The sequence below is a fragment of the Furipterus horrens genome, unplaced genomic scaffold (genome assembly GCF_987537825.1).
Source record: "Furipterus horrens unplaced genomic scaffold, mFurHor1.1.pri manual_scaffold_12, whole genome shotgun sequence".
NCBI lineage: Eukaryota > Metazoa > Chordata > Mammalia > Chiroptera > Furipteridae > Furipterus > Furipterus horrens.
This window is the reverse complement of record NW_028327182.1, coordinates 74,674,053-74,746,141: the sequence shown is the minus strand read 5'-3', so window position 1 is coordinate 74,746,141 and position 72,089 is coordinate 74,674,053. Positions and strand designations below refer to the sequence as shown.

General features: G+C 39.9%; 2 protein-coding genes and 1 pseudogene across 4 annotated transcripts in view; 1 reads left to right on the top strand and 2 right to left on the bottom strand.

The window, feature by feature from the left end:
* Nucleotides 1–12,775: 12,775 nt before the first annotated feature.
* On the bottom strand, nt 12,776–36,321 carry LOC149996409 (N-glycosylase/DNA lyase pseudogene; annotated as a pseudogene).
* AP3M2 (adaptor related protein complex 3 subunit mu 2) lies at nt 35,897–55,188 on the top strand. Its single transcript, XM_090258137.1, has 9 exons — nt 35,897–35,965; nt 37,649–37,993; nt 41,482–41,653; nt 44,817–44,954; nt 50,935–51,020; nt 51,529–51,662; nt 52,926–53,133; nt 53,403–53,547; nt 54,677–55,188. Exons 2-9 carry the CDS (start codon nt 37,721–37,723, stop codon nt 54,775–54,777), a joined length of 1,257 nt encoding a protein of 418 aa, XP_090114263.1. The 5' UTR covers nt 35,897–35,965; nt 37,649–37,720; the 3' UTR covers nt 54,778–55,188.
* A 5,533-nt stretch (nt 55,189–60,721) lies between these two features.
* PLAT (plasminogen activator, tissue type) overlaps nt 60,722–72,089 on the bottom strand; it is a 21,613-nt gene continuing 10,245 nt past the window's right edge. For 2 of the 3 annotated variants that reach the window (XM_090257996.1, XM_090257997.1), the window contains exons 2-14: nt 71,678–71,773; nt 70,704–70,746; nt 69,212–69,349; nt 68,721–68,831; nt 68,234–68,408; nt 67,543–67,634; nt 66,193–66,367; nt 65,593–65,678; nt 64,490–64,685; nt 64,248–64,384; nt 63,933–64,073; nt 62,897–63,063; nt 60,722–61,627 (exon numbers count right to left, since the gene is read on the bottom strand). In XM_090257996.1, the coding sequence (XP_090114122.1) occupies nt 61,469–61,627; nt 62,897–63,063; nt 63,933–64,073; nt 64,248–64,384; nt 64,490–64,685; nt 65,593–65,678; nt 66,193–66,367; nt 67,543–67,634; nt 68,234–68,408; nt 68,721–68,831; nt 69,212–69,349; nt 70,704–70,746; nt 71,678–71,752 (1,695 nt within the window). In that variant the 5' untranslated portion in view covers nt 71,753–71,773 and the 3' untranslated portion in view covers nt 60,722–61,468. The remainder of the gene's footprint in view (nt 61,628–62,896; nt 63,064–63,932; nt 64,074–64,247; nt 64,385–64,489; nt 64,686–65,592; nt 65,679–66,192; nt 66,368–67,542; nt 67,635–68,233; nt 68,409–68,720; nt 68,832–69,211; nt 69,350–70,703; nt 70,747–71,677; nt 71,774–72,089) is intronic. The other variant, XM_090257998.1, reaches the window with a different exon arrangement.

The following is a 72,089-nucleotide window of genomic DNA, read 5'->3' as shown; positions in this document are numbered from 1 at the left end:
TCTAACCAACTGAGCAACCCAGCCAGGGCCTTCACCTTATGGCTGAAGTTTATCAGTGCTATACCTCCTTTCCAAGGAACAACTTCTGGCTTTTTTCATCCATATTTTTTATTTTCTTAATTTTCATCTTTATCATTAATATTTCTTCTGTTTTCTTTAGATTTATTCTCTTCTTCTTTATATAACTTCTTGAGCAAGTACTTAGCACATTTACTTCTGGTGTAAGAATGTAACACTAAAGTTTTGGTATGTGGCATTTCATTATTTTCAAATTCTAAATATTTTTTGAGTTATTTAGAACTGCATTTGTTAATTTCCAAATATTAGAAATTTGTCTGGTTATCTTTTTAATATTTATTCGTAACAATTATTTATAGTTAAAGAACATAATTTGCATTACAGTAGTCCCTCTCTATATCGCAGTTCACTTATCGCAACCTCACTGTATCGTGAGATTTTTAAAAATATTATATTTAATTATCGCGGATTTTTCACTATATCACAGGATTTTGTGGTACTGTGTATATATGTTGTTAAAGTTACATAGCTTTACGAGTGTAGAATAAATGTAAAGTTCCTACTTCACGGGGGGGTCTAGAACGTAATATCCGTGATAAGTGAGGGAATACTGTATATTGATCCTTAAATATTTGTTGACTGATTCCCAGTCTGGGCACATGACTAGGTTGCATGTCAGGTCCCCAGTTGGGGGCGCAAGTGAGAGGCAACCACACAGTGATGATTTCTCTTCCTCTCTTTCTCCTTTCCCCTCTCTATAAAAATAAATAAACAAACAAACGAATACATAAATTATTTTTTAAAAGTTTGTTGAGAATTGTTTTCCAGCCTAGCATGTGTGATTAATTCCACAAATGTTTCACTGTGCTTGAAAAAAAACGATATAGGAAAATAGTACTTTATATATGGCTATTGGAGCAAGTTTCTTAATTGTATTGTTCAAATCTTCCTTTTCCTTCTGATGATTTTCTCCTGCTTGATTTATTCATTATCAAGAGTAATATAAAACCTTCTCCTACAATGATGGATTTATCTATTTTTCCTGAAATTCCTTCCAAGTTTAAAAACACAAATGTGTTTCGAGGTGATGCTATTAGGTACATACACATTGAGTATTGTGATATCATTCTAGGAAATTTAAATTTTGTATTGTTATATTGTGATATATGAAGCTTACTCTTGGTCTGGTATTAACTTTCTTTTGGTTAGTATCTGTCTGCTCTCTTTTCTCCTACTCTTTTACTTTCAACTTTCTGTATCTTTATGTCTTACAAATGTCTCTTGTAAGCTACCTTGTATCTTGATTTTTAAAAGTATAGTTTAATATTTTTTCCATTAAGTAGAGCATTTACTCAGTTTATTTTTATTTGTATGTATTTCTACTGTTTTATTTTGTGGTTTCTATACTGTCTTTTCTATGTTTATTTGCAGCTACATTCTTGCCTTATTTTGGATTTTTAAAAGATTTTTAAAAAGCTTTAATTGATTTGTATAATAAATATCCTTCTTTTAGTGGCAATGCCAAGTTTTAATATACATACTTGTCAGAATCTAAGGTTAATAAGTATCTTTATCATCTTCTTGAATGGTGCAATAATCCTAGAACATTTAAATTGTGATATTCCCCCTCTTGATATACTTGGTCTTGTTTCTATATATATTGTCTCTCATTTCTAAGCCCTCAAAACATTATTGTTTATGTAGTTGATGTTTGATGAGAATTACTCAAATACTTGCAATTTCTTTGCTCATCGTTACTTCTTGAATCTCAGACCTTCTTGTAGGATCATTTCACTTTGCTTGAAATATATTCTTTAAATATCTTTTTAGTGGGGATCTTTTGGAAGCAAATGTATAACCTCTTTTTAATTTTTTACTTCTTACTTTGAAGCTGTTTTTACTTTATTTTGAAATAATTTTCCATTTACAGAAGAATTGCAAAAGTATTACAGAAAGTTCCTATATACTCTTCACTCTTCGTAAGGGAAGAATCCCATAGAGATGATGTGCCTTTCCCGTTGTATCATATCAGGGGCTACATGATATTCATATGATATATTTCTGGTGCTGGCAACCTTAATGGCTTAGTTAAGGTGATTTCTCTACTGTAAAATTGCTATTGTTTTGTTCTGTACTTTATTGTTAGAAGCCAGTCACCAAGTCAAGCCTATACTCAAGGGGAAGATGAAGCTCCACCTCCTGGAGAGAGGAGTATTAAAAATTTGTGGACATATGCTGAAACGACCAAGCACTCATGCAATAAGTTATCCTCCAGAAGAGGAGAGAATGATGGAGAGAAGGCGATTATGAGAGCTTCTCTCCAAACTGTAAATTGTACTGAAACTTGAGCTGTTCTCTGTCACTCTCCTATGGCAACCTTCCTTGGCTCCATATCGCCTGTGGAAGAAACCTACAAAGAGTACCTGCTAACCTCATTTTCTTGACTTCACCATTCTCTGCCTTCCTGAATTACCTCAACAGCTCAGCTATGCTGTGCTTCCTCAAATCCACATGCATCTGCAGATGCAGTTTCATTCGGACTGGAAATTTCTTTTCCTACATCTTTAAATTGGTAGGCTCTTTAATTCTAGGGCATATAACATTCTTTTCATAGTAATTTTTAATATCAGTAACTTCCCTAGAAGAACATTATATCCTAACAAAATGATGGGATAAATTCTATTTCCTACTTTAAAGAGAGAAAATTTTTAAAAAGTAAAAGGCATGTTTAAGTAGAGGGCCAATGATTACAAAGCCAGTAACTGACCCATGATGTGGCTCAAGGTCACAAAAGTGGTCAGGTGTAAACCCTCCAAAAACGTGACTGTCAGCCTGGCATTCTTTGACAAATCACCCTCATCCATGAATGTGGAAAAATTTTTATTAGGAAGAATTAGGCCTGCACTTTTTAATTTATTGTAAATTATAGGAAAAAACCCAGAACTTAAGAGGATTTAACAAACATCTACTACTCACTATCCAGAATTAACACCTATTCTTTTAATTCAGTAGAGAGACTTTAACAAGACGTCTTTAATAGGGAAAATCCATCAAAAACCTAATATCGATCAAAAGAAGCAAACCATAGGAAATATCTGGTTGATTATTCTGGCTTGGTTTTTTGTTTGCTTTGTTTTGTTTTTTATTGTAGTGTCGGACTTTAGATTTATTCCTTTAAAATTATTTTTAAGTGTATGAAAAGATATGTTCATTTTCAAGGACAATGATAATATATAATAAATACTTAGGTTCTGTCACCCAGGGTAAGGAATAGAATATCATTCGCCTTCCTCCTTTTTGCCCTGAAAGGCTCCCTTGTCCTTCCCTGATCGCATCCCTTCCTTCTGAGCTTTATCATAATCATTTTCTTGCTTTCCTTTATATATATTCTTTTCATGTTGATTTCTAATCTCTCTGTGGTAGATTGCATACATCATGTCTCTTACTTCAGGGTTTTCTCTTATAACAAAGATATTATCTTACTATATTACAGTTATAAAGTTCAGGAAAATTAACATCGATAGAATATTTTAATGTACAATCCATATTCTAATTTTGTTAATTGTCCCAAATATGTTCTTTAAGACACCTTTTTTCCTTTAGTCCAGTATCTTATCCAGGATCACACATTGCATGTCCCCTTAATCTCTAATGTGGTAAATTCCCTCAACCTTTATTAGTTCTTCATAACACTGACATTTTTAAAAATACTTCACTACTATGAAATTTGCCTATTTAAAGTATGCAGTAGTTTATACTGTAACAACAGAGTTGTAAAACTATCACTACAATATAAGTTTAGAATGTTCTCATTGCCCCTTCCCACCCCCCCAAAAAATGATAGCCATTAGCAATGACTTCCCATCTCTTTTCTGTGCCCACCTCCACCTTACCAGCATCCCTAAACAACTACAGATCTACTTTCTGTCTCTGTAGACTTTCCTGTTCTTGACATTTCATATAAATGGAATCATGTGTTCTTTTGTGGCAGGTTTCTTTCACATAGCATAACAGTTTCAGGATTCATTTGTATCAGTACTTTAATTCTTTTTTATGGCTAATACTCCATTATATGGATAAACCACATTTTACTTGTCCATTCATCAGCTGATGATGGACATTTGAGTTGTTTCTATTTTTTCACTATTATGAATAATGCTTCTATGAACATTTGTGTACAAGTTTTTATGTGTACATATGTTTTCATTTCTCTTTGGTATATACCGATGAGTGAAGTTATGGAGTCACATTGTAACTTTATGTTTAAGTTTTTGAGGAACTGTCAAATTGTTTTTTTAAAGTGTCTGTACTATTTTGTATTCCCGCCAGCAATCTATGAGGTTTTCAGTTTCTCCATATGCTCACCAAAACTTGTTATTGTCCATCTTTTTACTATAGCCATCTTTTTGGATATAAAAGAAAATAGTGTTGTGGATTTGATTTCCCTAATGAGTAATGATGTTGAGTAACTTTTCATATGCTTAAGTGCTATTCCCCTATCTCTTTTAGAGAAATGTCTATTCAAATCTTTTGCACATTTTTATATTGGGTTGTTTGTTTTTTTATCCTTGTGTTATAAGAGTTTTTTTATGTATCCATGGCAGGCCACCTCAGTTGGTTATAGCCCTGTCCCAATACCCTAAGGTTTTGGGTTGGATCCTGGTCAGGGCACATAAAAGAATCAACCAATGAATGCATAGGTAAATGGAGCGACAGGTCAATGTTTCTCTCTTTCTCCCCCTTCATCTCTCTCTCTCTCTCTCCCCCTTCGTCTCTCTCTCTCTCTCAAATCAATAACACTTTTTAAAAAATGTTTTTTATGTTTCCTGGATACAAGTCCATTATCAGAGAAATGATTTTCAAATATTTTTCTCCCATTGCATGGGTTGTCTTTTCATTTCATTTTCTCTACCTTATAAGTTTATATCTCTTTTCTCCATCTTAAGATATGTCTATATATTATAATATTGACATCTCAGGTTCCCATGGTCCCCCTCTACTCCCCCCATCCCCGCCTGCAGCTGCCTGGGAGATAACGGGGTGCTTCAAACTGAAAATAAACTAAAACCACATTCTGCTTTGATCAGCGCGTCACACCCACAGCTGCAAGATAACCAAACGGCCAGCTAAGCTCAAAAATCCTGTTTTTCTTCCCCCTATAAAGCAACCCCTCTCTCTCCTAGAAGCTTGGAGTCCTAACCACCCACAGTAGGTCTCCCTCCCTGCTTGCTGATTCTCCCAATAAACTTCTTTTTTCCTGGTCGCCATGTCTTAATGGCCTTCTGACTGATTCCATTCTTATAAATATAATATAAGATATAAATTTACAATACTGAATAAGTTTAAGGTGTATAATGTGATGATTTGATATATGTATATATTGTGAAATGATTGCCACAATAAGGTTAATGAACACACTCATCATGTCACGTAGTTATCTTTTTTGGTGTGTAGTAAGAACATTTAAGATCTTCTTTAGTGGATTTCAAGTAGTTTTTTCATTTTTTTTAATCCTCATCTGAGAACGTGCTTATTGGTTTTAAAGAGAGGGGAAGGGAGGGAGAGAGGGAGAGAAAGAAACATCAATCTGTTTCTCATATGTGCCCCAAGGGAGGACCGAAGCCCCTCACTCCCCTCCATCTCCACTCCCCTATTTTCCCACCCACTCTCCCATTCCCACCCCCTGCTACCCAGGCATGTGCTCTGACCATGAATAGAACCCATGACCTTTTGGTTTATGGGACAATGCCCAAACAGCTGAGCCAGAGCCTCTTTCCACTTTCTTGATGATCTCATTTGCTGCACAAAAGTTTTTAATATTCATGTAGTCCTATTTATCAATTTATTTTTGCTTGTGCCTTTGATCTAAGAAAGCATTGCTGAACCCAAGGTCATGAAGATTTATACTTCATTCTAAGAATTTTATAGTATTAGCTCTTGCATTTAGGTCTCTTATTCATTTTCAGTTATTATTTCTGTATAGTTAAAATAGGATACAGCTTTATTCCTTTACATGTGAATATCCAGTCTTTTCAGCACCATTTGTTGATAAGGCAATTTTTTTCCCATTAAGTTGTTTTGGCACCTCATCCAAATTCAATTGACCATAAAAGTAAAGGTTTATTTCTGGACTCTCAATTCTATTCAATGGATTTATTTGCCTACCTGTATATCAGTACCATATCATCTTGATTACTGAGGCTTTGAAATAAGTTTTGAGGTTGAAAATTGTGAGTCCTGAAACTTTGTTCTTCTTTTTGAAGATTGTTTTGGCTCTTCTGGGTCTCTTGATTTCCATGTGAATTTTAGAATGGTTTTGCCAATTTCTGTAAAGAATTCAGATGGAATTTTGCTTGGGATTGAGTTGAATCTGTAGAGCAATTTGGTTAACATTTTCAGCTTAATATTAAGTATTTACATCCATCAACAGGGTAGGTCTTTTCATTTATTGAGATCTTTCAACAATGTTTTTTTAATTTATTGTTGTTCCATTACAGTTGTCCCATTTTCCCCCATTGCTCTCCCCAAGCCCACCCACCCCATCCCCTCTCCCACAGTCAATCCGTACCCTGTTGTCCATGTCCATGGGTCATTCATACTAGTTTCTTGACTAAACCCTTTCCCTTCTTTCCCTCCTTCTCCCCCTCCCCACTCCCTCAGCAATGCTTTGTAGTTTTCAGCATACATCTTGCACCTCTTTTATTAAATTTCTACCTGAATATTTTATTCTTTTTGATGGTATTGTAAATAGAATTGTTTTTCTTAATTTTATTTTTGTAATGTTCATTGTTAATGTATAAAAATGCAATTGATTTTTGCATATTGATCTTGTATCCTGCAAACTTACTGAATTCATTTATTAGCTCTTTTGTTTTTAATTAATTCCTTAGAGTTTTTTGATATATACAAGATCATGTCATCTGTTTTAGTTCTTCTTTTCCAGTCTGGGTAACTTTTCTTTCTTTCTTGTTTAATTGCCCTGGCTAGAACCTCCAGGACAATGTTAAGAAGATGTGGTGATAACCCATATCCTTGTCTTGTTCCTGATATTAGGCAGGAAAACATGCAGTTTTTAACCACTAAGTATGATAACTATAAGTTTTTTTTTTTAATAAATGCTGTTTATAAAATTAAGGAAGTTTTTTTTCTATTCTTATTTTGTTGATCATTTTTTATCATAGAAGGACATCATATTTTGTCAAATGCTTTATTTGCATGTATTGGATTAATCAAATCCTACTAATTCTACCTTAATTGATTTTTGTATCTTAAACCAACCTGGAACTCCTAGAACAAATCCCACATGGTCATGGTATATAATCCTTTTCATATGTTGCTGGATTCAGTTTGGTAGTATTTTACTGATATGAGATATCTAGTAGAGCTCATATGGTACCTACCTCATCTTAGGGGTTTTTTTGTGTTGTTATTTTTTTTCCTGGAACAAGTCATTTAAGTAGACCTTTTTTTAATTAAACACTTAATTGCCCTAGGATAAGGATATAGCATGGCCATTTGTTAATGACTTGGCAAAGGTTACCCCTCCCAATATTCCTTGCTCTGATGCCAGTGGGGAAGGAATTTTTGCATAGAGATCCTTATTCCTCTAGGATATTGAGACCCTTATGCATACATTCCTTCTTTCTTGAGGTATAATGTTAGAATATTTCAGCTATATCAAGTCAGGCCTATCTGAAATCCTTCATCATAAAAAGATCTTAAGTGTCCCCATGCAGTTCTTATTATGAGGAAAAGGGAATCAGAACCCAAATGCAGGCTAGATTATCAGGGTGGCAATGTAACCAGAAGCATTGTCCTGTAGGGGAGGCTGGACACTCCTCCTGACCCAGCCATCCAGGCCTTGTGGGTGAGTTTGAGGTCCTCCAGCAGAGTGTTGGAATATGAAATTAAGAGCCTGTACCCGGAGAACCCCAGGCAGGGAGTGGGCTCTGTGATAACGCAAATGGGCATCACTACTGGCCCAGTCAGGGTCTCCAGTTCTCTCTCCAATAAGGTGGATGACCATGAATATTAAAGGGGCCCGATGAATGTGTGCACTGAACTGATGAAGCTGGTCATTCCAGCTGCATTTTTTTGTTCGTTTGTTTTTTTTAATGTGGCCACTTTAAATGATTTACCTTTTTATCATGGGGCATACCTAGAAGATGATATCTTCTTAATGTAAGATTTAATTCTGGAAGGAATTCTGCTTCTTCTGTTTTACACACATTTATAATCAGATAAGGTCTGCTTGGTTTAGATCTCCATATTTAACAACACCTGAAGCAACTCTAGGTTTATAAAATCTAAAGATTGTTTGATGAACAAAAACCACAGGTTTCTAGCAATAAGGCTAACTGGAGGGTCTACAAAGTATCTTAAAAAGCCAGCCAAAATATTAAAATTAATCATTTAAATAAATCGATGCATTTGAAAAATTCAGGTGAAGTTCCTTTGATGCCAGGAACAAACCAGCACAGAAGTCCATGGAAGGAAGGAAGGAACTAAACGCTGCAGCTGCTGCATAAAGACCCACAGCCTCTGCCCTGGGGCACCTGGCACTAGCATTGGGTCTGTGGGCATGTAGAGTTCCCTTACCCCAGAACTCAGGAATGGTAAGTCTTCAATCTAGAAGAATACACACCTAGATGAGGCAAACAGTAACAATAATAGTTTCCACATTATCTTTGTGCAGAACTATTTTTTAAAAAGAAAGAAAAAGCTTCCATTGACATTTTGTGGCTACTAGCTTTTTTTTTAAGGGATCCTTGTTCAATTTTGACTCTTTGCATGCTCCAGAAAACCATCGGCTGAAGATTTGGGTTTAGAGAAGACCAGATCACCCTGACTGGTGTGTGGCTCTGTTGGTTGGGCATCGTCTCACAAAGCAAAATGTCCCAAATTTGATTCCTGTCAGGGTACATAGTTGCAGATTCTGTCCCCAGTCAGGGCACGTATGGAAGGCAACCAATCAATGTTTCTCTCCTCTTTCTCCTTTCTTTCCCCTCTCTTTAAAAATAAACAAATGAAGTCCGGCCAAGATGGAGGCATAGATAGACACACTAAGAAGGAACAAAACTACTTCAAAACTAGAAAAAAACAAAAGTTCCAGAAAATTGAGCTGCATGGAAGTCCAACAAACAAAGATATAAAGAAGAAATACTCATCCAAACAGGTAGGAGGGGTGGAGCTGGGGTGGAGAGGACGCGGTGTGGTGGCGGCAGCAGCAGGCTGGCGGAAAGCACAGTCACACATTTTTTAAAGTAGGGAGGGACACCTGGGGAGCACTCCCAGCATCAGACCAGACCAGACAGCTCATGGTTTCAACACAGGGGAAAATAAAGCCTCATTGCTTCTGACTGTGCAAACCAGTGGGGGTTGGGGAGAGGAAGAAATCGCTGGTCTCTCAGTAGAGTCCACTTTTTCAAAGGGCCCCCATGGTCCTAGAATTTCCACAGACTCACCCACTCTGGGAACGACGGCCAGGGCAACAGCTAGAGAGGCACCAGTCCCATACGGAAGTGGGAGAAGTGCCTGGAAATGGGGTCAGTGCTAAGCAAATGGCATTGTTCTCTCTCAGACCCCTCTCCCACATACAGCGCCACAATGTGGTGAAATGGGTTGCCTCGGCACTGATGAATACCAAAGGCTCCGCCCCTTATGGTGTAACAGGTGCAACAGCTCTACCTATGACAGAGGCAAAAAACAAAGGAGCCTGTCTAGGTGAAGTGACAGAGAAGTATAGCCCAAAAAAGGGAACAGATCAAGGTTCCAGTGGGAGAATTAAGCAATGAGGAGATAGCTAACCTAACAGATACAGAGTTCAAAACACTGGTGACAAAGATGCTCACAGACTTGACAGATACGCTTGAGTACAACAAACGCATAAGAGAAGAAATGAAGGCTATGCTAAGTGAAACAAAGGAAAATTCACATGAAACCAGTGGTGAATGGAAGGAAACCGGGGTTCATATCAATCATTTGGAACATAAGGAAGAAATAAACAGTCAACCAGTACAGAATGAGGAAAAAAGAACTGAAAAAAAATAAAGAAAGGCTTAGGAAGCTCTGGGACAACTTTAAACGTGCCAACATCCAAATCATAGGGTTGCCAGAAGGAGAAGAGGAAGAGCAAGAAGTTGAAAACTTATGTGAAAAAATAATGAAGGAAAACTTCCCAAATTTGGTGAAGGAAATAGACATACAAGTCCAGGAAACACAGAGAATCCCAAGAAGCTAGACCCAAAGAGGACCACACCAAGAGACATCATAATTAAAATGCCAAAGGTTAAAGATAGAGAATCTCAAAAGCAGGAAGAGAAAAGCAGAGAGTTACCTTCAAAAGGGTTTGCATTAGACTGTCAGCTGATTTCTCAAAAGAAACTTTGCAGGCAAGAAGGGGCTGGCAAGAAGTATTCAAAGTGATGAAAAGCAAGGACGTACAACCAAGATTACTCTATCCAGCAAAGGTATCATTTAGAATGGAAGGGCAAATAGTGCTACCCAGACAAGGTAAAGCTAAAGGAGTTCATCATCACCAAGCCTTTATTATATGAAATGTTAAAGGGACTTATTTAAGAAAAAGGGGATCAAAACTATGAACACTAAAATGACAACACACACACAACTATCAAAAACAGAACCTAAAAAAAATAAAAACAGAAGCAAACTAAGCAAACCACTAGAATAGGAATAGGTGACCATCTGGAGGGTTATCAGCTGGGAGGGGGAAGGGGGAGAAATGGGGAAATGGTGCAGGGGTTAAGAAGCATAATGCATAGGTACAAAATAGGGGAAAGTTAAGAATAATATATGAAAGGGTGAAGCCAAAGAACTTATATGCATGACACATGGACATGAACTAAGGGAGGGGTTGGATTGTTGTAGGGAAGTGGCGTACTGGGCAAAGGGGAGCAAAGGGAAAAGAAATTGAGACAACTGTAATAGCATAATCAATAAAATATACTTTAAAAAAAGAAGAAATTGGAAAGATGAGTAATGAGCAAGTATACATTAGAAACGACCAGATAGATACGAAAAAGGAACAAATGAACCTTCTAGAAATGGAAAATATAAGAATCAAAGAGAAAAACTAAATGGGAGAAGTGGGGGTAAGTGTATTGATGTTGTAACTTACTTTGATATGTACAACAAAAAGTTGAATTGATGGATGCGTTGAGGGATAGACAGATAGCCAAATATGTTTAAAGCACATGGAACAAAATGTAATTGTAGAACATAGGTGGTGGGTGTACAGGATTTTAGTGTGAAAGTATTTCAACTTATCTGTATTTTAAAACTATCATAATAAAATATTGAGAAAAAACAGAGAATTTAAGCTGCATAATGGGCAAAGTTTAAGTATTGAACTGGGAGATAAATCTGGAGAAATTGCAAAGAATGCAGCCCAGGAATAAAAGAGAGATTATGAAAGGCTAGGTAAGTTATGTGTTAGCCAAGTGAGAAGTTGCCATCTGTCCAGAGTTCTAAAAAGAGGTAACAAAAAGAAGAAGAGGCAATATTCAAAGTAAAGTGGCTAAGAATTTTTCATAACTAATGAAAGAATCCACAGATTTAGGAATTTCAATACATTCCAAAAGAGATAAACTAAAAGAAATTTACTTCTCACTAAAGGAATTTCCAAAGGTATGCTTCACGAAGAATGAAAATGATCCTAGAAAGAAAACCTGAGCCCTGGCTGGTGTGGGTCAGTGGATTGAGTGCTGGCCTGCAAACCAGAAGGTCTCCGGTTTAATTCCCAGTCAGGGCACATGCCTGGGTTGCTGGCCAGGTCCCCAGCTGGGGTCATGCAAGAGGCAACCACACAAACGATTGCTGTTTCTCTCACACATCAATGTTTCCCTCCCTCTTTTTCTCTCTTTCCCTCACTCTAGAAGTAAATAAATAAAATCTTAAAAAGAAAGAAAAAAGAAGAAAATCTGAGATGTAAGTACTTGTAAACAAACATTGCTTTTTATGAAGCAGTAATAATATGTTTGATTTGTGGGGTTAAAAAAATACTGAGATTGAACAAAGTGGTTGCACCACAATAACATATAAGCCTGGAAGGGAGTTATTGAAATTAAAGATTCCTTGGAGTTAAAAATATCAACTACACTTTGCTTTTTTTAAAGGTAGGTAATCAAGTTAAAATTCAAAGCATAACTACAATAAGAAAAAATTTTAATTCATATCATTAAAACTAATAAAGAGCAAAATGGAAAGATTTTTGTAAAAATGTGATTTATTGCTTTAGGTAAAGAAATAAATCCAAATATATTAGTAATAATAAATATAAGTGGATGGAATAGTACAGTTAGTAATTATAGATTTTCAGACTGGCTATACCTGCCCGGTTCCTTCTCCCCAACTCACCATTCAGATAACTCTCTCCCACGCCCATAGAAAAGAGTAAGAGAGGGGATGGAGGGGTGATTGCTACTCTCTCAGAGGCCCTTTATAGTGGAACCTGGAAGCTACGGAAACTCAACAGCTTTTTTTTTTTTTCCCATACAAGCACTTCTATTTTATTGTTCCTTCTTGTAATAAAGGGAAGAGGATAAAACCATAGGTTGCTTTGTCTCCCCAGATAACTCCCACCCTGCACTATTGTGCAAAGTGCTCAATTTGAGGGTGCCTGCCTTCTGAGATAATTGCATGGAGGCCCCTTCCCAACATGAGGCTGGGGAGGGGGGTGGAATAATGGGGAATGGAGGAAAAAGATATTGGGAGAATCCCTTTGTCCTGTGCCCCCCACCTAGCCTTCAGGCCCTGTGGATCTCTTTCTGCACTTTGCTGGTGGCTCTTGGTAGGCTTGGCACAGGTCAGCACTGACCAGCACTGCTTGGCCCCAGCCAGCATAAGGGCCCCACAAGCTCCTTATTGGTCTGAGGGCTTGGACCTTTGGCCTGGATTGTGGTAGGGTGCCAGCTCTAGTCTCGTTGGGCAATCTGCCACCTGTGGACATCCACCAGCACAGCCTGGGGCTTGTCTAGGGCCATCAAGCAGATGCAGTTGGCCACCTTGGTGCCTATCCTAGGCAGGGTGTAGCGGGCCTTGTGCAGCTGCTGAAGCCAGGGCAGCCCACCCTGCTCTTCAAGGATGGTTCTGGCTCTGGCACTCATGCAGCAGACACAGTACCCAAGGCCCAGCTTCCTGAGCTGAGCCTCCACCTTTGGCCCAGCCAGGGCCTGTAGGCTGGGGAAGCCATGGTAGGTGACATCATCGAGCTGGATGAGGCAAGGTCCAAAGGCCTGGCGGAGCCACTCCACCGTGCCAGTGATGCAAGCAATGTTGTTGTTGGAGGAACAGATGAAGGAGAAAAAGCTCGATGGAGTCCTGGAATTTCTGAGCCACCTCGGGGAAGTGGGGGTCCACAGAACTCCAATGGCTATACAGTTGAGCCAGGCTGACATCCAGCCATAAGTACTGACACACAGCCTTCATTCAGCTCTTCTCAGGCGGACTTCCCAATCTGGCCTTTCCCCCCTCAGTGCACAGTGCAGCAGAGCTGCTTCTCAGTCTGGGTCAGTGTCCATACCTGGTCTGCCAGCACATCATTGCAGGGTGCAGGACTTTGCTCCCTCTACTGGAAGAATTGTCTGGAAGCCAGAACCAAGTCCAAGCACAGCTCAGAGCATGGACAGGGGATGGAGGCCCCTAGGGATGGGACCGAGGATGGTGTATGATGTTCTTTGCTCCTGCCCTAAATATCCCCTCCTCCATGACCCCAGGGTGCTCGCCACTTTCTACAAAGTTGCTGCTAGTTTTCGAAGCAAATGCAAGTGCAAGCGCACTCTTCCAGCTTCTCCAGCACCCAACAGCTTTTAATGTTTTAGGTTCCAGATATGGATCTTTCTGTCTATATGTTATCTCATAAAGTTCAGTAAGAAGTGAATTTCAAAAATATTTTAAAATCTTTTACAAGGGATATGCACTAACCATACAGAGACTCTTCTTAGAAAAATGTCATAAAGTTCAGTAAGAAGTGAATTGCAAAAATATTTAAAAATCTTTTACAAGGGATATGCACTAACCATACAGAGACTCTTCTTAGGAAAAAATGAAACTCTTGCCAAATACAATAGTAAGATTCTGAATTTTTTTAGCTCTACTCCCTTCTTCGATTCCTTTTTTCTCATTCTTATTTAATAAGTTCCATTCTTACAATTTCCAGGATAGTCACATTTAAAAACAATAAACAATATTTTTGACCATTAGTCAAAAACATTGTAATACATTGTATTTCATGATAACACTGAAATGCAAAAATGTCTTATGTTTTGGAGGAAAATAACTATAGACAACATTATGATTGATGCTTAAGTATCTTACTCACTTCACCTCTCCCCAGTAGCAATATAGTTGGGGGAACTAAACTCAGCCTAAGGGGTGTGACCCAGTTAGCCTAACGGTGTGGTGTTCTTATTCTGTTCCATGCTTTGTTTAAGAAGGGCTGTTTCATCCCATGTTTGCAAGTGAGATATGAGGAGATGTTGAACTGAGGGTTTCTGGGAAACTTCTTCCTTGTTCTAAGGGAGAACACTAGAAAGCCAGACTAACCCTCTCCCTGTGAATGTGACACAGAAGCATTTAATCTCAACACTTACCAGGCACCATTCTGCCTCTGGACATCACCAGCTAACCTAATCAAGGTCTTTGTTAGTTAAGCCAATTTGCCCTCAGTTTTCTATTAGTAGGAGCCAAAGGGTCCCTAATTTATATAATAATTAAGCCTTAACATTGAAATATTATTGAAATATTCTACTATAAAACCACTTTTGAAAGAACATGCCCACTTCTTAATGAATTTGGGAAGCCTGACAAGAACTACCTAGTTTGCATACTAATGAAATGAGAATGTAACTTTCCCCTTCATTTCAACTATATGTGGCAATCATATGGCAAGCACTGGTAGTTGCCTTCTCAATATCTGCTTCTCCTACCTTAGGAACAGAATTCAATTATATTCTGGATAGCAAAATGTGCCCTTAAGATGACATATTCCAGTTTTTCCTGAATCTAGGGATACTATCAATGAAATGCAAGAAGTTATTGGGTAGGACTTGCAAGAAAGTGCTTCAGAAAGAAGGCAGACACTGGCATGTGCCCTTTTTACTACTTGCTCTCTGAAATGAAGGCATGGGGGTTGGAACTCCAGGAGCCATGTTGGACCATTAAGTAAACTTGAAGGTAAAACTTTCAACATACTCTTTCTAAACCTATGCCTGTTCTCAAGAAACCTACCCCTCTTAGGATATGATATTGCCTCTTACTTCATAGAAAATATTGGGATTATTAAGAGTGAAACCCCTGAATGTCCTGCGCCTATACCGACTATCTTCTTTCCAGGGATTCTCTTCCTCCTTCAGGAGCTAATCCTTCCACCTGTGATTTGGAGACAATTCCTCTCATCAACTCAAAGATCTGGGCTCATCATACCCCACCTCCCTCTCTTTCCTCTCAGCTTATATAGACAGGCTCAATTCTCAACCATCTTATAAACATCAAGACAAAACAAAATACTATCCTTCTTAGACCTTTAGTACACCTATAGCTGTTGACCCTTTTCTGCTGCCCTTCACAACCACGCTATTTATCAAGAGAATATTCAACATTCATTGTAGCCACTGCTAAATAGCATTGGCTGCTGTTTACTAAACATTTAGTATGTGCCAGATGATTTACATACATTATCTCCAATCTTCAAATCCATACCACAAAGGAGGGCTATTGCTTCCATTTTTTTATGAAGCAGGTAACTGAGGCTCAAAGAGAATTAAGTTATCTTGTCTAGCTCGAACAGCTAAAATGTGACAATTAGCATTGGAACCCAGGTCCATTTGAATACAGCTCCTCTTATTTGCATTGGATCAGAGTAGTTCCCAAACCTGGCAGGGCATCAAAGTCACTAGAGACCTAAAACAAAACAAAAAAATATGGTCTTAGACCTCCCCACCCCAGATCTACCAAATCATAATCTATCTCTCTTGTAGAGCCAGAAATCTGTGTGTTTCAAGCTCCCTGAGTGAATCTGATACAGCTGGTTTGATGTGGGTCTTCCCTACACTGCCTCTCACAGTTGAGTGTTCCTTAGCTCATCACAGTTTAGCTCCTAGTTTCAATCCTCAAATCAGATTGCTCCCAGAGACCTTCTTGTGGCTTGATCCACAGGGAGCTTTTCAATATCCATCTTGCTTGACTTCTTAATAACATATGACAAGCTGACCAATTTCTAACTTTCTTTGGCTTCCAGAATATATTTTCTGCCTTCTTAATGATCCTTCCTTCCCTTTTTCTGTGTTCCCTGTGATCTGCCTGCCCCTGGCCATATCTTAAATGATGGCACGTCCCACCTTGGTTTCTAACCCCACCCTCTTCTCAATCTAAACATTGCGTTATGTGATCTCATCTACTCCTGGGGATCTAATTGTTGTTTATGTATAAATGCTCCCAAACTGGTATTTCTAGCCTCGCTCTTGGCTGCTAGATCTGTATGTCCACCTATGAGAAATTGCCAGTTAAATATCAGTTAGGTCCCTTAAACTTAGCAGGCCTATAACTGAATTCATGATCTTCCTCAAACAACCTTCTCCCAGATCCAATTATATTGGTAATTTTAAAAAACAATGTTCTCTAGGTTTGAAGAGCCTAAGCTTTTGAGGATCCATGACACTTGCTTCCACTGTAAGAGTCCATAGTCTCCTTCCATTTTCCAAATGGTTGAAGCTCAATGCTCTGATTGGAGGGGCCAGACCTGCTACCACAAGTGCCCTCATAGCATGATGATGGTTTTGGTGGCCTGGGTAGCCACTGGAGACAAAGAGACCTTCCAGAGCTACAATACAGGTGATCAATGAGCTATCCGCAGACTTTCACCTTGAGTTAGGTATAGGGCCTGCTACTCTTACGAAAGTTCTAATATTCCCTCAAATATCAGTCTTGTTTTGTTCCTCAGAAACTTGGAAAAAATGGAGCTGTCATATAATCTAATTTTCCCCAACATCTAATTAGAAAAAACTTTAGGCACATAGAAAATTTGAAAGAAATGTAAACATCCATATATCCATCCCCTAGGTTCTACAGTCAGAATTTAATTTTTATTAGCTAGAATTAGTATTCACCTAACACTCTGAGTGATGCTGAATAGAGTGATTGCTCTACCATAATTATATAGGAAATATTCTGTTCCTACTGGTAAGTCCAGTGCTTCATAAGAGTTCTGAACTGCAGCCAGTTTCATGAGTGCTTTAAACAAGCCAACACAGGTCAGCTGTTAGCTGGGTGGAGGAGCTTCTAGAGAGTTCTTCCCAGCTTAAAGAAACAAAATTTCAAAGTCATCTGGCTTCCTGCCTAAAAAGACACCTACAGCTTTTGGCTCTTAGAAGCAGGTGCTGTCCATAGGTATAACCTAGGACTTTCTGGTTGTGCAATAAGAAAGCAATTGCCACTGCTTTGGGCTAGGAGGTGACAGGGACAGTGGTAGAGAGGAGGGTGTAACTGGGATTTATATCCCCTCACATTGATTTTCCTAAAACTTCTACTCTAAGGTTAGTGGCAACTGTCCCCACAGACAGCACAGTGCTCTTTCCCCAAGTGCTCTCTTCTATAAATTCATAAAACCTTCCCTATGTTTTTCAAACCACTAAAGCCTTTGAAGGGAAAACGGAATATACTGTAATTCCTTGAAAACTAAGGAAAGCAGTGCCAATCATCTCTACCAAATGTGATATCACAAGCTATATATTTCAACTCATAATAGCTGCTTCGTTTTGGCAGAACATCATATGAGTATATCCTTGGCTTCTTTCTTTTCCTGGAAGCTCTTCAGTTAAGAACAGACTCCAAAACAAAGGAAATGTGTGCTCATCAGTAAGCTAGCTTCTTCTCACAGGAAAAAAAAAAAAGCAGCACTGTGGCTGAATGAAACCTATGTCTCTTTTCATTCTTATCCTTTAAGAACTGATGTAATTTTCTCAATGCTAAAGCCCTTTGAGGCAGCCCTGAATGTACAATTTTGAAAAGGAGTGGAGCCTGGACACGGACAACAGTGCAGTGATTGCTGGGCTGGGGAAGTATTAGGGGACTAAATGGTAATGGGGGAAAAATACAATAAAGATTAAATAAAAATAGAAAAGGAGTGGAATACTTGAATGGATATAAAAATAACACTTTTAGAATGGGCAAATTACAAAAGTCCTTTCCTCTTTTGTCTTTCTGAGTGCACAACCTTAGCTCTAGACCTAAACATTTTTCTGGAGACAGCCAAATGCTAAATATTTTAGTCTTTGTGGGCCATACAGTCTATCTTGCAAGTACTCAACTCTGCCATGGCAGTGCAAAAGCAGCCGTAGACAACACATACACTAATGAGCACGGCTGTATTCCAGTTTTATTTATGGACAACTAAATAAAGACTACATTAGTTATTCACAAAGCAAAGACCTCATATTTACTCTGTACAATCAGGATACAGCATGAATTAAAAAAATTACAGTCCCACTACTCTGTATACAACCAATGTTTCCTTAAATATAGTCTAACTTACTATAGATATGTTTTATTTAATTTGTGAAACCACAGGATTAGAGAGCTATGATGAGCCTGTATTTTCACCATAATTTAGGAAGTAACATGTAGAGGTTAAAACACGGTTTTAGAATCAGTCACATATGAATTCAAATCCAGGCTTTGCAGCTTTCTTAGCTGTGTGATATGAGGTAAATTGAAGAACATTTCTACATTTCTTCATTTGTAAAAATAGGCTGGAAAATTGAAAAGAAATAATGTCTATTAAACTCTTAACAGTGTTCATTAAGGCACACAATAAATGCTCAACAGATATTAACTTACCATTATTCACTTAGTCATTGCTAAATAACCATTTTCAGTTTTATCTGTGTGGAAAGATCATCTGTGACATTGAGTTTCAATAGTCCATTTCACTGATTATATACCATTTTGTAATTAGGAAAATCACCCTAATGCAATGTCATTATTTGTTTAATTTGGAAGCCCTGTGATTAATTTATTATAATAATAGATAAATTATACAGCTGGCTCCCAGAAGGGTGTATTTTCATATTTGACTTGCCCCTGTGACTACCTTTATACATCTGTGACCTAATGGTATTTGTATATACATGTATACTTTTTAAAGATCTTATTTATTTACTTTTAGAGAGAGGCAGAGGGAGGGAGTAAGGGAGGGAGAGAAACTTCGATGTGCGGGAGAAACATCTATCAAAACCCGGGGCAGGCCCACAACCCAGGCATGTGTCCTGACTGGCAATCCAACGGCTACCTTTTGCTTTGAGGGACGGTGCCTAACCCACTGAGCCACACTGATCAGGGCTGTACATGTGTACTTTTTTAGTGAATATTTATTAAAGCATTTTAAAATAAGAGTTCTGACACCCTGTGGAGAATGCCAAATCTCATTAGATAGTGTTCAAGCAAATGTCATTTAAAAGTTCTTTTTAAAAGTTATTTTTTATAGGTAATACATGGTACATAGGACAGAATTGAAAAGGTACAAAAAACTGTGTGATGAAAAGGAAGCTTTCTTCATGTCCCCACTACAGCCTCTATCCAACAGTTGCCCTCCTAATAAGTAACCCCTTCCAGAGATGGGGTGTGTGTGTGTATGCTCCACATTATTTAACCAGCCCTCAGGGACAGGGACAGACTTATTGGGTGTTTCCAATAGTTTGTTCTTAAAAGCAAAATTGCAATGTTGCCTTTTAAATCTTTATACTGTGATTTCTTCCTTTCTCTTCCGAACAGACTGAAGTGATTCTGTGGGGCTTTCCCGAGTTCCCTGGCCCCAGAGCTTAGCAAGTATTTGTGGAGTTACTCATTCTTCTTCCAGCATTGTTGTTGCGAGTCTCCTGTTCATTTATGTGCCTACTGGGGGCCTGGTTGGAACCGGGCGTGTTATTAAGCGTGTGTTAGGGTTTGTGTGTCTGAGCAGCAGTGAGCGCACAAGTCCCTTGCTGATTTCTGGGACATGCATGCGTGGGAGGGAGCAATTCTAAGTGCAAGTGGCAGCTTGTTCCTTTTGCAGTGCGTGCAGCCAAAGTGACGTTGTGATCTGTGGTATGTGGTCCTGGCGTGAAGCGCCCGAAGACACTCTCCCACCTCTGGTCCACCGTTTTCCCCACAACCAAGGGAGGTGTTTAAAGGTGTCTCTTAGAAACAGGCACAACCGGGGCAGCCCGACTCCAGAACAATGGGTCCTTTCAGCCACCCCCTTTAGAAGTATGGCTCGTCACCATGACAACCACCCTATTATTTAAAGTCTGAGCGGTCCCGCCTCAGACACTCTCCCCAGGGCTCCCCTCCCCCTCTGACACGCCGTATGGTGTGTGTGGCACTGGCAGCTGTTGTCAAAAGAAGGCACCTCTTTGTCTCCTAGGGATGAAAGACATTGGTTTTCAGCGCCACCCTTTCTCTCCGCCCAACTTTTTTCTCGGCGCACTGCACCCTGTCCCCAGAAGGTGCCCCATGGATGCTAGAGTCCAGCCCCGCCTGCCCACCCGTAGCTTTGGTACTCGTTTCCTCTCGGATTCTCTCTTCCCGGGGCATTTATGCCTTTACCTCCAACTCTTTGAGTCTCTAGAAGTCTCGCTCTCAAATGCAGTGTCCAAACTAGGGGAATTCGCTTTAGAAATCCTGGGTTTCCTTTTTTTCATCTCTGCTCTTCGAGTTCTAGTCCAGGCCACTTCTCCCCTCAGACCCAATAGCACCACCTTCTGTAGCCAAGAGCTTATTACCGAGTCTATCCCCGTTCGCGCAAAAGCTCTCTGCCACGCTTGTCTAAAAGTTGGGCTTGCTGATTAGAATAACGACTAAATGGTTAACTGTCTTAGGGATCTCCCACTCAAACAGCTGGACACCTTCTGGCTGAAGAAAAGGCTACACAATTAGATAAACAATATGACCTGTATTTTTCTGAGATTTCTCATTTAAATGTATTATTAAAATATTTTTTTAAAGTTTTGTATTACTTTGAATGAGTAGCTAAATATGATTTACTCTATTTTGTCTGCGGAGGAACTTTATAAAAATAAAATTGAAAACTGAGAAAACGTCTTTGGCTGGCAGTGTGTCTGGGATTTGGGTTTCAAAGAATATTGCACTGAACCTGTAATCTGCACCAGAAATCCAAAGATTGGAGCAGATGGTGTTTTCCAGACCTATGTGGAAATAAAAAAGGTTACAGAGATGAGAGAAAAGGCGGAATCAAGAAGGGGGAGGCGTGCCGTGCAGAAGCTTGTAATCACCAGCGGGGACAGAGAGAGAGCAAAACTGGGTATATCGAGCTGTTATGGAGATAAAGACACCCTTCAGGATTCTGTGTGGGTGGGAAAAATCATCAGTATAAAATGTTATCTAATACTAAAAAGGGTAGATGCTAGTGGTAGAAATTTGAGAGTAACTGTTTCAGATCTCATGAGATCTACTTTTAAAAACACTTTTTTAAAAAACTGGGAATGCTAAAAGAATGATACAAGTAAAAGGGAAAGGAAGTTCAGCAGGTGACTGACAAGAAGTACATTTTTTCTGGTCTTTGCTTCCAGTTACTAACAATTATTTTTGATAAACAGGAAGCAGCCAAGTCAGGCACACAGGAAACAAGTATTTGCAAAATGAAGGGTTTTTTTTTTTTTTCCTTCTTAATTTGAGAATAATCTTTATCTAAATACCTATCTAGAAAACAATAAGCATGTTATTCTGAAAACTTTTATTTCCAATCCAAGTTCCTTTGTTCTCCAACATCACTGAATAAATTGTGAAGGAAATTCTGCCATTTTTCTGTGATATTTGATGACTATTTTCCAGTTATTTCAAGTGAGAGTCACAATACAGTATCGCAATTTGAAACTCTATTTAAATTAATGATTTTTAAAGTGTTTAAGATTGTTAGCAAATAGAAGCAATTTTATCTTCTGACAGTAATACTTGTAGTTATATCTACAGTCTGATTTTTACCAATAGATACACCTTTTTACTTTATTAACGTTAAACATGGAACTATGTAGAAGTATGTTCCATGAAGCTCAGGGGCCACCATTGGGATTAAGATTGAGGCTAAGGAAACAGACCTCTAGAATTCTGATCACTATTTTATTCAGAGCAGTTCTGCTTTATCTGTTTTACATGTAAACTTTCATTTCTCTAAAATACTTCACTGCTAAACAAAATTAAGATCATTGTTATAACAGAAACTTAGAGTTGGAAAAGATCTGGGGTTTAGTCCAATCTTTTCATTTCCTGGATTAGGACCTTGAGATCCAAGGAATTTATCACACCATCAGTCAGATCACACCCTGTGACCACATGCCATCCTTACAGCCATTTCAGACCAGGCCTGACCACATTACTCCCTCCCTTGCCATCACTTGCTGGATCTTCTTTTTACAATACTATGAACATGTTTTTGTCCTGTCTTCTTATTTTAATCTATCTTGTGGGGATTAAATAAAAGCTATCCAAAGGAGCTTTTCTATTTTCTAGTCCATCTTCCCTAAGTCCTTGAATTCCAGACTTAATTTATTTAAAATAGCCAATCTATTCATTGATTGTAGCTGCCCTATTTACTCCCAATGACTGTGCACAACTATTAATTACCTATTCAATATTCATTCTTCTGTTTTCCTTTTAAACAGAGTTCTATTTTAGGGGTGGGAGTAGTAATGTACTCAGCTAAAAATATTCTTTAACAATAGAGCACTAGTGGGACTTCAGGAAAAGTTCATTAAAGCAAACTGACTCACTGGCCCATGCCCATTTGCTCTTTCCGTTTCCTCCTTCTTTCGGCCTGGATTATAGCTTGATGACTGGAGCCACAGCAACAATATTGTGAGCACGAGGGTCAAAATGCCATCTTCGGAACGGTGGAATGGCAAGCTAAGAGAAGCCTAAGTTCTTGATGTGAAGCTGTCATTCCAGCCCTGAATTTTCTAATTCTTGACTTTTCATATAGTGAGAGAAAAATACCTTGTTCAAGCCAGTATTATTTTGTGTTTTTTGTTGTTGTTGCTTGCAGTGGAATGTAATTCCCATTGGCTCCCACTTGGGACAAGAACAGAGTAGATCAGGACTTCAGTTTTATTGAATGATCTATTTTTAAACACTTACTAGTTGTTCAAATAGTACTTACATACACCACCACAAGGCTCATAGCATAATAATAAGCACATAATTCATTTACTTAGTCATGTAATGAAACAATATCTTCCCTCATTCCTTACCCCTGGCTATGCATAGACATGTGTGTATGTCTCTTGTCCAGATGCTAGCTAGGTACACATGTTGCAAGATCTAAAATTACAAGTGCTGTCTTGACATCTTTGAGTATCACAGGGTCCAAAGGCCTAACTCTCAACACTCCCAACAGCAGGAAAGTCTCCCTGCCTAGCTAATTCCTTTATTAGATGGACCAGTTGTACTCCATGCACTGCTCAAGCTAATGGATTTCACCTGTCAGCTCTCAAAATTATTCAAACAAGCTAATACATAGTCTTGCAGGAACCAAGGGTCGTCTCACCTTCTTGTGACTACAAAGCCCACCTCTCACAGGCCTTGCTGATTCAGTCTACTCCAGCATGAAACCTCCACGAGGGCCTGCATGGTGTGCAATGTCCTCCAGTCTGGTCTGTGAGTATATGTCACCAATAACGTGCTGTCAGTTTCACCTGTCCAGTGTTGGGTGTCTTGTGTTTGGCCATTTCATGCTCTTTAAGAAAGTGTTCCTTCCTTCATCAATGGGGTGATAAGGAAGTGATCAGAACAGTGCATTTACTTAACAAATATTCATTGAGGCCTCTTGGATGCCAGGTACTGTGTAAGGCAATGCCTATAATAAAGGTAAGCAAGGCAGATACAAGTGTCTGCCTCAAGATGCACATTCTCTAGTGAGGAAGACTGACAGGTTAAAAAGACAACAGAGGAATAAATACAGTAATTACAAGCTGTGACAGGTGTTATTTAGCATAGAGAATAGCATAAGGTGGCAGAGGAAGAGTAAGATGGGGGTGGTGAATTTAGATAAGGTAGTAATGGAAGACTCCCTGGGAAGGTGATATAAGTAAAAATTAAAGGAAGAAAAGGAGCTAGCTATGTAAAAACCAGAGAAGAGCCTTTCGAGCAGAGGAAACAACATATTCTATGGCCTAGAATTAGCAGGGAGGGGCTTAATGGCACGAGATTCAACAGGAGAGATGGGAGGGAATAGAAAAAAGAGGTGTGTCTTAGTCCATTTGGGCTGCTATAACAAAAATACCATAGATTTGGGGGCTTAAACAACAAATATTTATTTCTCACAATTCTGGAGGTTGGGAAGTCCAAGATCAAGGTGCGGGTAGATTCAGTGTCTGGTGAGGACCTGCTTCCTGGTTCACAGACAGCTGTCTTGTGTCCTCATGTGGTGGGGTAGGCAAGGTTGCTCCTTGGAGTCTCTTTTATAAGAGATGCATTCATGAGGGCTAATCCCATTGATGAGGGCTCACTCTCATGACCTAATCCTCTTCCAAAGGCCCACCTCCAAATAGCATACCACTGGACATTAGAATTTAACATAAAATTTTTGAGGGAACACAAACATTCAGTCTTTAGCAAGGTGGTATTTGGATTTAATGCCATGGGGAGGCATTGAAATATTATAACCTGCAGGTAAGTGTTTACAGTTTTAAAAGCTCACTTTTGCTTCTGTATAGAAAATGGATCAAAAGGGGTGAGAGGGGAACTGGGAGAATCTGTGAATTGATTTGGATTGTATGGACATTTTAACAACATCAATTCTTTTAATACATGACCATGAAGTGTATTTCCTTTTTTTTATTTTTTGTCTTCTTCAATATCTTTCCTTAATATTTTGCAGTTTTCAGTGTACAGGTCTTTCACCTCCTTAGTTAAACTTATTTCTAGATATTTTATTCTTTTGATGTAATTATAAATGGGATTATTTTCTTAATTTCTCTCTATGATAGTTTGTTGTCAGTGTTTAGAAATACAGCGAATTTTTGTGCATTGATTTTGTATCCTGCAATATCATTGAATTCATTTATAACTTCTAAGACTTTTTACTGGAATCTTTAGGGTTTTCTATACGTAATACCACATCATCTGCAAATAGTGATAGTCTTACTTCTTCCTTTCCAATTTGAATGCCTTTTATTTCTTTTGCTTGGCTAATTGCTCTGGCTAGGAATTCCAATTATGTGTTAAATAAAAGTGGCAAGAGTGGGCATCCTTGTCTTGTCCCTGATCTTAGAGGAAAAGCTTTCAGCTTTCAGCTATTTAGTATGATGCTAGCTGTGGGTTTCACATATATAGCCTTCATTACATTGAGGTACATTCCCTCTATACTCACTTTGATGAGAGGTTTTCTTTTTTCTTTTATAAAATCATAACTGGCTTTAAATTTTGTCAATTTTTTTTCCTTGACATAGGTCTTGGAAATAATTTTTTCAATCTGATACCAAAAGCAAAAGCAACAAAAGCAAAAATAAACAAGTGGGACTACACAGCAAATGAAACCATCAACAAAATCAAAAGGCAACCTGTTGAATGGAAGAAAATATTTGCATATCATATACCTAATAAGGGCTTAATACCCCAAATACATAAAGAACTCATACAACTCCATAGCCAAAAAAAAAAAAAAAAAACCTCAAACAATTTGATTAAAAAGTGGACAGAATATCTAAGTAGACATTTCTCCAAAAATATACAGATAGAAACAGGTACATGCAAAGATACTCAACATCACTAATCATCATGAATATGCAAATAAAAACCACAATAAGATATTACCTTATGCCTGTTTGAATGACTATTCTCAAAAGAAAATCAAAAGTGTTGGTGACAACAAAGATAAAAGGGAAAACTGGTGCACTGTTGGGAGGAATGTAAATAGATGCAGCTAGTATGAAAAACAGTATGGAGTTTACTCAAAAATTTTAAAATAGAGCTACCATATGATCCAATAATTCCACTTCTGGGTATTTATCAGAAGAAAATGAAAACACAAACTCAGAGAGATATATGCACCCCAATGTTTATTGCAACACTCTTTACAATAGCCAATATATGGAAACGACCTAAGCGTCCATCAATGGATGAATGGATAAATTGTAGTATATATGCAATAGAATATTATTCATCCATAAAAATAAAATCTTGCTATTTGTGACAACATTGATGTACCTTGAGGGTATTATACTAATGAAATAAGTCAGAGACAAATACTGTGTGATCTCTCTTATGTGTGGAATCGAAAAGGAAAAAAAATAAGCTCATAGATATGGAAAATAGATTTGTAGTTGTCAGCATGGGGACTAGGGGTGGAGATGGGTGAAGGGGCTCCAAATAAATAAATAAATATCTCAGGATTATAAACATATATTTTAAAAACATACACTCTAATCCCAAAATAATTGTTCACAATTATCTTTCTTTTCTTCATATGCTTGTTTACAATGAAGTCTTCAAAGGGAAGTAACCATAGGCATAACATATTTATGTCATTGGTTGCACAGTATAGATGTTCAATAAATATTTCTTGCCTAAATACAATAATGGTATCTTCTCAAAACAAAAAGGGAGATTATCATAAAGGTTCACATGTTATAGTTATATGAACAGTTCGAAATAATCAAATCTCTAGTGACAGAAAGTAGTGGGTGCCTGAGGCTGGGAGCTTGGGAGGAAATGGAAAGTTACTGCCAATGGGTAGAGGGTTTCTTTTCGGGGTGATGAAAATGTACTAAAATTAGATTGTGACAATGGCTGCACAACTCTTGAGTACACTAAACCATTTTTTAAAAGATTTTATTTGTTGATTTTTAGAGAGAGGAAGGAGAAAGAAAGGGAGAGAAACAGTGGTTGGTTGCCTCTCTCATGCCCTCAGCTGGGGACCTGGCCTGCAAGTCAGGCCTGTGCCCTGACTGGGAACTGAACTGACAACCTTTCGGTCTGTAGGCCAGCACTCAATCCACTGAGCCACACCAGCCAGGGCTAAAATCATTTTTTAAAGGGTGACTGTTATGGCATATATGTTATATCTTAATAAAATTGATTTTAAAAAGAATACAATTAAAATGAGAGTTCACTTTTGCTGCTGTATAGAAAATGAATTGATGGCTATACGAGTGGAACTGGGAGGGTTTATAGTGTTTTAGGCAAGAGATGATGGTGGCCTGGTCTAGGTGGTGACAGTCGAGTTGGAGAGAGAATGGTTTCCTGATGCATTTTAGAGGCAGAAACAACAGAGTTTGCTTCTGATTAGATGAAGAAATGAGGGTAATGGAGGCCTTAAGGGTGATTTGTAAGTATTGGTTTGAGTAGTGGAATTTACTAAGAGGGAGAAAGCAAGATGAAGTGCGGTTGGAGGAAGGAACAGATTTGGAAAAGAAACTTGAGTTCCTTTTTGCTCTATTGAGATGTCTGTGAGGCACCTAAATGGAGATATTGAGTAGGCAATTGGATATGTTGGTCTGGAAGTCTATGAAGAGGTTGAGTCATCATCGCTGAAAGAGTACTTACGCTCGTGAGGACATGTAGGCAAAGAGTGTAGGTAGAGAATGAAGGCATGTCCAGTAAGAAGCCATAGAATAACGCCATGCCCCTGAGGTGTGAGCTGGGCCTCACAGTTGGATGTTCCTGGTGTTCATCATTTAGGGAAGGGACTTGGTGCGACGACTGCTTTCCTCAGGAGACTGGAATCTATAGGCCAGCCTGCGGATGCAACGAGAGGGATGCTGCTCTCTTCTTGTCAGGCAGATTTGGATTTCAGGAACTTGAGATGGTTTAGCTGGAGCTTCTGAGTAAAAGGAGCTACAGAGAACCTCTGCCACCTGCAAGCAGATATGCATCCCCAGATACCCTGATTACATCACATCTTGTGAGCTATGTTATTATTTACATGTTACTCTTTCTGTTCATTCCCCTTTTATTATCTCCAAGTCTTTTGACAATTTTTGTATGTTCCACCTTGGTCCTTGTTCTGCTATGGAAAATTAAAGAAAAACTAATATGTATACCATGGTGTTGAAGAGTTAAGTCCAGCATGGTGGAGGCAGCAGCCAGTAGCAGGAGGTCCCAAAGGGGAGGGTGGGTCTCTTTTTTAGAGTAGGGGTGTCAAGTTCAAGCTCTCTCTTCCAGAATGACAGACTTCTTCCATGGCCAGCCTTAAAGGAGCTGGTTTTAATCATTTAAAGGACGCTAGTCTTTTCTTTAGGTCTTTTTCCACATTTCACTGTAAGCTCCTTGAAGACATGCTTTAACTGTTTCTGGCCCCTTAGTCAGTGTTCAGGAGATAGTAGACTCTCCATAAGTGTTTGCTTATGGTATTCAAAGAGTTTACAACCCAGTTATAGTGATCTGGTTGCATACATGACTGTGTGGCAGATGTCCAAAGCACTGTAGCTTACATGAAAGAGCTGTGAAAGGCTATGTAATCACACAGGAGGGAGAAATTACTTCCAGCGGGGGTGGGAGGTATCAAGCTTGGGACAGACTTTGTGCAGGAGAAAACATATGGCTAGGTCTTGAGGGCCGAAGAGAATTCCACAAATAGGATGAGTAAGAGACGGATGCATGCCAAGTAGACGGATCTGAGAGAACAGAGAGGAGGCATTCCATCTCTTCGGTGTGTGACCGGCAGTGAGGTCTGCTGCATGGGTAGTATGCATGGACAGAGGAGGATGTGTCAAAGCCAGAGAGGAGCTCTGGGGCCCTCCTGCAGAGCCCTTTAAAAACGTCTCTCCCAGTGAGCAAGGCCTCTCTTGTTTCAGTCCTCCCCCCACTCCAAATAATTAAGTAATCATCCCCAGGGAACTCTGATAGCTGGGATTGGTTTTTTATGGCAGAAAAAAGTGCTCAGCAGTGAGAGCTGTTAAACATTAGGATGGTTTATTAGTGGCAGCTTTAGAAAATCTTTTCCTAGAGAGTTTTATACATAAGAGACATACCATTTGTTGATGATTTCCTGTGGCCTCTCTTAAAACCATGAGAATGTACTAGACAAGCTCCCCAATTCTATGTTGTTGGATTCAACTTAACAAATATTTTGAGTGTCAGCTTGTACATGCCTCTGGGTATTGCTGTGACTGAATTCATGCCATCTGTCCTTGCTCTCACCGTGCCTCTCTTCCAGTGATCCCCATCTCAAAAAATGACACTTCCATCCGCACTGTTGCCCAAGTCAGAAGCCTATGGATGATCCCTGATTCCTCATTGTCACTCACCACTCACTTTCAATTAATCCCCAATCCCTATCTTTCCACCTCCAAAACACCTCTGGAATTTGTCTACTTCTCTCCAATCCCCCATCGTAGTTGCAATTACTAGCGTCTCTCATGTGGATTACTGCAATAGTCTAAATGATCTCTTGGCTGCCAAGCAAGCTTGGCCTTCGCCAATCTCTCACACCGCATGATCTTTCTAAAATGTAAATCTGAAAGCATTTTACTCTCCCACTTAACATGTCTTCAGTGGGCTCCTAGGTTTATGAGAGAGGCAGGAGGTGTGCACTGTGAGCCACACCGCTTGTCTTCCTGTGTGCCTGAATGCCAGCTCAGCTACTTACCTACTTACTTGACCTTTCACTAGTTACTTAAGCACCCACTGCAGTTTTCTCATCTATAAAAAGAGATCATAAGTAGTTCATTTTAGGATAGTTGGGTGGATTAAATAAATTCGGATCTTCCTCTCTTTTATGAACTCTTTTAAAAATATTTTATTTATTTATTTATTTTTAGAGAGAGGGGGTCGGGGAGGAAAGAGAGGGAGAAACATTAATGTGAGAGAGAAACATCCATCAGTTCACTCCAACTGGGGACCAAACCCCCAACCTAGGCATGTGCCCTGATCGGGAATCGAACCAGTGACTCTTCACTTTGTGGGATGGTGCCCAAACGACTGAGCCACACAGGTTAGGGTTCTTCAATGAACTCCCAAATTTGGAGTGCCCTGAGCTCTGTTTCTCTTCTCTCTCCATGCTCAGTCCCTTGTCATTTCAACTGGTCCAATAGCTTTAAATATCCATATGCTGATAACTCTCAAATTTACATCTACAGCTCAGACCTCTCTTCTGATCCCTAGACTCCAGGTGCCCTCTCAACATTTTCATTTGGATGGCTAATAGAGCTATAGATATATTAAACTTAAAATGTACAAAACTGAACTCCTGATTTTTTTTTCCTTCAGACCTGCTCCATCCATAGTTTTTTTCATCTTAGTTGATGGAGCCAAAAGGTCAGGCTCAGTGGTCTCCCACTTTTCTTTTGTTCTCACTCCCCACATCCCATCTTATCAGGAAGTCCAGCTGGCTCCTGTTCAGGTTATATATAGAATCTGACTCCTCCTCACCACCCCCTGGTCCAAGCCCAATGCCTCTCACCTAGATTACTACAGTATATTTCTTTTTTTTTTTAACGTATTTTTTATTGATTATGTTGTTACAGTAGTTCCAATCTTTTCCCCCCTTTTCTCCCCTCTGCCCAGTACCCCCCTTCCCTCCAGCAATCCCACCACCCTTAGTTCATGTCCATGGGTCATGCATATAAGTTCTTTCGCTTCACCCTTTCCTATATTATTTTTAACTTCCCCCTGTCTATTTTGTACCTACCAATCATGCTTCTTAGTCCCTGCACCAGTTCCCCATTTCTTCCTCACCCCCTCTCAGCTGATAACCCTCCAAATGTTCCCCATACCTATGATTCTGTTTTTATTCTGGTTTGCTTAGTTGGGTTTTGTTTTTATTTTTTAGATTCTGTTGTTGATAGTTGTGAGTTTGTTGCCATTTTAGTGTTCATAGTTTTGATCTTCTTTTTCTTAAGTAAGTCCCTTTGACATTTCATATAATAATGGCTTGGTGATGATGAACTCTTTTAGCTTTACCTTGTCTGAGAAGCACTTCATCTGCCCTTCCATTCCAAATGATAGCTTTGCTGGATAGGGTGATCTTGGTTGTAGGTCCTTACTTTTCATCACATTACATACTGCTTGCCAGCCCCTTGTTGCCTCCAAAGTGTCTTTTGAGAAATCAGCTGACAGTCTTATAGGCACCCCTGTGTAAGCAACTCTCCACTTCTTTCTTGCTGCTTTTAGGATTCTGTCTTTATCTTTCAACTTTGACATTTTAATCATGATGTGTCTTGGTGTGGTCCCCTCTGGGTCCAGCTTGCCCAGGACTCTCTGTGCTTCCTGGACTTGTATGTCTATTTCCTTCACCAAATTTGGGAAGTTTTCTTCCATTATATTTTCACATAAGTTTTCAATTTCTTGCTTTTCCTTGTCTCCTTCTGGCAGCCTTATGGTTCAGATGTTAGCATGTTTAAAGTTGTCCCAGATGTTACTGAGCCTCTCCTAATTTTTTTCAATTCTTGTTTCCTCATTCTGTACTGGTTGACTGCTTTTTTTCATCCTCATGTTCCAAATCATTGATTTGAACCCCGGTTTCCTTCTCTTCACCATTGGTTTTGTGTGGATTTTCCTTCGTTTCACGTAGCATAGCCTTCACTTCTCTTATGTGTTTGCTGTACTCAAGCATATCTGTCAAGCCTATGAGTATCTTTATCACCAGTGCTTGGAATTATGCATCTGTTAGGTTGGCTATATCTTCATCACTTAGTTCTCCCATTGGAACTTTGATCCGTTCCCTCTTTTGGGCCATACTTCTCTGTCTCCTCAACTTGACAGGCTCCTCTGTTTGCCTCTGTGTCTTAGGTAGAGCTGTGGTGGCTCCTGTTACATTGTAAGGGGCAGAGCCTTAGGGATTCGTCAGTACATGGCGACCTGTTTCACCACGTTGTGGCACTGTATGTGGGGGAGGGGTCTGTGAGGGAACAATACTGATTGCCCAGCACTTGCCCCTTTTCCAGGCACTTCTCCCACTTCCATACAGGACTGGCACACCTCTAGCTGTTGCCCTGGCTGTCATTTCCAGAGTGGGTGGGTCTGTGGATGTTCTAGGACCATGGGGGCCCTTTAAACAAGCAGATTCCACTGAGAGACCAGCAGTTTCTGCCTCCACCCTAACCCCCACTGGTTTGCACAGTCAGAAGCAATGAGGCTTGATTTTCCCTGGTGCTGGGACCATGAGCTTCGTGGTCTGGTGAGGAGCTGGGAACGCTCCCCAGGTGTCCCTCCTGACTTTTTAAAACATGTAACTGTGCTTTCCGCTGGCATGCCGCTGCTGCCACCACTACACGGAGTCCCCTCTGCCCCTCCTACCTGTCTGGGTGAGTATTTCTTCTTTATATCTTTGTTTGTTGGACTTCCGTGCAGTTTGATTTTCTGGAACTTCTGGTTGTTTCTAGTTTTAAGGTAGTTGTATTCCTTCTTAGTTGTGGAGGGAGATGCAGTGTGTCTGTCTACACCTACCTCTTGGCCAGCCATGATTTAAGTTTTCACTACAGTATTTTTCTAACTGGTCTCTTCCTACCCTGGCTCATCTATGGTATCTTCTCAACCCAACATATCGATAAATCAGATCATGTCATTCCTTTGTTCAAACCCTCCATTGGATCCCCATTTCAAAATCACTACAAGTCAAAAATTTTAAATAGATTTCAAGACCCTGTGAAATCTGGTCCCCATCCTCAACCCTGTAACTTCATCTTCTACTTTACCCCCTGTTCATTCTACTCCAGCTATAATAACATCCTTACTGCTCCTGGGACTTCCCAAGCACACTGTAGTCTTAAGGCTTTTGCTCTGCCTATTGCCTTTACTGGAATGCCCTTCCCTCAGATATTCCTGTAGCTAACTCTGTCTCCTCCAAGTCTTTGCTCAAATATTTCTTCTCAGTGAGATTCACTCTCACTACCCTTTAAAAAACTATAACTTGCCTTCCAGTCCCATGATGCTCTAGATCTCCCCTCTATTTTATTCAGTTGCACTTATCACCTTCTAACATACTCTATAGTTTAGTTATTAGGTTTATTGATTATTATCTATCTTTCCTCACTAGAATGTAAGCTCACTCAGGCAAGGATCTCTGTCTTATGTTCACTGATATTATGTATCCAAACACCAGAATAGTGCCTGGTACATAGTAGGACTAACTAAATATTTAAGGAATGAATGGACAGTGCATGGCAATATAGTGTTTTATAACTATTAACAATTATTACAAAGCTCACAACCACCTGACTCCTACCTATCTTCCTAATCTTATTTTAGGAAAAGAAAGTCTGCACTCTTTCTCCCATTCTGACTCAACTATAGTTCACTCTCTCATCTCCTGAGCTTTGTACATGTACTCTTCTGTCTTTCCACCCTAATGGAATCTGTACTCATCTTTTTGGTTTCAGTTTAGAAGGATTTCCTTAACTCTAGGTGAGCCCTTTCCACAAGCATCCCCAACATGTGCTCCTTGCTCATCACACTGTTTTGTAGTTACGTGCTTCTCTTTTGTCTTCCTCACTAGGCTCTGTGACAACAGGGACTATGTCTGTGATATTGTCATTACAGTATCCCCAGCACAGGGCTTGATACATGGGAAGATCTCAGCAAATGTTAACTCAATGAACGAGAAGTGCTCACAGCAGTGACTGCATTTCTGCACCTTAGACACATTGCTTAGTAACCATATTTAATTGTACCCTGTGCTGCTTCTTAGGTAGTAACAATTGCTAACACTTTTCTTTTTTTTTTTAAATAATTAAAATTTTTTACAATTACAGTTGATATACATTATTAAATTAGTTTTAGGTGTATACCTCAGTGATTATACATTATATAACTAAATAAGTGATCATTCTGACAAATCTTGCAGCCATCTGACATCATAGTTATTAGAATATTATTGACTATATTCCCTGTGCTGTACTTTACATCCCCATGACTATTCTGTAACAACCAATTTGTACTTTTTAACCCCTTCACCTTTTTCATCCACCTCCCCAAACCCCTCCCGTCTGGCAACCATCAAAATGTTCTCTGTATCTATGAGTCTGTTTCTGTTCTGTTTGTTCATTTTGTTTTTTAGATTCAACTGTTGATAGATATGTATTTATTGCCATTTTTTTGTTCATATTTTTTATCCTTTTCTTCTCCTTCTTTCTTCTTCTTCTTCTTCTTCCCCTTTGACATTTCATATAATACTGCTTTGGTGAAGGAAAAGACATATAAGTCCAGGAAGCACAGAGAATCCCAAACAAGATGAACCCAAAGAGGTCCATACCAAGACACATCATAATTAAAATGCCCAAGGTTAAAGACAAAGAGAGAATCTTAAAAGTGGAAAGAGAAAAGCAGTCAGCTACAAAGGAGCTCCCAAAGGACTGTCAGCTGATTTCTCAACAGAAACTTTGCAGGCAAGAAGGGATTGGCAAGAATTATTCAAGGTGATGAAAAGCAAGGACCTACAACTGAGATTACCCAGCAAAGCTATCATTTAGAATTGAAGGACAGATAAAGGTCTTTCCAGACAACAAAAAGCTAAAGTTGTTAATTGCTAACATTTTTCTACTCAACAACAGTTCTCCAAAATTAGTACTATTAATGTTCTTATTTGAGAAGTGAGGAGCTTGAAGTTTAGAAATGTTAAGGTACTTCTCAAGGTAAAACAGCTGGTAAGTGTTGGAGCACTTCAAACTCAGGCAGTCTGGCACCAGAACCCCTAAGCTCGGTTATAGGATGCATATCATTCAACCATTTTGGTTTGGGGTTTTCTCTTTTACTTAGTTCAAAATTAGCCAACTATCTGCCCTTAGTTAGTAGGGCAGAGACCAATCCACACCACCTTCAATAGACATGTATCTTGGTCCTGGATAAGGAGCAGCTGCCAGTCATGCTCCTTTTTGTCAACGTGAAAGGTGAAGCACAGTCAGGGTGACACCCTCGTGGTCTAGGTAGACATCATTACCACCACACCACACTTGAACATTTTATTGAATACATACAATGTTCCACGCACCGAGGCAAATACTTTCCACACCTCATCTTATTTAATAACTGATTTTTCATTTAACTGAAGTTGAACCTTGTCTTCTGACTTCTACTTGATGCTTTTCTGGACCACAATGACTTGCATCACTTAAAATAGTACTATCAAGGGAGGGGGTTGCTGGGTGGAGGGGAGTAAAGGGGAAAAAATTGGAACTGTTGTAACAATATAATCAATAAAATATACTTTAAAAAATAAAAATTATATAGGAATTAAAATTTAATTGAAGTAAAAATAAAATAAAATAGTATCAAAGTCATTAGTGCTCCAATGCAATTTGGAGAGATACCTGCCTAGCACCCCACCCTCACCCCCATTTTCAGGTCTGGGAACTGAGATTCTGAAAGATTAAGTACCTTGGCTGAGGTCAAGCAGGTGGTGGTCTAGTTGGGGCTGGAAGAAGCCTCCTGAATCTAGGTCCAGAGCTCTGGACAAGAGGCAATACTGCCCCATCACCTTTTCTTTACCCAATGCACATAATTGAAAGGGCATTATGCCTCTTTTTAAATGCACTTATCTAATGGAGAGTAGTTATTACTGTTCATGATTTATTATCCATGATACGCTATTCAATAAATGCCCTGGAAATTGCACTCTTTAGCATTCCCTCCAGGCACATTCCGTGGTTACGCAGGTGACAGCGACAACCAGCCAGGCCTTTTGTGACTGGCGGCCAGCGACTGCTCACGACAGCCAATCAGGGCTTGGAGCCGCAGAGGTGCACCAACTGAAGATTAAAGAAACCTCAACGAGGGCAAACTGAGGGGCTTGAGCCGGAGAACTGGGTGAGCCACGAACAGCGATCAATCAGAGGGGAGGAGCAGATCACTGACGCCCAATCCGCCGCTTTCAGACCTAGGTCGCTGGCGTAAGGCCTGTAAGCCGGCCAATCAGCGGGCGTGCGGCCACAGGCCGTAGATCCGGGCGGTGGGGAGGCGGGGTCTGTCAGCGCGGCAGAAAGGTGGGCGCAGCGAAGAGCAAGGCCGGGTGAGGAGGTCTGGAGACCTGGGTTTGCAAGGGGGGTGGCACGTGCTCGCAACCAACTGGGGTGGGGGGTAGGGGGGGTGGGGCGCACTCGGGTAGAGTGGGGGTCGCACACGCGGCGCAGCGGCAGGGTCACAAGATACTACCAGACTGAATCTCTGCGCTGCTGGACTGGGTGGGGAGAGGTGCGGGACCGTGTGCGGGGCTGCGGAGGTGCCCACTCCGGGCCGATGGCTGAGGTCGTAGGGGATACTGTTGCCATGGCAACACATGTGTACAATCTGGCAACTCTTCACCTTCCGAATGTGCACATATCTTAAATCTGCTCCCTTGTCCACCCTGGCCCCAAACGATGTCATCACCTAGGGCTCACGGGCTTCTGGGCTGGGCTGGGGGACCAGCGCAAAAATAACCCGCTTTGGCAACCGTCTCTTCCTCATCCACATCCTACCTAGTCTCAGCTTCCCCTCCCTCCCGCTGTCTCGTCCACCCGCAGAGGGATTAAGCTCGTGCTGGGGCACTTGGTACAAGGCCTTTGCGGTATGTATAACGTTCTGGACCGGTTCGCAGAATGGACACAGTGGGGTACAGTGCCGCTGCCTCATCCTGGGAACTGGTACCGTAGAGATCCTGTCGCATGAGGGACCATGGGTATCCCCCAGCGGGATTTTTTCTTTTTTCTTTTTGTTTTTATCGATTCTAGAGAGAGGGGAAGGTGGGGAGAAAGATAGAGAAACATGGATCCTTTGCCTCTTGCATGCTTCCCGGGGGGGGGGGGGACTGAAGCCGCAAACCAGGCACCTATCCTCACTGGGAATTGAACCTCTGGCCAGAGCCAGAGGGTTGTTTTTGTAAGGCATCCAACAAAGAGCCTTGTGCATAACAAATAATTAGAGAATGGGGATTGACTGAATGAGTAAAGACCACAGTGACAGTTTTCCATTCCATGGACCAGCGCTTTCCAATAAGAAATATGATGTGAGCCACATACTATGTACTAATTTTACATTTTCTCGTAAACACATTAAAAAAATTAACAGGTTAAACAAATTTTAATGTATTTTATTTAACCCAATGTATCTAAAATATTGATATTAAATATCAAAATTAATTTAATTTACTTGATCAATATTAAATTATTGATAAGATCTTAAATTCTCATTTTCACGCCAATCCTTCAAAATCTGGTGTGTATCTCACACTTACAGAACATCTCAGTTCAGACCAGCCACATTTCAAGTGCTCACTGGCCAAGTTTGGCTAATGGCTACCACATGAGAATGCACAACCATAAACATATGTGTGTGAGTTGTGACCAAATACGTGAAACTCATTAATATTCTTTGAAATCCTCTTGTATGTAAGAGGGTGCTGTGCAGTGAGGTAACAAAAAACATGAAACATGGTCTTTTTTATCAAGGAGCTTAAAGTCCAGTTGAGAAAAATACATGTCCAGAAATTAAGTTGAATTTTAAATGGACATGATTCAGGCTCAGTATATGATTGATTGGCAAACAAGATGGCTGATAATTATTTTGAGGAATTCTAGGGTGGGATACTTCAGCCTCAGGTGATAGAGGAAGATTTAGGTCTAGTCCTGAAAGATGGGTAACACTTGGACTGCTGGAAAAGTTGGGGAAGGTGTTTTGGTTCAGTGGAACTGATAATAACTTCTTTTGTTTTTAGGGTTGAAAATTTGGAGAGTCCTGAGGCATTCAGGCTAAAAAAGACTTTCCTCTCTCACCGACAATCTCCACCATGATTCATAGCCTTTTCTTGATCAACTCCTCTGGAGATATTTTCCTCGAGAAACATTGGAAAAGCGTGGTCAGCCGTTCTGTCTGCGATTACTTTTTTGAGGCACAAGAGAGAGCTACTGAGGCAGAAAACGTACCACCAGTTATCCCTACCCCTCACCACTATCTCTTAAGTGTATACCGACACAAGATCTTTTTTGTGGCTGTGATCCAGACAGAGGTCCCACCTCTATTTGTCATTGAGTTCCTTCACCGAGTAGTGGACACATTTCAGGTGCGTGAATGTGAGGACATTCATACATGTAAATGATAAAGTAATTTTCTTATTCTGTTTCCATAGTATTCAGTCTCAATTAAGTAACTTTTAAAAAATATCAAACTCTGACGTTGCTCACTTCCTCTCCTATCTGATAAGATTCCTGATTCTACTTATTGAATTGGCTGCATCTAGAATGACAGATTGAATACTTTTAAACCTGTTGCATGAGAAAGCCACCCTACTCACTATGATTGTGTATGGTCATTTTAGTTCTGGGGATTGGAATTGTCTTGCACTTTGTTCATAGATCAGAGGACTTTTGTTTTGTTTTCAAAATAGTGGCCTTGATGCTAACCATTGTTAATTACTTTGCTTTGAGTTGCATCAAAAAGTGATGAGTGTATAAAGATATATATTTTTTATTTTTACTTATTTTTAAAATGATTTTATTTATTTTAGTTTTAGAGAGACAGGAAGGGAGGGAGAAGGAAAGGGAGAGCAACATCAATGTGTGGTTGCCTCTCGTGCACCCCCAGCTGGGGACCTGGCCCACAACCCAGGCATGTGCCCTGATTGGGAATCAAACCAGCAACCCTTTGGTTTGCAGGCCGGCACTCAATCCATTGAACCATACCAGCCAGGGTGATGTATATTTTTTTAAAAGTAGAGACGCTAAATAAGGTTTGTTTTTACTCTCCCTGGGAGGGGTGATTTGTGAAACCAGTACTTCATCATGGGTTTGGGGTGCTGATCCACAAGATAGGAGCTCATTGTTGCAACTTAAGATTGAAAAATCTGCACCCAGAAGAGTTTAAGTAACACGTTTTACAAGATACAGTTTTCATTTTGAGTTTTTCTTTCAGAAACAGATTTGAAGAACTTGGGGAGTGGGATGTCAGCACCATTTATAGCACGAGATCTTAGGCTGCCCAGCCTCGGGATTTAGACAATGGAATCCTCTCCTAAAAGACTTGCTTAACTTCTAACTGTTGTGGTATTTGTATAACTCAGATGATAAATGAGAAGCAGGGGCTCTTTGGTTCAACTTCTATGTCATGTGAGGTCTGTAATTAGTCACATGAATACAGAAATTATGGAACTGAAGAAGAAGAGAAGGAGGACCCAAATGTTATGATAAATATTGAAAAACAAGTCAAAGAGTCCTTTTATTTGCACTTATATCTAGATCACATGTCTGAAACAGCTTTCATTCCAAGAGAATTATATTTTGTAATTTTCCCACAGATACTTTCTGGTAGTGTTATTCTGGGATTCCAGTTCTCATGTGGCATATGGTTCCTTCATACAGTGAACACCTGAGAGTTATGAAGCCCAGTATGTGGAGGAACTGTAAGTGAAAGAACCCAGTAGTTAGGAAGTTAAACTACTCTAACTGGGCCCTGTTATGATTTCCATATATGATTCTTTACCCCGTTCTAAGATTTAACAGTCCCATTGGTGAAATTGACATCAGCTTCATATTACCATACTAATATTATGTAACTAATTATAAGACAGGAAGTAAGGAAAGTTGTTTAATCTAGTTGAAAACAGAGGAATTTGAGAAAGCAGTAAAATTGCTAGTTTAGAAGTTTAGGACTTCAGAACTTGCCATTTTTGATGCATCTCTTAAAAGTAAATGGATATATCCTGATTTTTTTCTCATATGTGTTCTCTCTGGCTGTATTATATTTCTAGGACTAGAATATAATGGAAGAGTTTCAGTTATAGAATTACAAGCACTTTTGCTATAGCAATTAGTCATATTTACAGGTCTTCTTTCCAACTGCCGAGTCACATTCTACCTGATTTATGAAATCTAGTGAGGTGTTTTATTTATTTTTCAAAATAAAATCACTCTTGGGAAGGAAATGTGTAACTTTTTTGCCTTTAAATTCTCATTTTTAAAGAAGAAATCTTTTTGTTTTAGAAACATATCCCTAAGTGCTCTTGGATATTGGAATGGCTTCAATAATTGACATTATCTGATGTAATTTAGATCACATCTGGAGTCTGCCATCAATTTTGGATATTATAATTTGAGGAGAATATTGGAAAACTAGAGTATATTCCAAGAAATGGCAAGATAGTGAAACAATCTAGAAATCATACCATGGCATGAACAGTGGAAATATCAAACAGGGAGTTTGGCCCTAAGTAAAAATATTGAAGGCCTGGCTGGTGTGGCTCAGTTGGTCAGAGTGTCATTTCATAAATTTAAAGGTTGCAGGTTCTATCCTGGTCAGGGCACATGCCTCGGTTGTGGGTTCAGCCCTTGGTCCTGCTGTATAACAGAGGCAACTGATTGATATTTCTCTCTTGGATTGATGCTTCTCTCTTTTTCCCTCTCTTCCTTCCTCTCTCTTAAAGCAATGAGAAAATGTGCTTGGGTGAGGATAAAAAAATTAAAAATACATATATCGAAGTGAAGTCCTGTAGTTGTCTTCCAATAGCTGTGGGGCTAGTTTATACACTTGTTCTGTAAGGAAGATCTAGGAAGCAAATTTTAGTTTAGCAAAAGAACTTTCTAAAATCAGAGCTGTCCATGAGTAGAATGGGCTTTCTCAAAAAAGGATCAATTTTCCTTCAGTGGATGAATTTGAGAAGGTTGTGTGACCATCTCAGGGGTCCAGTAAAAGACATAACTGACATTGCTAGAAGGGCACACCTAAGGAACACAGATATTTCTAAATGATTTTGTCATCATGCATTGCATTTTACATAGTACTTTATAGTTTACAAAGCACTTTCACATATATTATTATTTAATCAATCACACTTAGTTCTTACAACATCCTTGTGTGTCCAATGGTATTATCCTGATTATTCTATTAAAGAAATCAAGACCCAACTTAGTTAGGATGACTTAATCTAGTAACCTAGTAAGTGACAATCGTAACCCAGGTCTTCTGATTTGGAAGCCAATGCTTTTCCACAACCCAGATAATTTAGTATCTAAGTTGAGCCTTTGTTAATAAAAGGACAAAGCATTCTTAGAATCAAAGCATCTTAGAGTAGGGATGATACAAAGTGATTTCCTGGTGTGCTAGCTCATCCTCCTTATTTTATTTTCTTTCCCTCTAAATTCTTACTTGCTGCATGCATGTTAAGGAATAGTACACAGTAATAGCACATACTCAGGTCCAATCTATGTCATATCAAGTATTATCATAGTTCTTTCGAATTCTTGTGCATAAGCACATATAATAGTTTAGATTCAGTTTTATTTTCTACATATTTTATCTAGTTGAAGAAACTAACCCAAAGAGGTTAAATGACTTACTCTAGTTTATAAAAGAAGTTAGTAATGACACTAGTACTATAAGCCAGTCCAGAGTTCTTTCTAAGAGAACTATGGTTATGCTTCATTCCCTCGTTGTAGAAGAATATCCCAAACATTGAGTAAACTCATGCAAGCAGAACTAGATCCTTATTCTCTGGGAACATTCTTTTACTTATGACAGTCTCTGAGTGATAAACTGTATATATTGTATTTTCATCAGGATTATTTTGGAGTGTGTTCAGAGCCAGTGATCAAAGACAATGTGGTTGTGGTTTATGAGGTATTGGAAGAGATGCTTGATAATGGGTTTCCATTAGCTACCGAGTCAAACATCCTCAAAGAACTGATAAAGCCTCCCACTATTCTTCGAACAGTTGTCAACACCATAACAGGTATGGACAGGGAGGAAACCCGTAGAAAGCTGCTGCCATCGTGGGTATGGCTTGGTCTGGTATGTGCATTGTTCTGAGTGCTTATCTTTGGAGTCTCAAATGTCCAGGTGCTTTAGTTTTACTCTTTATAGCCTTTGAGTATGACCTGAACGATTTTAATTATGCAGAAAATACCCTGATTTCAATAACAAAATGAAGTATTCTCCTTTGAAAATATCTTTTTCTGATTTCAGAAGAAACACATGATTATTTGTAGAAATGTTGGAAATACAGAAAAGCACAAAAAATGTGAAATTAATTCTTAATCCCATCACACTTTTAATATACTTGTGTATATATTTTTTGTCTTTTCTAGACAGATTATGGATGAATAGATATAATTTTTTAACAACTCATACATATATTAAAATTTACCTTTTATCAATATTTTGTGAACACTATTTCATTATGATAGCTATTCTACATAATTTTTAGTGACTTTACAATTTTCTGCCAAATAGAATAGACCCTAAATTATTTACTTAGTTCCTGTTTATAATGTTTCTGATTTTTTATTCTTTTAAATAACAAGAAATCAGCATTCTTATATTGAAGTCTTTGTACATATTAGGGTGATTTCTTTTCAGTACTAGAAATAGAAGGGCTGGACCAAAGCATGTGCACATTTTACGGACTTTAATGCATTGTGCCAAGTTGCCCTCCAGAAGAGTTTACACCAATTTATACTTTAAGTAACAATTTCTATGCACCCTAGCCAACCCTGTTATCATTAATTTAAAACCTTTGGATATTTGATAGTTTAGTGATATCTTGTTATTTACACAATCATTTTTTATTACTAAGGAAGTTAAAAGCTGTTGAAATATTTATTAACTATTTTTTCTCTAGAGTGAATTACTTTTTGTGTCCTTTACCCATTTTTTTAAAATTTAAAATGTTTTTCTTTTTTTATTCTAATTTAAAATAATTCTTTTATTTAAGAATATTAAACTACCATATATATTGAAAATATAACAATGGTTTGTGGGAGTTCTTTATATATTTTGAATACTCTCTTACAGGTATTTTCTCACAATCTGTTTTGTCATTTGACATTGTGCATGATATTGTTTGTGTAGCCACATTTAAAATTTTTTGTTTAGTAAAGTTAATCATCCTTCATTAAGGTTTTACCTTTTGGGTCTTGCTAAATATATAAATAGGATTTTCATTGAATGTGACAAATAGATTGAAAAATACATTTTAAAAGGAATAAGTGTGCACAATAGCCAGGATAATTTTGAAAAAGAATTACAAAAGGATTGGAAGGATTTCCCTGTAGATATGAGTTATAAAAACCAAGAGAGGCCCTGTCTGGTCTGGCTCAGTGGACTGAGCGCTAGCCTGTGAACCAAAGGGTCACTGGTTCGATTCCTAGTCAGGGTACATGCCTAGGTTGTGGGCTAGGTCCCCAGTTGGGAGCATGCAAGAGGCAATCACACACTGACGTTTCTCTCCCTCCCTTCCCCTCTCTTTAAAAATAAAATAAATAAAATATGAAAAAAATAAAAATAAAAACCAAGAGAGATATAAAAACTAAGATAGTTTTGAAAATAAATATTAAAAAATAAGAACAAGAGAGTGTGTCCTAAGAGGTACAAGATATATCATAAAGTTTTGGTAATTTTAAACATGTAGTATTTGCCAAGTAATAGGCAAATGTAATTGGGATAAAATAGAAAGTCCAGAAGCAGACCCTTGTGTTTATAAAAATTTGGTATAGATAAATGTGGTCATATATCAAATCAGGGGACCAGGGGCCAGTTGTTAAATATATTGTATTGGGAGAATCAGCCTTGATATAGAAAAAAAAAAAATTTACCCTACTCATTCTATACATGTAATAAGTTCTAGCTAGATTAGAGTTAAACACAAACAAACTCTATAACTGTTAGAAGAAAACATAAGTCCTTTTGATCTTGGAGAAGGGAAAGTCTTTTTTAAAAAGTGTGTTTTCTTGTAATTCTTTTATGATTTTATTTTTGGATCTAATTCTTTAATCTCTTTGGAAATTATCTTAGTAATTAATATAAGGTCGGGCTGTATGTTTATTTCTCCATATTGTCAATCACTTTCCCTAGCACTATTTATTGAATAATTTATATTTCTTTTCCCTGCTTTCAAATGGTATTTTTATCTTGTACTTAAGTCATTATGAATTCTTCATCTTTTTTTTTTTAGGCTTCCCTGCCTTATTATCATACTGATTTAATTATTATAGCTTGATGACATGTTTTAATATGTAGTGTATTTTTTAAGAAAACAAACTTGCTGGGTTTTTCAATATTTGGGGCTCATTTTAAACCTTTAAAAGCTTTATTAATACCTGAATCATTTATTAATATTATTAAGTCATTTTCCGGAATCTCCCTTAAATCTAGAAAAAGTATCTGAGAATCACTTTTGAAAGCTGAAATGTTTTGTAAACATGCTGAATATATGTGTGTTTAATGTTTTTTTTCTTTAGATTAAAAAGAGCCAGGTTACAGGAGAAGAAAATAAATGTTGAATTAGTTATAATATTTCATAATTTTAGTATAGAACCTTTGAATTAAAAAATATTTTTGATGCTTGTGAGGGAAAAACAAGTCAAGGAATTGATTTATAACTCTTATAGACAGGGAAAGATATAATTTGTATTCTTTTCCTAAATTTTGAGAGATTATGTTGATGTATACATTTTAATACCTAACCTAAATGTACTTAAGACTCTACCTCAAACTAGAATACTGTTTTTACCCATGAAAATTTTATATCAATATGTAGATTACCATCTCTACTGAAAGCCAATACATTATTTAAGCTGCAAGCTATTGTGAAATTTGAGAGACCAAGTTCAAGTTACTTTCAAAACCAAAATATGATATCTGTTTCTCAGGTAACTTTTCTAACCTTTATTCTGCTTGAGAAGGCAGACCAGATGGAGGCGAGTTTTTAAAGTAGAGTAGGTTACCCATATAGAATTTGGGAAAACTCTTGCCTGTTTTTTTGAAAAATTCTTTAATTGACTAAATGCATAGTGGGAGTACAGAGACATCAAAGGAAGTGTTCTATGATTATTAGAGAATTGATTACATTCAGTTACCAAATTGGAAATAAATTACAGTACTATTTATTGTCTCAGGAAGCACCAATGTGGGTGACCAGCTTCCCACTGGGCAGCTGTCAGTGGTGCCATGGCGACGGACTGGGGTGAAATACACCAATAATGAGGCCTATTTTGATGTGATTGAAGAGATTGATGCCATCATTGATAAATCAGGTAAGTGCTTTTAACCTGTTCTCTGGACTATGAAAATAGAAAGAGACCCCTTTCATACAATGCTTGCTATTAGCAGAATTATTCCCCAATACAAAATTATTCATTTTAACTTAGTGCCTACTTTGTGTCAAGCATTGTGCTAGGTACCAGGAATGAACCTGAATATAATGATGCAAGTAACATGATCATATATGCAGAAACCCCTAAAGTTTCAACAAAAACTCTTAGAACTAATAAATTCAGTGAAGTTGTAGTATAAACAATCAACATACAAAAATTAGTAGCATTTCTATATGCAAACAACAAACTATCCCAATATGAAATTAAGAAAACAGTTCCATTTATGATAGCAACAGAATGAATAAAATACTTAGGAATAAGGAATAAACTTAACCAAAGAGATGGAAGATTTGTACACTGAAAATTATAAATGCTAATGAGGAAAATTAAAGAAGACAGAGAGAAAATGGAGAGACACCTGTATTCATGGATTAGAAGAATTAATATTTTTATAATGTTGATAATACCCAAAGTGTTCTACAGATTCAAAACCCCAGTGACATTCTTTGTATAAATAGGAAAAAAAATCATATGGAACCAAAAAAGACCCCAAGTAGCCAAAGCAGCCTTGAGTAGGTAGAATCAAGCTGGAAACTTCACACTTCCTGATTTCAAAATATATTACAAAATTACATTGATTAAGACAGTATAGCTCTGGCTAATGTAACTCAGTGGACTGAGTGCTGGCCTGTGAACCCAAAGGTCACCTGTTCAATTCCCAATAAGGGCACATGCCTGGGTTGTGGGCCAGGTCCCCAGTTGGGGGGAGTGTGAGAGGCAACCAATCGATGTATCTCTTGCACATTGATGTTTCTCTCTCTCTCTTTCTCTCTTCTTTCCTTTCTCTAAAAGTAAATAAGTAAAATCTTTTTGAAAAGGCAGTATGAATCTGAAATAAAGACAGATATACAGACCCATGAAGCAAAAGATAGAGCTCAAAAATAAAACCACACATTTATAATCAACTGATCTCGAACGAGAACAAATATACAATTGGGAAAGGATAGTCTCTTCATTAACTCTGTTGGGGAAACTGAATATCCACATGTAGACAAATCAAATTGAACACTTACCTCATACCATATACAAAATGAATTAAAGATTTAAACATAAGACATGAAATCATAAAACTACTAGAAGAAAAGATAGGGAAAAAGTTTTTTGATACTGGTCTGGGCAACTATTATTTTTTTTTAGATATGACACTAAAAGCAAAGGCAACAAATGCAAAAATAGACCAATGGGATTGCATCAAACTAAAAAGCTTCTGCACAACAAAGAAGCAATAGACAGTGAAAAGGCAACCAGTAAATGGGAGAACATACTTGTAAACCATGCATCTAAAGAGGGATTAATATCCAAAATATATAAGGAATTCATACAACTGTAACAAAATGAAACTAAAAACAAATAACCTGATTAAAAAGTGGGCACAGGACATGACTAGACATTTTTCAAAAGGAGACATAAAAATAGCCAGCAGGTATATGAAAAGGTGCTCAGGAATTACTAATCAGGGAAAGGCAAATCAAAACTATGAGATATTGCATCGTACCAGTTAAGAATGGCCATTATAAAAAGACAAAAGATAAGTGTTGAAATGATGTAGAGGAAGGGGAACACTTGTACACTGTTGGTGGGAATGTAAATTGCCACAACCATTATGGAAAACAGTATGGAGGTTTCTGGAAATATTAAAAACAGAACTACCTAATGATCCAGCGATACCACTTCTGGTTTTATACAAAGGAAATGAAATAAGTATCTCGAAGAGATATCTGCACTTCTTCACGGCAGCATTGTCCACTGTAGCCAGATGTGGAAACAACCGAAATGTCTGTTGACAGACAAATGGGTAAAGAAAGTGTGAGATAGATCTATACACACAATGGAAAATTATTGAATCGTAAAAAAAAGAAGGAAATCCTGCCATTTTCAACAACATGGAGGAACCTGGAGGGCATTACACTTAAGTAAAATAAGCCAGATACAGAAAGACAAGTACTGCATTATCTCACTTACAGGAGCAGGGAACAGAAGGGTGCTTGGTTACCAGGGTTTAGGAGGACGGGCAAGTAAGGTGGTGTTGGGCAAGGTGGACAGAGTTCCAGTTCCGCGAGGTGAATAAGTTCAGAAGATTTAAGGTACAGCACAGTGACTACAGTTACATTGTTAAAGGATTCCCCTCACCCTGTCTAGTTCAATTAACACATCCTCACTTCACATACGTATTATATACTTGAAGTTTGCAGGGAGGGTAGATCGTAAGTGCTCTCACCACACACACACACACAAAACTGTGAGGTGATGGATATGTAAATTAGCTTGATTATGGTGATCCTTTTACAATATATATGTATATCAAAACATCAGGTTATATACCTTAAATATGTACAATTTTTATTTGTTAATTATACCTCAATAAAGCTGAAAAAACTGACAAAAATATGCAGACCAATGCCTATCTCACACTTTTATTGATTTTATTTTATTTTTTTCACTTATTTCTTTTTTCTAAGTATTTTATTTATTATGCTATTACAGATACCCTCGTTTTTTTCCCCCTCTGCCCCCCCTGCACCCAACACCCCCCACTCCCTCAGGCACTCTCCCCCCACCATTGTTCATGTCCATGTATCATGCATATAAGTTCTTTGGCCACTCCATTTCCTATACTGTACTTTACATCCCCATGGCTATTCTGTAGCTACCTATTTGTGCTTCTTAATCCCCTCACTTCTTCACCCACTCCTCCACATCCCCCTCCCATCTGGCAACCATCAAAATGCTCTCCATATCCATGATTCTGTCTGTGTTCTTGTTTGCTTAGTTTGTCAGACTTTCATTCAGCTCAGTTTCTGATGGTTCTGAGTGATGGTTGTTCTATATTTTAGTTGTATTTTTGATGTGGTTGTGTGAAGAGGTGAGCCATGTCTGCCTACACTGTCATCTTGACCAGAAGTCTACTGAATTTATATTTTGTATCACTTGGAATAAAAAAGAGAAGTAACAAACTAATCTCTTGTTGATTAGATTTCCTTTTGAAAGAATTTAACTCTCAATTCTCATGGCAGAACTAAAGTTGTAATTACTAAAATTCAGGGAGTCTTTCTATCTATTCTGAGTTAGGTTAATATGAGAAAAAGTCTAAGAGCTTAGAAATTGGTAGAAAGTTCTGTTCACATTCAACAAATGCTTGTTGAAACCTGTTGTGCTGTAGCACAATACTGGATAGTGGGCATTTAATGATGAATTAGATATAGTCTGGGGGTATTCCAACTAGGCACAGTCCCCATCCTGTTGCTGACAGTAATGCAATAATAATGACAGTTATATAGTGGGATACTTACTAATGTGTATCATACATGAGAATCATGTGGACAGAAGAAAAGTCTGAAGACCCCTGGATAAATAATGGAAAAAGAAAATCCCTTCACTGCATATGAAAGACACTGAATGCAATGCAATATATAGATAATGTATCATAAAAATGTACACTTGAAACCTATATGGCCAGGTTAACCAATATCACCTCAATGAAAAAAAAAAGATGAGATAGAGAAACTCAAAAAGAACAGTAAACCCAGTAATTAAGTCATTGAATACCTGTAATATTCCCATTTCAAATAATATAAGAAAACAATTATTTGCTAATAATGAGAGACATGTCATTCACAGGGACAATTGGTCGTTATGTGGCAGTCACTCGGCACAGTGCTGGGGATCTACATCTTCCCCATGATGAGCCTTCAGAGGTTCTTGTTAGTAAATGTGGGTGGGTAGCAGCTGGCTTTGGTTCAGTGATGGTATTTTCAGCATTTTTTGACTAATTATTTCTGAGTTTTGCAGCTAAGTCTTCTTGAAATCCTAATTGTGTTCTGAATTGTGTTCCATATACAAACTTCTGGGCCTTTTTATGAAATGCCTTTGTTGTAGCTGCTGCTGTTGGTGATGATGATGATGATGTTATTTTGTTGTTGACAATGAGGTTATACAAATAAAGGAGACAAATGGGTTAAAAAGAGAGAGAAAGAAAATCTATCACTACAGAAGCTTGCTTAAAGTCTAGTGAGGGAGAGAGAAAGGTAAAAAGGTAAAGGGTAAGAGAGGTATTCCACCCATACAGAACAAAGTGTAAACAGGTGATCGTGTTTATGCTTTATCAGTGGAATGAGTAGAAGTTATTAAAACCTTCATATGTTTTGGAGCGAAGTATGTAGAAACACTTTAAGGTGAGTAAAATATTGTTGGGAAATAAAGTAGTTTAGTATGACTGTATTGAGAAACATAAAAAAAAGAAAAGTAAGTCATGAGGCTTTAAAACTAGGCATAGCAGCTTTTCATGTTAGTCCTAAACTGGAAATATCCTCAATGTTCATTAGTAATAGAAAGGATAAATAAATGTTGATATGGTCCTGCAATGGAAAACTATACAATGATGAAAAAGAATAACTACTGATACACCCAACAACATGAACAAATCTCACAGTGTTGAGCAAGAAACGAATGTGTAAGGTTGTATGTTTATATGAAGTTTGAAGACAGGTGCAACTTAATCTAAGGTAATAGAAGTCAGAATTTTAAGGGCTTAGATTAATTAGGTTGGGCAAGAAGAGCATAGTGGGTTTCTAAAAAGGTTTCCCATCTTGATGTGGGTGATATTTGCATAGATGTATAAATTAACAATTCATTGAGCTGTACATTTAAGATGTTTGCATTTTACTCTAAGTTTTGACTCAATTAAAAAAAAAAACCAAAACAACAACTAGATGGCTAGACTATGAAGTCCTGTATGCCTTTTTAAGGAGGATTATTTGGAACAATTAAAAAAATTTAAGTTGGGGAGTTACTTGTACAGATTTGTGGTTTAAAACTATCGGTCCAGCTGCAGGGTGAAGAATGGCTTGAAATGGGGTAGGACTGAAGGTAGGGAAAGCAGGAGGCCATTACTGAAGTCACAAAATACATAGTAGATGCCCACAAAGTAGTGAGGGTGGAGAGGAACAAACAGATGACTTAAAAGGCAGGAGTCATATAACAGAGAGGAAATTGTCACTGATTGGATATGAGCACTGAAGAATGAGAAGTGGTCAAGGATTTTTCTGGCTTAACAATAGGATAGATAGTATCATCGTGAAGATATGGAAAATACAAGGAGCAGGTCCAGGAATGAAGATAGTGAATTCACTTTGACATGGAGAGTTTGAAGTGCCTCCAAGACATCCAAGTGGAGCTGTCACATTGGCTGAACTGGAAAAAAGATTAGGAAACAATCAGTCTTCAGTGAAAACTGAAGCCTGGAGCAGTAGGTGGGATAACCCAAGGGGAGAGTGTTGAAAGGAGAGAAGTTCAGAACTGAAAAATCATGGACATTTGAAGGATGTTAAAAGAAAGAAATCTGCAGAAGGCACTGAGGGAGATAGAAAGGTAGAAAATTAGGAGAGGGGAGGGTTTCGAAAAGGAAGAAGGGGGTCAACAATGACAAATGCTACAGAGAGATCCTGTAGAATAAAGACCAAAAGTATCCATTCTACGTAGCCCGAAAGCTCATTGGTGGACTTAGGGAGAGCAGTTTCTGGTATATGAAATTTTCTGAACCATTGGTTAAGATTATGATATTCTATTTGATTCTGGTACTAGATTGAAAACTCCTGTAGGCTAATTATCTCATTAATTTTTTTATCCCCATTACTTCATCTAAGTGTCTCATACTTGACGTGTGGTTGATAAATGTTTGGAAGGATGGACAATGTTAGGTAAATGAATTGGGTGGATGGACAGAAGGAAAGAAGAAAGAGAATGAGGGAGGGATAGAGGAAGGAAGAGATGGAAAGAGGGAGGGAAGAAGGAAATAAGTTGGGAAGAGCAGAGAAAAGTTCAATAACCTCTCACCTTCCTTTTGTCTTGCTCCCGGTCTCAGGCTCCACCATTACCGCTGAGATCCAGGGGGTGATTGATGCCTGTGTCAAGCTGACTGGGATGCCAGACCTTACGCTTTCCTTTATGGTAAAAGCCTGGACCACAGATTTAGTTTTGGGGATGGGAAATTAAATGCTTTTGGAAAGACAGAGTTGTGAGAATGATATGGAACAAAAAATATATAATTAAGGCCCTGTTGGTGTGGCTCAGTGGACTGAACACCAGCTTGCAGACTGGAAGGTCTCCAGTAGGTCTCCAGTTCGATTCCTAGTCAGGGCACTTGCCTGGGTTGTGAGCCAGGTCCCCAGTTGTAGGTGTTCTAGAGGCAACTGATCCATGTTTCTCTCTTGCACATTGAGATGTTTCTCTCCCTCCCTCTCTCTCTAAAAATAAATAAATAAGATATTTTTAAAAAGAGATATAATTAAGGACATCCACACATCTTGTGCCAGGCTTGAATTTTCTGTAAGTAAATACAGAATTTGTGTGTGTGTGTGTGTGTGTGTGTTTTAGTAAAAACTGCATCTAAATTACTCCTGAAAGAAATACAGGTGTTTAATTCCTACTTTTGCTTTTCCTTGCCTGGTAACTATAGAACCCCAGGTTACTGGATGATGTCAGCTTCCATCCTTGTGTTCGTTTCAAGCGCTGGGAATCTGAGCGTATCCTCTCCTTCATCCCTCCTGATGGAAACTTTCGCCTGCTCTCTTACCATGTCAGTGCCCAGAAGTAAGCAGCCCTTATAATTAAGAATGGAGTGTGTGTGTGTGTGTGTTCAAATTCCAGCTTCTATACTTACTAATTGGGTAGCCTCAGGTGAGGTGCTTACCTTTTCTGTGTCTGTTTTCTGTAAGTTGAAAATAATAAAAGTACCTTGTTATGAAGGTTAAATAAGAGAATCTAAATATTGCTTATCACAAAGTCGGTGCTCATTAAGTTTGCTGCTATTATTTTTGTTGTCATTATATATGTCTAAATAAGAATGTTGTTTTTTCTCAAATTGGAATCTGAGTACACTTATATTCAACCCCTGACTCAAAAGAAGCATAAATTATGCATTGAGAACTATAAAATGCAGCGATTTTTGATCTTGAACATTTTCTGTAATATGAGTCTAAGGGTTTTTGTAAGCCCTTAGTAGAGGTGTATGGTAGAAGGTATGTGGACCGAAGTGAGCTATGAGACCTCAGAGCCACTGATACCTTTCCGTGCAATTTGAAATAAATAGTTTATAAAAATATCTGAGTGCTTGAGAGCAAAGGCTCTGGAATCAGACTGCCTAGACTTAAGCCACACCTTCAGTATTTATGATATGTGACCTTGGGCAAGTTACTTAACTGAGGTTAAGCATATCAGGATTCATTTGTAAAATCAGGACAATAGCAGTATCTACTGCATACTTATTGGAAGGTTAAATGAGGTAATAGAGATAAAGCATTTAGCAGAGTGACTGGCACTCAGAAAGTGCTTAATACTGTATAATTAGGAACTGTTATTATTCTGTCACTTCTCTATTTCCTCTTCTGTCAAGTCATGACAACCTACCCTACTTCATAGGGTTTTTGTAATGATCAGACGAGGTCAAGTAAAAGGTCTCTCAAGAAATTATTACATGTTCATGATGTATGAATATTACCCTCCCAAGTACAAATAATTATTGGTTACATGGCACGAAGTAAAACAGGAATATAGTGACTCCTAATTTTTGTTTATAATGCCTTTCTCATAGTAGGCTTAGTATGCTCTTTAATTTTGTGGATATTATTCAAAGAATTATTAGCAGAGTTAGTTTACTTACTAGACAGCATCTTAGCTTTACAAAAAATAAGTAAATAAATAAAAGATTACTTGGGGCTTTTACCTGTGCTTAATTTTTAAGATGAGTAGGGAAGTAGATAAGGGGGAAAAGCTCCCAACAGGGCAGATAAGGAGGAAAGGTTACCATTTTTGCAATACATTAATGAAATGGGCTTTTGTCTGTCTCTTTTCCAGTCTGGTGGCAATTCCAGTATATGTCAAACATAGTATCAGTTTCCGGGACAGTAGCTCTCTTGGACGCTTTGAAATAACAGTGGGACCTAAGCAGACTATGGGGAAGACCGTCGAGGGAGTGATTGTCACCAGCCAGATGCCCAAGGGGGTCCTGAATATGAGCCTCACTCCATCTCAGGGGACACACACATTTGACCCAGTTACCAAGGTAGGAGAATAAGCAGGAGGTTTTGAATTGCTCATCTTAAATAGAAGTAACTCTGCCAGAACTCTCCACATAGACTTTATACCTCATTGAAAGAGGTGATTAATCAAAGGGACATTGTTTTTTCCTGGAGATAACTTATGGTAACAAATAGGGTTCTCTGTTGAGAAACGCCCTAGAGGCAGGTTATAATACTGTGAACAGATGGCCTGAGGTTAGAGCTCAACAACCGAACATGAAAGGTTCCACTGTACCTTTTTCTTTCTTTGAAGATTCTGTCTTGGGATGTAGGAAAAATAAATCCCCAAAAGCTGCCGAGTTTGAAGGGGACCATGAGTCTTCAGGCTGGAACTTCCAAACCAGATGAGAACCCCACAATTAACCTGCAGTTTAAGATCCAGCAGCTGGCCATCTCTGGTAAGCGCCCCGCAGCATGGGTGGTTTTGAAGAGAACAGAAGTGACTCCCTGTTTATCAAGCTTGGTTTCATTACCTGATATGTAATCTTTTCTAGCACGTTTCTGGGGAAAGTTTATAATCCTTGCTTTGAAGTTGGCTTAAGTGACGTGAATAAAAGTGTCTAAGGCACAGATGGGAAAGAAACAATATTAGCAGGCAGAGGGATTCCCGAGCAGTTGTTGAGTCTCCTCGGCTTGTCGCTTTGAGGTTTCCTAGGTCTTCAGTGTGGAAATACTTCTGCGTTCTCAGCTGGTGACAGAAAAGAATAATTTCCCCTCCTTCCCCCCAATTTCAGAAGACTTTCACATTTGCTTTTATTATCATTTAGAACCCTTGGGCCTACCCAAATTGGTTCACTATCTCTACACCTACCTTAGGATGATAGTAATAGTAATAGTTACCACTTACTGGGCATGTACTGTGTGCTGGGCACTGTTTTAAGCTCTTTTCATCTATTATTTAATCCTTTGAACAGTTCTGTAAGTTAGAAAGGAGATGACTTTAACTTTATGTGAAGTTCGTTTTTTCCTTTACCAACAGGTCTTATCTAATTTCAATAATTAGAATTCACTTAAATAATAAACTCTTTCATCTTAAAACATTTAATAAGCTTTAAAGTTTTGTATGGTATAAAATTTTTTAGCTTAGTATAATGAAAATACTTAGAAAGCATTAATTTATTATTTCCCACTATTCATTATTTGATTATAATTTATTTCATTATTAATTTCTTGATTTTGTTATCATTATTAATTTCTGTATTCAGTACAATAACTAGAGAAAAACATACAGTGGTTTTACTTTTCCTTTACCCTCATTTCTGTCTGCATGTAACTTTCTGCCCTTTCCACTTAGGAACAGGCCTTCTAATAGGATAGCTTTTGGTTGCAGAAGATTTTTATTATCAGCGTATGTACCAGGAGTGAAGAATTTGTCAGTCTCTCATAAGTGATATAAGTAAATGAAACTTCTTCTGGTTCATTGATACTGCTATCTCTATCCCACTGATCTCTTTGAATGGAAATGAATTTAAACAGTTACGCTACCTGCTTCTATGAATTATGCTTATGTCATATTCTTCCTTCCAGGACTCAAAGTGAACCGTCTGGACATGTATGGAGAGAAGTACAAACCTTTTAAAGGCATAAAATACATGACCAAAGCCGGAAAGTTCCAAGTTCGAACCTGAAGGGAGAGTTTTGCAAAGGGAACAGTCCCAAACACTTTTTCCTTTCTTACTTGCCTAAAAGTAAAAAAATATCAGCCTGTCTCCTAGGTCAGTCCCCTTCTGGATGCACCCGCTCCCTTTTCCCTTAGCCTTCAGTGCCATGGAGCTAATCAAGGGAGAAAAGGGTTGCAGGGAGAATGGGGCAGAACTGACGCACAGTCCGCACCAACTCAGTTCTTAGCGAGGAGCTGTGTGGTGCAGGCCAGAGACACCTGACACCATATTCAACTATTTTCAACGTGCTCACCCTCGGAAAACACTAGCATTTGTCACTTGCTTGGCTTTTTTATCTAAAGCCAGTGAAAGACTGCTTTGTTATTGTTTTTTAAGGAAGGAAGGAAAGAAGGAAGGAAGGAAGGAAGGAAGGAAGGAAGGAAGGAAGGAAGGAAGGAAGGAAAGAAGGAAGGAAGGAAAGAAGGGAGGGAGGGAAGGAAGGAAGAAAAAGAAAAGAAAGAGAAAAAGGAAGGAAGGAAGAAAGGAAGGAATTAAGGAAGGAAGGAAGGGAAAGAAAGGAAAGAGAGAGAGAGAAAGGAAAGAAAGGAGTTAGTTTGGAAGGAAATGAATGTTGGTTGAGCAAAGACCAGTGAAGGGCCTGATCTATGAGGGGAAGGAAGTGGAAACAGCATTCAGGTATGAGGACACAGAGCGGAAGTGGCAAGAAAAGCAAGTCCCACATGGAGGAGGGTTGGAAAGAATAGAGTTGAGTTAGTTTCTTTCTGATCCCTCTACTTTCATATATTAAAAAAACGAATTTGTACTTCTAAAAATGAACTGGAAACTTCTAAATTCGAGTCCACTATTGATATGGAAAACCCCGGTAGAATGAAATTTTCCCTTGAAGACCACGACTGTACGTGATCGGTTTCAGAGACTGGCTGCTGCTTGCCGGTAGTGCTTGGTTAGTCATCCTCAATGAGAAAGTGAATTGCCCTTTTCCCGGTGGTGGCTGCCAGAAATGCCTCTTTCCCTAACCCAAAACAGTTCTACTCACTTTACAGAATTCACCAGCTTTTTCCTGTTACCTGAGGAGAGTTTCAGAAAAGCCAATCTAAGGCAGCATATTTTGTATGTCATAGTATTAGAATGTAGATGGCCAGCTCCTTCCTCATGAAGGTGTATCCCAAATATAACCCAGTGGGTCCTCATTTTCATGCGTCAGTGCTGGACTGCTCCTGCTGCCTCATCTGTCCTGTCTGAGACTTTTCCATCCACACCCGAAGTAAGCAGAAGGCTTACTATTGAGGGTGGAGTTCATCCTTGAAGCTGCTCAGTAAAGTTATTTCCTCAGTCGTTTATTAACGATAGATATCTAAGAGTCCAATTTTCTTTTAAGGCCAGAAACCTCCCAAGCCCCCCAAATCTTTGAATAAAACTAGTGTTGTAGGAAGAGGGGCCATGCTGATCATGTGTAACCCAATTTCAGAAACATGGCAACTGAAGGGTTACCTCAGGCTTTCCAGTAGGTAGTGTAGGTAATTTTTATTCTAATTTAGTGGGTCTGTTACCCATTTAAAAATTGTATAAAAGACAGGTTTTTAAAAATTATAGCTTATGTAGTAATAGAGTGCTCTACTTCGTGCATGGAGAAAAATGAAGACCTGTAGTCTCCAAACCCTACCATTTTTCTCCAAAGCTTTATTTTCAAAATACTTAAGTGATTTTTTTTTTTTTCTAATTTAAACTTCCTACTAACCTGGACTTGTTTTTGCTGCAGAGTAATGTTGCTTTGTGGTTTTTCTCTGGTATATATTGTGACTATACAATGTGTTTTAGATTCCATCTCTCCAGAAATTGTGGTGATGACTATGCCCCATATACACAGCTACCAGGGTCGGGGAAACATCTCTGCCTGCAGATTGTAGAATACTTAGAACTACTTCTCCTGAGGGTTCTGGAGGATTTTAAAGTTTCACAGAAAACAACCAATTTGGTCCCTGAATATTTTTAGTTTTTTGCGTCCAGTTGTTTTATTTCCTCCAGGGCAGCTCATCCTAATCAAAAGTGAAGAAGTTAAGAAGAAATAACGTATCTGGGTTATGGGGCCTGCAGGCCTTAGCATATGAAGTCACCGTCACAGCACCTGTGTGGCAGACCTTTGGAGCGCAGTGGGGCCTCATCGCTACCGCCCAGCCACGTGTTAGTGTAAGCAGTGCAGGGCATCTTCGTCGAGCTGTTCAGTTCCATGTGTTTAACATGTGCAGAGGTATCTTCTCTGTTTAAGTCTTAATAAAGTTGAGTTTTACCAGTCCTCCGTGTCCTAAGTGTATTGTTAGGATGAACGGTGGTGATGCTCTGCCATGTGTGCCTCAGTAGAAGCAGTGAAATAATTCAGGAGCACCTTACTGTTGTGCTTTTCAGCCAACAGACTGAAAGCCATACATATAGTTTGCTTCTCTAGTGACCTCGGGAAGATAGGGGATGTTGGTATTAATGTCATTTTTTTTAACTCCTCACCCAAGGATATGTTCATTGATTTTTTTTTTTTTTTTTTTTTTTTTTTTTTTTAGCAGGAGGGGAGAGAGAGAGAGAGAAACTCATGTGAGAGAGAAACATTCATTGATTGCTTCCCATAGGCGCCCTGATCGGGGATTGAACCCACAACCTTTTGGCGCACGGGACAACACTTCAACCAACCAAACCACCCAGGCAGGGCCATACTAATGTCATTTAAAGGTTGTGAAAACAAAGGTCCAGATCAATCAAATCATTTTTCCCCAGTGTGTAAAAGACAAAACCATTAAAGCAGCTCATGTCTATTCCAGTGCTTTCCCCATTCGCTTGCTCTTCTTTGTTGGTTAATTCTCACATGAAACAGGGCTTTAAGGTCCTGAACATCTGAGCTGTAGTAGAGATTTCTCGGAAGATGAGACATTGGGCGTTTTGGTAAAGTGTAGACAGCTGTACTAGTTTCCTTCTGTAAACCCCTCATGGCCATAAAGAGAGCTTAATACTTCTTTCTGTTGACTTACCACAAATGTTTAATTTCCATTCTAGCTATCTTCGTCATTACGACCTCTTCCCTTGGCATTTTCCTAGCATTGGAGTGTGAGCAGGTATATTTTATACTTGTACTTTGCTTTCTGACCAGTAGGTGGTGACTCAGTGCTAGCAATGAGATTAATTTTTTATTAGAATTTTAAACGGGTAATTGAATATAGAACTCTTAAACTTTCCCAAGGATTTTTTTTTTTTCTTTTTTTTTACAGGATCCCAAGTACTGGAGATTGTGTGAGTCTTTGGCTTTCTATATAAACATGGAACCAAACGTTTCTGACACTTTTTGATAACCAGACTTAAGGTTGGGGCTGTAGGAAGGGAGCAGTTTCAGTGCTGAGATCCTCTAGTCTTTACCCCTTGAGACCAATTGCACAATTACCTGAGAGTCTTTCTTGTTCTCCCAGTCTATTAGCATGTGTTACTTTTATTAACTGGCTGGGGATACTGAGAGGAATATTATAACACTATTTGATTTCCCCTTATGCCCATTTCCTTCCCCTGATAAGTTCCAGACATTTTATCCTGAATTTCCTAACCCGCACTGGCTAATGATGTGTTGCTCTTTGAGTGTATTTTAGTAGCATTTAAGCGAATCTGTCTTGCCAGGCGGGGATTCTGCCCTGTAGCTCAGTCAGTGGCCTCTTCTGGGCAATTGTCTTCATCTAGTCTGCGGTTTCCAGGACTGCACTCAGAGGAATGCTGGGGACTTTTAACTTTGCATTTCTATCCCAAGAGGCCTGATTGCTTCAGTTCATTTCATTAGCCCCACTATCTGAAGAAAAGCTTGTCATGCAAGGGGGAGGGGATAAAACCAGCTGAATTCCTGCAGCAGATTCAATAGCTGGGAGTCTTGTTTGTTGGTGTCCTCTAGCCATGTCTTTCTGAAATGGCCGAATGAAAGACACATCTCTCTAAAAATCTTCTGCTTGCACAGGGAAACTTGTAAGCCGTCTGAAGTCACGAAATCTGTGACTTAGTTTCTGTGACCCGCATTTATTGAACTGGCCCTGGGACTTCAGCATTTCAGGAAAGCTGGGCTTTTCACCCCTACTGAATCCAGCTCTTGGGCCATAGAGAGTGTCTTTCTTTCAAGAATTGAAACTACTTTTCTTCTAAGAACCTTTTTAACTGAGCAGCCTTACAACATCGAGAGAAAGAGAGAGATACCTACAACCACATTTTTCCTCTCCAAGAAACTGTCAGTATATATGTGCCAGCAAGCATTGTGTCAGCAGATTTATTCCTGGATCTGGGGTGCCAGCGATGGCTGTTGGGCAGCAGCCAGGTATATGGGTTATGCCTCAACAGTGGTTCAGAAAGTCCTCTCAGAGAGGCAGAAAGCAGCGTTCCTTAAGCAACTCAACTTGTGTGGACTTGCCTGGGAGTAAATTCTTTCTGATCAACAGGAAAGCAAAACAGAATGGGTGAAAATGGCCCACATACTGTCAGGTGACCTTGCTCTGAGAAATCACCCAGAGAACAGTCTAGAATTTTACACCAGGTTTACTGAAGGAAGAGAGAGAAGGGAGTTGGAGGGAAGAACAAACTCCCAGACCAACTTAAGAGCCCATGGGAGTAAGGGATGGGGAGAGGAGGGAAGGGGGAAGGGAGAAAGAAGAGGGAGCGGAGACTCCTGGTCACCCACGCTGGCCTATAGGAATTACCTGCCTGTCCAACTGCACACTTTTCCGAACATACATTTCACTTAGGGTGAATTTACCCATCAACATGTCTAACAGGTTATTTATATCTCCCTGCTTTCCCCCCCACCAGGCCAGTCAATATATTGTGCTAGGTCCATCAACATTTCTTCTGGGAAGGACCAAAGTCCATTTTCATTTCCTATGGGAGAGGCTGGGACCAGGTTAATTTCCATATAGTTCATTTGCATATGTCAAAAGTCCAGGTGGCTAGTCCAGCTGCCACCATGTTCTGACACTAGCTTCTAGTCTGAACCAACCATTGGGATGTTGCTATGCTAGCAGGTCATGCTTAGGTTCTTCTTACCCCTTCCTTTCTCCTTTATAGCACTGTGCTTGCTGTCCAGGGAGGCTCCCTATCTCCCTAGGCTGCCCTCTCCCCAGCCACCACTTGCTTCATATTCCTAAGGCATGCTCAATTCATCACTCACCGGGAGCAAAAACCGCAGTGGCTCCCTGCTGCCTACAAACTAAGTCCAGACTCACTTTGGCATTTAAAGTTACCATAATCTAAATTCCAACCTACAGCCCTGGCTGGGTGGCTCAGTTGGTTAGAACACTGCCTCATACACCAAAAGGTTGTGGGTTGGATTCCCAGTCAGGGCACATACGTAGATTTTGGGTTCGATCCCCGGTTGAATAGCAACCAATTGATGTTTCCCTCTCACATTGATGTTTTTCTCTTTCTCTTTCCCTTCCTGTCTCTCTAAAACCCATTAACGTATTTTAAAAATAATTTTAAAAATCCAACCTACATTCTTCATGAAATTTGCTTCAAACTGTGCTACTCAATTCCTCCCCATACTCCCACTGCCGTTTTTGCTAGATCTTTAGTTTCATGCAGTGGGATTCCTTGCCTCGGGAATGCCTCTCTCACACCTATCCACCAGTCCAAGTCTTGCCCAATTTTTGAAAACCCTACCTAACTCTTTTTTCCTTAAGATTCCCTACTTCCTCCTGCAACTGAATTTCAGTAAAAGTTTCTCTCTGCCATTTTGTGGTCTATCTCTGTTCTACCTTGTCATATCTCTGAATACGTTATTGTCTAAAGCACCTTTTTATTGTCTAAAGCACCTAGCATACTGACTTGTGTGCAGCAAGTATTCTGTATTTGTTGAAATTAATGTTGCAAATGTTTTTAAAAATATGAACACGAATGAATCAGCTGTGGGATGTACGTAACAACTATTCCACTCTGAGAAAATATGTGAAAAATATACCTGATTTTATTATTTTAGTATATATAATACAGAAATGTGGCAACACAAAATAAACACTACAATGGATTGATATAAATATGCTAAAGCCTAGTTTATCAGTTATTAAAATAATACAATTCTTCCAGTATAAAGTTTATAAAGAAAAGATTTACACTGTACATAAAAGGAATTCCTTCCAAGAGCTGTAGACTGGAGAAAGGGGATCGTCACATAATTAACTTAAAGGATGGCTTGAGGAACATGAGCTGGCCAGCCAGCCCATTCCTTATTAGGAGGCCCAGGTCCCTGTTGGGCTTTCTTGTGACTATAAATAGACATTCTATTTCTAATGCAATACTTCTCTCCTGAAGGATCTAGTTACTTTTTACTAGAGACATGCTTTTATCTTTGTGGTCCCATTTCCAAAGCTGTTCAGGTTGACAGATGAGGAGGTTGGGTTTTTGTTCTACCTCTCATCTGCCCTAGATGGTAGTGTTCTGGGAGGGGTTGGCTTTTACCTGTCTCTTTGTCTGACAGAAATACATTCTGAAATCAGACTTTAACCCCTGAAGGCTTCCGAAGTGGGAAGTACCTGTGAAAATATATCCTCTCCTCTCTTCTACTGGTTCTCCCCTGACTGGTACTGTGTGATGGCTCATGGAGAAATCTGTGTAAAGAAGCATTCTGCCTTGGTGTGTCTTCTCAAGTGGAGGAAGGCAAGGTCTGCCATGATTTCAGGGAATTGGGTGTTGTTGGTCATGGGTGCATATTGTCTTGAATCCAGTCTAGGTAATTAGTAACCTTGGTGTATACACCTGGAACGTCTTTCTGCCCACAGCCAACACCCCAACTGATGATGCCAACCAAAGTCATGTGGTTGTCCTTCAGACACACCAAGGGGCCTCCTGAGTCACCCTGCAAAAGAGAGAACAGGTTTGTTGTTTGCAACAATGACAGACTCTGAGTAGAAATTAGGGTTAATGTTTGTAGTGCTACTATTGTACTCTTTGTAGTACTTAGTTCACAGAAGAAAATTTTTATCTCAATGATCTTGATCCTCTACAATGTAAAGTAGAACTGAGGTAACTGCTTAGACCTTTTGGGCCTCAGCCTTGGTTTTAACTCCACCACTTAAAAGCTGGGTGGCCTTGGGCTAACTGTGCTTCAGCATCCTTAGCTGTAAAAGAGAGATAATACTACCTACTTGATGAGGTTGTTATGGGAATTAATTGGAAGAAAGCTTGAAAAGCTCTGAGAACAATGTATGTAATACATTTAGTAAAACTCTTGGTACTTGTTTACTGTTTTTACTGAATCAAAATGATTTTTAACTTGAAGTTTGCAAATAATCATGGTTTCACTTTGCATACAACCTTTATGTGACTGTTGACAATGGAGGTTTCTGAAGAAACTCTTCAAAAAGAGACCAAAGGCTGTCAAGGAACCAAGGGGCAGGGGTTGCTATGATTACTTTATAAGAACAAAGTCCACAAAGTCTTCAGTGCAAGAGCCTGGCCTTCCTTGTTTTTGTGTCCTTCTGACCCCGGCCCCTCAGTGAACAGCCTACACACCGCAGACATGAACATGTCTCATCAATAACACATCCTTGGATACATTTCAGTCCTAATATCACAGGTTGGTCCGTGTCCCACAGGCCAGCGTCTTGTTATCATGAAATAGAAGTACAATACTAACTCCAGTAGGAATGCCAATACAAAAAACTTTAGATGATTTGCTTTCCCAGGTTATTAGGGCTGAATATAAGTTTTTAAATCTCATTTCTCACAAATCATCTCTATCCAACATCCCAATAAATTGCCATTCATCCCTCCCCTGCTATAAAGCAGACTGTAATCCTCCAACACCTACAGATGTCAAGAACTTAATTTGTGTTGCTTTGTCCCCCACTTCAATACTCATTTCATTGCTTGGGCTTACAGGAAATCCTGTACCAGGTGGGGTTTCCTGTGCAGACACTGGGGAAATTTCCTGCAGCTCAGGTTTCTTAAGTTTGGGTAACTTTGATCTTTCTCCAGTTGCTTCACTCTCTGAGGCCCGCATGTAGAATCCCCAGTGCCTCACCAAGATGAAATCACTCCATTCTGGCTAGAGGTTTTTTCCTTGGTTAAGAACCTGTTGGCCAAGGGACGTTTTTACCCTTGGAGAGAGAGACCTCGCGCTTACCTGGCAGGCATCGTGCAGGTTTGCCTGGTTCCCTCCGCTCCGCGTGTCTCCAGCACACAGCATATTGTTGGTGACGGTTTTGTTAAACAAATACTGGGGCTTGCAGCGGCTGGAGGGGTACAGCCTGACATGTGCCTCCTTTAGCCGCTCAGAATAGAAAGGAGACGCTGAAAGAGAGGAGGGAAAACATCTTTTGGTTTTAGGGAAAGTTGTCAACCTTTTGGAAGGAGAAGGCCTAATTTTCTAATAATAGCTAGCTAACAAGTATCAAGCTTTTACACATATTAGGTTGAATCCTATGAAACTGCCAATATTTTAGTGTTTTGCCCCATAAAAACAACAATTTTATAGAGCCGAACCAACATTTCTCCATAGCAGCACTACTGACATTTTAGACCAGGTTTGTTGTTTTTGGTTTTGTTTTTTAACCAGATAATTTTTGTAAGGGGCTGCCCTGTGCATGTTAGATGTTTGGAAGCATCCCTAGCTTCTCCTCACTAAACGCCAGGATAAACCTCCAAAAATGCCACAGACATTGCCAAGTGTCTCCTGGGGCTCAAAATAACCCTCAGGTGAGAACCACTGGTTTAACCTAATATCTCATTTAATCTTCATAACCTAAGGAGGGAGCTAGTTCTGTCCCCATCTCACCAATGGGGAAACTGAGGCTTGGAGTGGTGTAAAATAAAAACCCAAGCCAGGATCACAATGCAAGCAAGGAGCAGAGTAAGGATTTGAACTCAGGTCTGTGGGATTGTAGCCCAAGTATCACACCCTTAATTACCGTCTTCACTCTTATCAGAACCTTCTTGAAATCTTAAGCTCTTCAAAGCACTGGTGCTATTCAGACCTTTCTGGACCTGCACAGTGACCCTGTGAGGTAGGGAAGGGCAACGATGGGTTGTCACTACACAGGGAACTTGCCCACATTGACTAGAACCACGCCCATGACCTCTTCTTCCTCTGTCTGGTCAACCACTGCATCCCCTGCTGTCCTGCAGACAGACAGGATGGGCCGTGACTTCCTTCCACTTACACGCCTCATGCTTGCCGTAGCCGGACAGTTCACACTCCGTCCAGTCGGGCAGCTGCAGGTCAGCTTCCGGGAGACAGGCGGTGCGGACAGCGTCACTCTCTTGGGCACATTGCTGCGAATCCGATTTCAGCTGCAGCAGGGCTGGGAGGCAGAGGGAGAAAGAGCAAAAGCCCTGTGTGAAGAGCTGCTTCTGACTTTAGGGGAGGAACAGAAAGGAGAAGGCAACAGTTTGGAAAGAGGGCGCTAGTGCACGTGTGGGTGTGCGTTGTGCGAGCCGGAGTTTGAACTGGAGCGGGGCGAACGATGACATCTTACCAATGTCATTGTCGTAAGTGTTGTCATCGAACTCCTTATGGACGATGTATTTTTCTACTCCAAATTTCTGCTCTTCCTCTCCAGGGACCAAGCGGTATGTTCTGCCCAAAACCACCCTAAGGTGGTGGGTAGGAAACCTAATGGGGAAACATTCGGACATTCTTCTGTGAGGTTTCCTCTAACCAGCCTGGTGTCCAGGCCTTGCAGAGCAGGAAAACCTACTGAGTTCCCCAAGTCCTTACCTCTCCTGGAAGCAGTGGGCAGCAGAGAGGACCCAGCAGGAGCTGATCAATATTCCCCCACACAAGAACCTTTCTCCCTGCGACCTCCTGTTCTGGACAAAGATGGCAGCCTGCCATGGATGAGAGGTGATGTCCGAGTAGAGTCCTCCTTTAATGCGAAATTGAGGCTGCTTGTGCTGTCTCAGGCCACAGGTGGCTGGGTGAGGAAAGGCAGAGAAGGGAAATCAGATCTGTGGTCCTGAGGTGAAGTCCTTGGGCACCCATCCTGCGTTCTTCTCTTGGGACCCCAAGTTTCTACAGGTTTCCTGCATCTCTGCAGGTTGGCACAGAGTGATATAACAGGGTCCATAGTGATAAAAACCGCAGCTTTCATTCATTGAGTACATAGCACATGCCAACTGTATATACACTGTCTTTAACCTTCACAACACTGAACTTCAGAGAAGCCGAGACTTTTTTGCCCAAGGTCACAATGGCGTCTTCATTAGAACCCAGATCTGTCAAAATCCAAAACTAGGTATCTCTCTGCTATGCTTCATTACCTCTTGTTTTTATCTGCCCCTACTTCCTGGTTTAAGAAATAAGGAAGCATTACAATTTTCTCCTGGGGAACGTCTACCCCATTTCTTTTCCATCTACTCAATCTTGCTCATCCTGCAAGGCCCAGGCGAAATCCTACCTCCTCAGGAAGCTTTTCTAACACTCCCCGCCCACTAGGTTCAGAGCAAGCTTACTGATAGCACTCCCTGAGGACTCACTACACAAACTTTGGTTGTGAGCTGACAGTTTGTGTCTTACCTGCCCAGTTAAGACTCTATGTTTCTTAAGGAACATTCTGGCTGATCTGTGTGTTCACAGTAACTGAGGAATGGTAATCTTTTCTCAGATAATTTCCCATGCATGGGAGAGACTATCTGCCCGACCCTTGCTTCGGCCATGGAAGCTCCCTCCCCAACAAGGCCTAACCTTCCTAAAAATCTGGCAGCTACACAGTCTGAGCTAAACAGCTGTGATGGCCCAGGAAATGGCATGGCAGAGGAAATGGTCAAGAGGAATGGGCAGTGAGACTGGGGCAAGGGACGTGGCCAAGGGCCGGCCCTTACAGCACTGGGGAATGTCACAGTATTCCCACTTCAACTCATGGTCCTTCCGCACGTGGCACCAAGGCTTGGCATCCCCATCTGGATTCCTAGATGATAAGGAGAGTTGAAGGCTTTAAATCATATTTTAAATCACATCTCAAGCCATGTAAGAGGGGAAGGGGACCCAGTGAACCAATGACAAAAACATGGAGCTAGGAATGAGGATCCTGAGCTCTGGCCTGGCTCTGTCACAGACCCCACGGAAGGAAAACAGCTTTAACTTCAGCAACCTGACATTCTCATTTAAAAGAGTCGTTGGGAGGAACTGTGAGCTGTGCTGTGAGGAAATGCTTACAATTCGTTGGAATAACAGTGCCATGTGAGAGCGGAACAGATGAGGAAAAAATGACCACAGGAGAGGACCTCTAACTTGGAATTTGGGTTGGAAAACTGTGGACTTTGATTTTCATAATAGGTATTATTCTAGCAAATGAGCAGGTCGGGCTATATAAGAGTCATGGTTTCTTTGCACTCGGTGGGTCTTCCGTATAATTTTAGGCATTAACTCCCCAGTCTTGCCCTTTGCCCCGACCTGAGCCCTTCCAGCCCTGTGCTTCCTACCGGCAGTAATTGTGTTTGCCCAGGCCCAGTGCCTGGGCGTTGGTCTTCCATGCTGTGTAGATCTTCCCCAGCAGGGCTATGGCATTCCATGGCAGGCAGGAGGCACCAGATGTGGTGAGGCTGTGCGTACCACGGTATGTTAACCCTTTTCCAAAGTAGCAGTCCCCATTATTTTCTGGAACAGAAGAAATTGAAACTGAAACAAAACCAATAAAATGCTAAAGCAGGGAAGTTGGAGTTTGCCACAGAACCTGCAATGGAGCTATTGGCCTGGGGAGTTGAAGGAAGGCAGCCTATCAGTGAGAACGGAGTGATACCATCCCATCTCCCTTTTTACTTCTTCTTCAAGCCTTTTTACATAGGGACGGCAAATGGCTTTCTTTTGGCATGTCAACATCCATCAACTGGTTATGGCTTCCTAGATTACTTTGTTGGAAGAGACTCTGAGGGTATATTCAGGTTCGGCAGCAAAGATTGCTGTGTTTAATTAGTGATGATTATTCCTGGAGCTGCTTTGAAAGTAATTATGGGTTTCCTTGTTTATATTTGACAATGAACCAAGGTACTTCAATGGAGGGATATGTGAGCAGACCCTTCTTAGATTTTGCCTGCCAGTGCTCTGAAAGATTTGTTGGGCTTGGAAGGAAAAGAGAGTGCTACCTATTTTCACCTTTTTGTCCCTCTTTTATCCCCATCTGAAATTGACAAAATATACCAGCATAGTAAATAGCATAATTAAAAGGGACCTTTAAGATCATGTAGACCAGTGAGTGCAATTTAGATATCAGATTCTGGGAGATAGGGAGGGTGCTTTAGCATTACTGTAGAGTCCTCAAATTCAAAGGTATATCAGCATCACTTATCGACTGAATGCATGTTATTTATATATATAACTTTAAAGCATCTTTTTCATACTGTTGTAATAAGTAACATTATTAATTGTGAAAGCCCTGCTGAATTCATAGTACCTTTGGTAATTTAGTATTTTTAAATCTGAGAAATTTTCTCACATTAAAAGTTAAGAGAGAAAGGGGGGAGATAGGCCCATCAACCCAAAAAGGGAGAACCCCCATTCATTCGCAAAAGGGCTGGAAACCACTGATCAGTGCCAGCTTCCCCTCCGTGGATGAGGGAACCGAGAATCAGAGGCGTGAAGAGATCAGCTCAGGCCAAACAAACGCTGGAGGCAAGCCTGGGTGAGGACCTAAGTCTCAGGGCTTTCTTTCCTCTGTAGCCCAGATGATTAACATCCTACTACTCTGTCCCCTCAGCTGTAGAAGGGTTGTCAGCCTGTCCTCTAGACTCCTCTCCCTGTGACACCATGCGGGAAGAGGGGGTGGCTGCACTTACCCTTGGAGCAGACGGGGGTGCTGCAGAACTCTGAGCTGTACTTCCCTGCCTTGAAGACATAGCACCAAGGTTTTGAGTCTCCATCTGGGTTTCTGAAAAATCAGTCAGGGAAGGCCATGGGACATTAAAAGGGGAATTCCTCTCTCAGGTCCAATGACTTTGCATGCTCTTCCAGGGAACGGGTCGGTGTATTTTGGTTGTACACAGGATAGTTGTGTCATGTTAGATAGAAGTATGACTTGCTTATTGTCTTCATTTGGAAGTTAAGTGTGGTTTAAGGAGCTGTGTATATGTGCCACATTGACAAGGGTGGGCTGTGAAGATCAGTTTTGTGTGTTTACTTGGCTAGGCTATTATGCATAGTTCTTTAATCAAACACCAATCTAGGTGTTGTTGTGAAGGGAGTTTGTAGATGTGGTTAACATCTGCAATCAGTTGACTTTAAGTAAAGAAGATTATCTTTGATAATGTGCGTGGGCCTCATCCAATCAATTGAAGGCCTGAGGAACAAAAGCTGAAAAGAAATTCGTATCAACTCCTGTCTGTTTCCAGCTTGCTTGCCAGCCTGCAGATTTCAGACTTGCCAGCCCCACCAACTGCATGAGCCCATTCCTTAAAATAAATCATGTTGTATATACATAAAGCTCTCACCAGTGGAAAAACTACTCAGTAGGGAAGACAGCCCTCTCACCTGCAGTAATTGTGATTCCCGAGGCCCAGCTTGATGGCACCTGGCCTCCGCCCATTGTAGGGCTTCCAGGTCAGCATGCTGCTATTCCAGTTGACACACTCAGCCCCACTTTCCGCTGTGCTCCATGTGCCCCTGTAGGTGACACCCTGGTCCTTGTAGCAGGTGGCACTGGTATCTGATTGAAAGCAGGAAATGCAATGTTGCACATGTGAATCCCGCCCCCCCTTCATTTAGTTCTCAGAGAGGGTCTCACATCTGCTGCTGTCATCACCCCAAACCAATGAGGCAGGCTGGCTGACTGGTGGTGGAACCGGACTCCAGATTTACACCCATTGGGTCCGGCACTTTGGTTTTCTAACCAACCCTTGGATGACCCTTCCTGTCCCCAATCCCTACCCACACCCCTATCACCAGAGATTTCCTTTCTGGGTAGATTTGGCAATTGGGATGTCAGTCCCTCTCTCGCAGCCACTCACCTACCACTCACCTATTTCACAGAGTTTCCCACTAAATCCTTCAGGGCACTGACAGACAAAATCTGAGAAATACAGAGCCTGCCAACATGTCCCCCCATTGAAGCACCTCGGTTCGTTGCAACCTGTCAAATAGAAACAAAGAAACCCCTCATTACTTTCAAAGTAGCTCCAATAATAATATGAGATAAAATATTAACAGTGCTGTCTACATGGCAGGCATTATTCTACACCATTTACAAAATAGTTCATTTAATTCTCACAGCAAACCATGAAGTATGTACTATTGTTCTCCCCATTTTACAGAAAAGGAAACTGAGGCTCAGCCAGTGAAGGTCACATGGCTTTGCTCCTTTTTTGCTCAGCACCTTCACCTTGCCTAAGGCACATCATGCCTAGAATCTCTCTTTGAAGATTTGAACGTGCTGGGGACCAATAAAGACAGGGTTTGGGCCAAAAGACTGGACCCTGAAGCTCAAAGCCTTGGTCTCAAGTCCATACGTACTTCTGATGGGCACGGAGTGGCACTGGGACCGGCCGCTATTGCACCAACAGTGTTCCACCCGGTTTTTTCTGAGCATGGGGCGCAGCCACGACTCATGTTGTCGATATATCATCTGGGTTTTTTCATCTCTGCAGGTCACTATAGTGAAAGACAGGCCGATCTCTTAGGGCACAACTCACCAAATCTGATGCTCCACCTCCGGTCTTGCTGAGGGAATGCCTGTCTCACTTTCTATATGATGCCCTCTTTAGTCCTTTCTTACTGTTCACTGGAACACAACAAACTTCTAATATTTTGCCTCCAAAGACCCCTTTTATTGTTTTTTCTCTGATGGGCCCTCATGTCAAAAGAATGTATTAATCAAGGTACATTTATTAAGTTATACTCTATTTTTTCATTTTAATTCATCAAAACTATACACATGTATATAATCACCTACCAGAGTTTTTAAGCCATATGAGTATTACCACACTGACACAATGCATTTCTGCCCCCAAACAAAGATAATTGGCATTTTTGTCTGTGCAGAAAATGTGCTACTTTTATTAGTATTTTTGAAAATATAATGAAAGTATAATGACAATAGTTTAAGTACTATTCTTTCCCTCTTTCTGTTTGCAAACCAGAATGCCAACTTAAAACATTTTTAACTTTTAATTAGTTAAGAAGCGACATATGCTCATGGTAAATAATGCTACGCTATTGCTTCTTTTGAGGGTCCATGGGGGCAGGGCACCCTTGTGAGAAACACTGTGCTATCTATCCACCAGTGATGGCATTAAGAGTTAAGGTGTGACTCACTCTGGGGAAACTTCCACTTTAAAAGGGATGTTGCAAAGTCTTCCAGAGTCAAAGGAACTAGTTCATGATGGAGGAGAGATGAAGGCCCTGGGTTTGGGACTTGAAGCTGGGCCAAGGGTCCTTCAAATGAGAGTCAAGACAATCCATCCAGCTGTTAGCATTTTCTATTCTTGGGATCCTAACAGGAATGTTCCTCAGGTTTCTAGATTCAGCTCTAGGTGACCCAGGCTAGTAATCCCTGTTTTACTACCGAAAGAAATGGAGGCACAGAGCTGCCCAGTGGACTCTGGTAGGGAAAGATTCCGAAGACCAGGACAGCGCCACCTGGCGGCAGCGTGGGCTTGGGCAAGTCACCAAATCTCATCTGTGTAACAGGACTTAGGGCCATTGAGCTTGCAGGTTGCCACCAGCTTTGTGACTCCCTGACTCCTTGAGTGCATATCTGTCCCTGTCTTATCAGACCCTGGCTCACTCGCTTTGGCTACCTGGGTGCATAGTGAGTGAGAGATTGAGGGATAACTCAGGCATCTCTGCAGAATTGCCCTGTACAACTTCACCTTCACATAGCTTAAGTTATTAGCTGGTGGGTAGAAGATACATCCCCCAACAGAGCCTAAAGCACCCTGAGCCTCTGAGCCCTAACCCTGCCTCTTACCTTCATCAACCCTTCTCCACCTCAGTTTCATCTTACCTCTGAATGATCTGGCTCCCCTTCTGAATCGCCTGTGAATTTCCTGGAAAGAAACCAGGGGTGGAGAAAGGATCAGCACATGCTGGGTGTCTTAAGAATAAAGTTAACCAATCCAGAAGACCACCCATCAAGCTGCCAATCACATGCCACCTTCCCAGAGAGTCCCCCTCAGGTTAACTGGCTCCATGTGGAATGTCCATTTCCTGCCTTCTTATCTAATTCTTCCTCCACTTCTAGACCAGCACTGTCCAAAAGGACTTTCTGAATGAGGGGCACGTTTAATACCTGTGCTGTCCAATATGCAGCCATTAGTCCATGTGGCCACTGGGCGCTGGAAATATGGCTCGTGTGAGTGAACTGAATCTTCTATTTTATTTAATTTTAATTCAGTTTAAATTTAAATAGCCATAGTGGTTAGTGGCTACCATACTGAACAGTGGAACTACAGTGCCCACCTCCTCCGTGTAGCCATCCCTGCCTGCCTCCCCTCGTCAATCCTGTTGCTCAGGTGTTGCTCGTTTGGCCTCCTGATGCCCTCTGCTGCTGAGCATCTTCAGAGAGCATGTGTACTGCAGAGCTTCAGTCCCAATTAGGTAGCAAGCAGCATGAGGATAGCTTGCCTCCTTCTATGGCTCGCAGCACTTGATTTCTTATATAAATACTTTATGGATGAATTCTAATGCATTCTTTAAAAAATAGCTCCAAAGAAGGTGTTCAGAGGCAGTGGAATAGAATTAAGAACTGTTCCCTCAAGTCTCGATAAGGGCCTAGGTCTGCTGACGGAAGCCTGACTCCTAAGCATCCCATATAGAGGGGACTGCGTACATGCGTTTGGCAGCTTCGCTGGCCCTCGGGCCCTTTGTCTCTGCACTCTGACACCATCCCCACCTTGGGGCTCCTGGATACACGGAGGAGCACCTGGAAGGACCACAGCCTCAAGGGGCGAGGCCCACAGACGTGAACTGCACACCCACCTGACTGGGCAAAGTGAAGACAGCTCCACAAAGCAGCAGTATGCACAGCAGCTCTCTCTTCATTTTATTCATCATTTCCGCAGTGTCCCTTAAATTCTGGAAGAATAGGGGGGAAAGCTTAATTGTGTGATATGAGAGGTACAACAAAGTTCCAGAACCTGCAACCTGATCATGTCCCAGTCCTCCAGAATCAGTTTCCTCAACAGGAAATGCAATCACAAGTGTCTGGAAGATGATATGTGTGTGTGTGTGTGTGTGTGTGTGTGTGTGTGTGTGTGTGTGTTTAAATAATAGTATATATATATATTTTATTGTGGCAAAATATACATAACATAAAACTTAGCTCTTAACCATTTTTATGTGTGCAGTTTAGTGGCATTAAGCACAATCACATTGTTGTGTAGCCACCACT

Excerpts from the sequence above, each read along its gene's own strand:
- AP3M2 (XM_090258137.1), top strand. The coding sequence starts at position 37,721 with ATGATTCATAGCCTTTTCTTGATCAACTCCTCTGGAGATATTTTCCTC. Across the intron at positions 41,654-44,816 it reads AGTTGTCAACACCATAACAG|GAAGCACCAATGTGGGTGAC; the intron begins GTATGGACAGGG and ends TTATTGTCTCAG. Across the intron at positions 44,955-50,934 it reads TGCCATCATTGATAAATCAG|GCTCCACCATTACCGCTGAG; the intron begins GTAAGTGCTTTT and ends TCCCGGTCTCAG.